General features: G+C 47.3%; 1 protein-coding gene across 1 annotated transcript; it reads left to right on the forward strand.

The window, feature by feature from the left end:
- Nucleotides 1-17203: 17203 nt before the first annotated feature.
- On the forward strand, nt 17204-24138 carry INSL5 (insulin like 5). Its single transcript, XM_085600144.1, has 2 exons — nt 17204-17496; nt 23628-24138. Exons 1-2 carry the CDS (start codon nt 17319-17321, stop codon nt 23864-23866), a joined length of 417 nt encoding a protein of 138 aa, XP_085456270.1. The 5' UTR covers nt 17204-17318; the 3' UTR covers nt 23867-24138.
- Nucleotides 24139-72089: the final 47951 nt, after the last annotated feature.

The raw sequence follows: 72089 nt of genomic DNA on the forward strand, positions 1-72089 counted from the left end.
CGAATGGCCATTCTTATTTGCGGTTCTCTGACACCTGGGTTCAGTTACTCTATACACAGCCATTGGCGCAGGTTGTAGTAAATGGCCATATATTGTCCGAGTTCCCGTTGGGTAGGGGGACGCGACAGGGCTGCCCTTTGTCGTCGCTCTTCTTTGCGCTAATATTGGAGCCTTTGGCCGCCTGGATACGTCAAGACCTGGTTATCAGAGGTTTAAAATGGGCCATGGGATGGGAGGACCGCATCTCGCTGTATGCGGACAACATACTATTATACCTGGCGTCCCCGGCGCGTTCGATCAATTGCCTGCTGGACATTTGCACATCATATGGACGGGTCTCCGGATATACCATAAACTGGACACAGTCACGTTGCTTCCACGGGGATGTGAAATACAGATAGCAGATAATGGCTTGAAATACCTAGGGATATACATTACACATGATAAAACACAATTCATTGCTGAAAACCTTACGCAGCCCCTGAAGCATTTTCGTCGAGACGTCAAGCACTGGCGTACACTACCACTGACACTTTTGGGGAGAGCAGCCCTCTTTAAAATGATGGCACTCCCCAGGTTCCTCTACGCACTGCAGAACACCCCGTTCCCAGTCACTCCGACATATTTTACAGCAATAAATGCGGAAGTGACCAGTCTGCTATGGGATGGGAAAACGCCACACATAGCAATACATAAACTGACACGAAGTTGGTATGACGGTGGCATCGCCCTCCCCAACATCAAAGTATACTATTGGGCCTCACAGCTCATGATCATAAATCAATGGCTCCATGTCCCCCAAGCTGACCCAGCATTCTGCATGGACAGACATCTCCTGGGAACAGCAGGAATTATGGATGCACTATACAATAAGAGCAGAGGACTGGACCACACAGGCCCAACGGGACATACTATTCAAATTTGATTTGAGGCACAACAAGCACTGGGATGGGAGGGAGTGATAACACAGGCCATGCCATTATGGGACACGAAAAGATTAAACACCCTGCGCAACACCAAAGGATTTCAACAGTGGGACCTGATAGGAATATCACGGGTGGGAGATCTGTGGAAGAAAGGAGAAATTATTACATTTGCCCAATTGCAGGTCACATATGGACTAGCAAAAACAGAAATGTTTCGCTATATACAAATCAGGCACGCACTCATGGCACTGATTCCACCGGGGACGCAGCTTGCAGAATATTCCCCGCTGGAAGATAGACTCCTCACAGATCATCTCAACAAGAAAGCCATCTCCCACACTTATCGGAAAATATTGAATAACCAGCCAGACCCTAGAGAAGCCCTTACAACCAAAATGGAATCAGAAGTAGGAGAGTTAGATGACACAGAATGGCAGGAAGCACTTGCGTCCCCTAAGGAGGTGGCAATATCGTCTAAACTTAAATTGTTGCAACTAAAAATCCTGCATCGCACTTACTACACACAGACACTTTTACACAAAATTAACTGGATGGACACACCGCTCTGCCTTCGACAGTGTGGCGCAGAGGGCACATTTCTCCATACCCTCTGGCTTTGTCCGGAGATTGCATGTTACTGGAGGGCGGTTATGCACACACTTTCACAGGTCACGGCGGTTACGCTTCTCCCAGAACCAAAAATATGTCTCCTTAATATATGGGAGCCTACAGATCTCAATCACACAGCACAAGACTGGGTGGCGCTAGGCATGATGCTGGCGAAGCGTAATATTGCACGACACTGGGGATCCCGACAAACTCCTACCCTTCATCAATGGTGTAAAGACATGGATAACGTAATGACAGTGGAGAAATCAGTTTATGTACACAGAGGATGCCCCAAAAAATGGACATGGGTATGGGGGGATGGAATACCTACCGTGGAAATATATGTGAACCCCCACTTGAGGATTCATTGTCAGAAAACAGTGAATAATTGGCCCAGAACAAAAAGAAGTGATGAGATATTATGTATTTAGACTGCCCACAAGCTGACGCCAGTGTTGAACACCCCACGATGTTAGAGTCCGCCAATAGCATACTGCATAATGTTGTAAACCATTATGTATGTATCATACAATTGAATCTCACTGTGATCAATGCTTATATTATTCAAAATGTCAATAAAAAATGTTTAAAAATAAAAAATAAATAATATTTTAAACTCAAAGAACCACTGAAATCCATCGATTATAGCTTACTGACCTAAATAGAACTTGCAACTCTACCAAGCACTGGTTATGACCTCATATATTCCATCACTCATGACATTACTCATGACATCTCAAATGACATAATTCATGAGAACACTGTGATGGATATCCTGGGTTTTAGTGAGGGGCGCTGTTGATTCCCCAGGCTTTGAAGATGCTGCGCTCGGCTACTACTTTCTGGGCGACAGTAGTCGTTCTCCACGTCGCCCTGGTGACCTCAGGCATCGAGGGGGCTGCAGGGTGGATGAACTGTATTGAGAGTAAATTAGTTGAGATTAAATCCTCAAGATTTGGGGTGTCCCATAATAGCCCAAGGATGTGCCCCCTGTTCAGAAGGTCATGGTTCCCTTTTGAGGTGTACTCAAGCTTGAGCAATATGGTGTTTGTGGCGTAGTGATGTGGCTCTGTGTTGGCTGAAGTAGCCCTCTATTGTGCTGCACGGTTGCGCGTTGGCAGTTGAGTTTGGTTTGCTCATTGAGTTGGAATTGCTCCAGCTCTCTTGGGTGTCCGTGTCTTATGTTCTCAGCCTTTGATTTGCTTGTGGTTGGTCCTGTTGATGGCTGCTTGGGAAAGTGCGAGTGGCCTGGTTAATACTGGGCTGCCAGCTGCGCCCCAACAATATTGGAGGCGGCTGTGTTTTGGGAGGTGTGTCCCGCTCGTTTGCTCAGCCGGCCTATGCTGACTGTCCGTTCGTGTATAGGCCCATTACTTGTAACGTCTGCTGCCTTGGGCCCCTAGTGACTTCTGGCACTGATCCTGTTTGGTACTCCTTCCTTGCTATGGCTGGGCAAGTCCAGGCTGGGGAGGTAGGTGTGTTAGGGGACCCAGTGGTGTGTTCTGGTCCTTGATCTGAGAAACGTCTGTTTCTGTGAGGAGAGGTCTTACGCGATGTCATGGCTCTGATGCCTGGGGCGATTCTGCGTCTGACATTTTGGAGAGGAGACGAGCCTCCTGGGCTGGTATGGTTATTAGATGATTGTGAATCCCTGTTTTGATTGCTTAAATCACGAGGAGTTTGGGCCCATTGTTGGCTGAAGATGGGGTAAAAGGCTGTTTGGTTTGGGAACGATTTCTGGTTTTGGCCTTTGCGTCTTTGCTGACATTGTTGCTTGGCGTTGGGCTTTGGATTGTGTGTTTAAGCTTGATCCGCCGCAGATGGTTCCTTAGGTGTTCCTATGGGCCCATTGCTGGTTGGGGTGCCTGTACCCTCCAGTTGTTTATTTTGGAGCAGTCCTAAGTTATTTGGGTTATCGTGCCTTCCCCGCTCTGGGCCTGATTCAGTGTTCTTGCCTATGGGGGAGCGTACATATGGAAGCTGTGGATACGTTCCTCAGGTCCTTGAGCACAGTGTTTAGCACTGAGGGGAGAGTGGATATTTTGTCCGCGATATGGCTGCAGCCACATGTTAATCGCACGTCAGATTGGGCTCTCTTTATTAACTAGTTGAGATCCCCCAATTTCTCATTGATGCCCGAAATGAACAGCGCCAGGGTGTTCAGTAGGGACAGCTGAATGCCCATCTTATCGGACTGGTATTGGAGTGCTTCCACAGACAGTTGCATGGTATTCAGGAGGGAGCCCCATGCTGTGCCAGGTTGTGCTTTGCTGCTTGCGTCCCCCTTGATCTCCTCCTTGGGGTCATTGCAGTGTTCAGCTGTGTTGTTCTAGGGCCTCTTGGCAGGGGGTGCCCCATTTTGGAGATCTAGCGGGTAGGAGGCAAACATGTCCTCCCATTCTTGTGTGTTCAGGTAAGAGAGGGCCACCCACCCCTCTTCTTGGTGTGTTGTGTAGCCTGGCTCACTTGAACCTGCAGGAAATGAATCAGAGCAGGTGGGCGGCTAGGCCACCATTGGAGTTGAGGCGTTGACACCGAGTCCAGGGTGGCATTGCTGTAATTTGGTGATGGAATTGAAGTAACTTTCAGTCGAGGTTATGGCTGATGATTCTGCAGCCTCCTCTCACTGTTTGAGGATCCTGTGAGGGATTTGTTGTAGAAAGTTGCTCCTTGTAGGCTCCCCCAGAGACCTCCTGCCTTTAATTTGGTTGCTAGGTGCACAGGCCCCTCATCTGGGGTCAAGGGTGAAGCTGATGCGAGTGCTGGGGACACTGAGGTTTGTGCCCCTTTTTGCTCTTGTGATACTTGGTATGCATCTGGTTTCGAGGTTCCTGATTGCCTGATTGGAGACGGATTTTGATCCATTATGATAGGTATGGTGTTTGTTGTCGAGAGCTGTTTGGCAAGGAGACGAGGATTGGTGGGTTGATCCATTATGAGCGACGTTGTAACAGTTGTTGTTGCAGTTGATTAGTTGTGAGAGAGTGGGCAGGTTGAATATCCTCCTCTTGTGGGCTGTGGAAGATGTAAGGACAGCTGTGACTGTAGAGGTTGTAGGGGGGACTGCAGGCCTGTGAGGGTGGCATTGTTTGAGAAAAGAGGTGAGCCTGCATCTTTTAGAAAGCAAAATTTCATGTGGATTTTCTGTTGAGCTAGATATGCTAGATGTTTCAGACTAGCCCCTTCACTGCTTGGTGTCGCAGTGTCCTTTGATTCTCAGTTGCGATCAATGGAGCATGGGTGCTGGTTTGTATGGTGGGAAATGGCTTTTGTTTCTTCCCCGCCGGCCTTCGGGGGATGGCCACTCTAGTCTCCCTGAACTCATTAGATATCTGTTGGCTGCGCTGAGCTCTATGCTCTGTGTGCACTGGTTAGTGCCCTGGTTAACTTCCTGGTGCCCTACGCTGATGCTAATGCCCCACTGCTTCCTTTTGCTTCTTGGGCCCAGAAAGTGAGTGCAAAGGGGAGGAGGTATACCTCTTGCACTCTGCAGTGATGGGTGACCTTCCCAGGTTTTCCAGTAATCTCAGTAGGGACTCAGCAGGGACTCAGCAGGACTCAGCAGGGAATCTGTAGGTTCCCTTGGATGAGTGGATTTGGGTGGTTAAATTACACTCCTGGATAGGTGCAGATCCGTAGCCTGAAGCATGTGGGTAGGAGGGGTCGATAGCTCTGCTTCACTTGCGCTTGCAGTAGTCCTGGCTGCTCGCGCCTTCCTTTTTCCTACCTTTTTCCTCATTAGGCATCCTCGCAACCCTGTTGCTACCTCCTCGTGTCCTGCAGTGTCAGGGTGCCGGTGTGATGAGGGTCTGTGGAAAAGTAGTTGTGGCTGGATGGGTTGGAGGGACTGTCCAGTCAAACTGCCCCTCACAATACCCTCCTCACAGGAGCCTTCCCTACCGAGGTGTTTGGGTGTCTGGGGGACTAGGCGACTGGTACATCTTCAGAGGTGGGGCCGGCTCCCTAGCCTGCCTCCCTTGCCGGCTTCCGCAGTTTCATGGGCCCCAGACCACTATTCTTTGGCTGGGGGCTGTGGGCATAAACAACAAGAGGTGTCCTTCGGCAGTGGTAGCTGAGGCTGGGGCAATGACAATGCTGAGTGGGGCTCACCGGTCATGCCGCAGGCTGCACCCGGTACTGTACGGACCGCCTGAGCAGCCACTGGAGGCTCACTCTCTGTGGCAGCTGACTACAGCTGCCACACTCGCACTGCTTCTGCCACTGTGCCACAAGTGCTGCTTCTGCTGGTCCAAGAGCAGCTGCCACCTCATCCGACCCAGGCTGCAGTAGAGTGGTAGGGAAGTGCCTGTACCCCCCATTCCTGGACCTCTCTGACTTCCCGGCCTCCCCCTCTGACCATCAACCTCCGGCCTCCGCTTGTCCCCCTCACTGTAGTCCGTGACCCACAAAGTCAGGGGGGGTGGGGTCGGGCAAGCTAGCAGGCGGTTAGTGGTTATAGCGGCACCTCGGTATCTCGGCGTTCCTTGGCGGTTTAGCTCCCGCCACACCACGCTCGGGAATGCGTGATATCAGGTGTTCCAAAACTCCAAACGCCCCTCACCAAAACCCAGGATATCCATTGCCGATGCTAGCCCCTAGCCCCTGTAGCAACCAACCCTCCTAGACGCACCAACTCTGTGCTCAGAGGGGACTTGAGGCAATCACCACAATGGAGGTCAACCTCAATGGAAAAACAACAAGTCAGCCGCTGGGCAGCACCAGCTCCCCGAAGTAGGTATCGAGCCCTTGGGATTATTACAAGAACTATACCTGCCCTCCCGGGCACCCAATGACAATACACAAAGAAGGAAGTAGGCACCAGGGCCAACAAAACCGTATTCTGCGTCGGCTCATGGAATTTCAATGGACTGGCAACCAACATTTTGGCTCTGGAATTCATGCAGTACCTCAAACTGTTTGACATAATTATGCTGCAGGAAACTTGCCTCGCAGACCCAATCCATTTGGAAGGTTTTATGTGCTTCGCAATGCCAGCCGTAAAGGGTGGGATACTTGGACATTCATCAGGAGGACTGGCAACTTATGCATCCACGACCTGTGCAACGTCAGCAGAGACAGTCGGCCCTGCCTCACCAGCCACTACAGCAGTAAAGATCACTCTCTGCCTTTTGGGAGCACAAGACGAGGCAGTGATAGTCAACACTTACATCCACCCAAAACTTAAAGCAAAAGACTTGTAACACCCAATCGGCTAATATATTAAGCTACATATGCTAGTCAGAAACATCAAACTTTATTCTCTCAGGGGACCGGAACCAGCACCTCCTAGTCACACTGAGGGGGAATGAAGTGCATATCCAATCCTTACTTTGGAACATACAGACTCAAAGCGGGACCTCCCACAGGAAGACGAACAGCAAAAACAGACGCCTCCTAGATGATCTAGAACATCTTAACTTCAGGGCACTAAATGGAAGATTCCCTGAAGACTCTCCACCAGTGGCCACCCACTATTCTCCCTCAACATGCTCAACACTAGATTACACTTTTGTCAGTCTCTCGTTGGTCCACTGCATACTCGGATTTTGATTGAGGAAAAAGGGGACAGTGACCACAGACCATAAGAAACTTCAACAACTACGCCTCCTTGCATCCACCCGGAGGTGGACCCAGGTTCTATTTACACAACGAACTACAAGAGAATCAAATTTGTGGCTGCAAACATAGAGTCCCTATCAGCAACAGCAATCGACCTTCTACATTTTCAAACAATAGCGCCAAAGTGCCATATAATCAACTTGGAATGCTTCACTGCTAAACTAGCAGAACTTCACACCTCGTCATCCAAAAGGTAACTCTGCTAGGACTCCAGGCTGGGAAGCAGGAGCACAAAAGCCCTAATGGATCAAATAAAGCACTTCAAAAGATCCATAAATAGCATCTCAACCCCTTTGCTGCTAGGTCACCCCCCATGTGCTAAGCCTTTTTTTGGCTATTTGGGGTAGTTTGTGCTTAGGCCCCTGTAACATTTGACAACATTAGGTATCCATGCCAAATTTGCGTCCTTTTCTTCCAACATCATGGGGATTTTAAATGTACCCAAGGTTTGTTGATTTCCCCGGAGGGGACCCAGAAATTAGCCAAAATACAGCAAAATTTTGTTGTTTTAAAAAAAAAAAAATTGGAAAAAAGGTTTACAGATGAAAGTGTTTGTTTTTTCCCTGCAAATGGTATCAACAAAGGGGTTGTGGTGCTGAAATCACCATCTTCCCAGCTTTCAGGGACAAGCAGACTTTTGTCAAAAAAACCCAAAATGTTTTACACAGTTTTGGCATTTTTCTGGGACACAGCCTATTTTTGCTATTTGTTGTGCTTTCAACCTCCTTCCAGTTAGTTGAGGAGACTTCACAATGACCTATGACAAAACAACCTGGTTTTCCAAGGGGGGGGGGGGGGTCACATGGGTTTTTTGGCCCCGGGCTCGGCAGTCAAATTTGAGGTTTGCAGGGGATTCTGAGTAGGAAAATGTTGGGGGATCCTCGCAAGCCATACCTCATTGGATTCCCCAGGGTGTCTAGTTTTAATAAATATGTGGGTTTGGTAGGTTTCCCTAGATGGCCGCAAGCCCGGGGTAAAAAAACACAGGTGCCCCGTTTCTGCTGCCCTCCCCCTTTGTGGGGGCTAGATGGGCTGCCCATGGGGGGAGCGCCAGCGCTTCTCCTATGGGCGGGTGCCATGACGGAGTGGTTCCATCATGAACACACGCCTACCATGGTCTCATGACAGAACCGCTCCCTCATGAGCAAAGAAAGGGTTAAGATCTCTGTGATACAATCTGGGGAATCCAACTCTCCGCATACTCCTGCAACAACACAAATCCTCGGTCCAAAACCTGAAGTCGGAAGCTAATAGAGACCTGAGCAAAGCTTCTCAATGATATAAACCACAACGACAGTGCTCGCTTCTGAAGAAGAGTTAACATGATAATATCCCCGCAGCTTGGGAGAATTTATTTTTATATCCAAGTGGAAACCTGGGCAACCTTTCTAAGCAAGCGCTTTAACCATCATACTGTGGGGAAACAGAGAATGCAGACAACCAAGGAGACACCAGGGGAATGCTTCACAGGAGATCCACAAAAGGGGGTGAACACAACAAAAATGTTGTATATAGCTGACGCACCTACATACGAGCCCAGTGCCTCAGGCACAAACTTAATGAAGCAACAGATCCCAAAAGGGAGAAGGGAAGGGGCCCCGAGCCCAAATGGCATACCACTGGCACTGTTCAAACAGAGGGTGGCTGAATGGGCAAGAGCACTCCATCCCTTATTCTCGGAAGTCAGACCACTTGTCAGGATTCCAGATTCATGGAAAGGCTCTAGGATTGCACCAATCCACAATAGCAGAGACAAGGCCTCACTGAGAAATTACCGCCTGGTGGCATTGATTGACAATGAGGCAAAATATTTTGCAGGCACCGTGCTAGCGGAACTTACAGCTTGGACAGATGAAAGCGCGATAATACCACTAAATTAGATGGGATTTTACAAAATGTCAGGCACAACAACAAACATCCTGCAAATTCTCTGCTCATAGATGCGGCAAATGCCTAGAACGTTCCATTACACCTGTGTTTTATTGATTTTGCGCTGCTTTCAACAATGTTGACAGGGCAAGGCTGTGGGGGAAGTTGGCTCGATGGGGCATTCCACAAGCTTTTTAAAATATGCTGATAGTTCTCCACACAGACACTTGGCTGCAGGTGAAATTGGGAGCAGGGACTCACCTCTCCAGATGAGTACTAACAACCGAAAGGCCTGAAGCAGGCCACTTTGTTCAATCTATTCACAGCAGATTAGTCACAAGAACTTAACACCTGCAATTTACATGCTCCTAGACTGGGAGGCAAAACACAATCTAGCCTCCTTTACGCTGACAATGTAGTCCTGCTTAACCACTCCCAGGTTGGCCTACAACATCTCCACAACATAATTCAGAACTATGCCACCGAGAACAACCTAAAAGTAAACTATAAGAAAACAATATCAATGACCATCAACAACAAGAGTAAACAACAGAGGCTCTGGCACTTAGGTGACACACAAATACAACTAGCAGCGGACTACAAGTATCTAGGCATCAGCATAAACAAAGAACGCTACTTCACTCGACAGAAAGAAGAAATAAGAAGGAAAGGGCTGGCATTAGCAATAGCATTAAAAAACCTCATATCAAAACTGACTGGGACCACTGGGAGCGAGACCTCTGACCTCTGGTCTGGGTCGACTCTCTCCCCAGCAGCTCTGCTGGGCCGTTGCCACTCTGCAGTCCTCTGACCTCCTCCTGGTGAGGTTTGCGCCTGCTGCCCGCTCTGCTGCACGATCCTGCCTGCCTAGATCCTGGCCGCCTCAGCCCACTCCACGTCCTGCCCCTCGCCTGCAGCCCTTAGCTGTCGCCTGTTCTTCAGCTTGATTTATTTGTTTTAACTTTATTTTACTTTTGCATTGTTCCTGCCGCTGCTGCCCCTGCGGCCCCTCCCCCCAGACAGCCCCCGATCCCGCCTCCCAGCCTCTCGTCCCTCCCCTATTTCATGGCAGCTGCGGCGGGGGAGCACGAGTAATACCTCTGACATCTGGTCTGGGTCGACTCTCTCCCGAGCAGCCCCGCTGTGCCGTCGCCGCTCCGCAGTCCCCCGACCTCCTCCTGGTGAGGTTTGCGCCTTCTGCTCGCTCCGCTGCCCGATCCTGCCTGCCTAGATCCTGCCTGCCTCAGCCAGCTCCACGTGATGCCCCTCGCCTGTAGCCCTTAGCCATCGCCTGTTCTCCAGCTTTATTTATTTATTTTAACTTTATTTTCCTTTTGTATTGTTCCCACCGCTGCTGCCCCTGCGGCCCCTCACCCCTGGACAGCCCCAGCCTATCGTTTCTACCCCTCCCCTATTTAATGGCGGCTGCTGCACGGGCGCACAGCTGGCCCGCCGAAGGCGCACCAAAGGCAAACCCATCTGTGCCTGTCCGGGACCCGACCGCAACCAGTGCCATGGACCCTGGATCTCCCACTATACACTGCTACGACCCAGTCACCCTCTTCACACTCAACCCCGGTAGAAACAACACCTGCCAGCAGCCCACGCCTAACTCGACCCATGGCCAGTTCTCCTGCCCCCCACTGCCGCCAGACCTTCACCACTGCCCCGGCTGCCCACACCCCCGACGCCCTAAGCTGCATCCTCCTCAACGTGCGATCCATGCACCGATACACTGTGGAAATCTGGAACCTCCTGGACTCGCGCTCATCCAACGTTGCATTCTTGACTAAACCCTGGACCAACGCCTCATAGGCCCCTGACATCGCCCTTGCCATCTCGGATGGGTACAAGATCCAGAGGAAGGACCGCCCCAACCACCCGGGAGGAGGCATCACCATCGTGCACAAAAGCTCCCTCCGCCTTACTACCTCCTGCGAAAACTTCCCCGCCGCTGAACACCTGCACTTCCAGGTCCAGACCAGCACTAACTTCACACTCCGTGGCACCCTCACCTACAGACCCCCCGGTCCCGAGCACCCTTCATGGACACCATCATCGACCTCAGCGCCCCCACGCCATCGCCCCCACAGACTACATACTCATCGGAGACCTGAACTTCCACCTTGACAACCTCAGCGACCCCAACTCCGCCGCCCTCCGGGACAACCTCGCCAACATTGGGCTGAAACAACTCATCACCACACCGACCCACAAGGCAGGACACACTCTCGACCCCATCTTCACTGGAGGCAGCAGCGTTCACTTCAGTCACACCACACAGCCCCCATGTACCGACAACCATTGCGTACACTTCATAGTCAACAAACCGAAGCCACCCGAACTGGCTCCGCGCCTCCCGCGTAGGTACTGGAGCACAGTCACCTAAAAACAACTCAACTCCACCCTCAACTGCAACACCCCCTCTGCTGCAACCAACGCTAACCTCGCAGCCATGGAATTCCACACTTGAATTGCCAACTGCGCAGACAAGCTTGCCCCGCTGTGTAAACCCAACAAACAACTCCCCAGAAAAGCCACCTGGTTCGCCAATGATCTCCAAGAAGCCAGACACACCTGCAGACGCCTGGAGATGAACTGTAGAAACAGTAAGACACCCGAAAACTACACCACCTACAAGGACGCCATGACGGAATACCAACAACGCATTTGAACCACCAAAAGGACCTTCATCCACTACAGAATCCTCGCTAACTCCGGCAACTCCAAGGAACTTTTCAGCATCATCCAGGAATTTACCAAGCCCCGCAACGAAGCTACAGACATCACCCGCTCCCAGGACCTCTGCGACAAACTCGGCTCCTACTTCCACCTGAAGATAAAGAACCTCTATGACAACTTCAACGACCACACACCCGACCCCGCAGTCAGCTCGCCTGGCGACAACACCAGCCAGACCACCATCTCCACCTGGACACCAATCACCACCGAGGAGACCGCCGCGACCTTGAAAGGCATCCACTCTGGGCCCCCACAGACCCCTGCTCACCCCACATATACCACAGAGCCACCACCACCATTGCACCCGTATTACAGCACGCCATGAACACCACTCTAAAGACCGGCTCCTTCCCTGACTACTAGAAACACGCAGAAGTCAGGCCCCTGCTCCAAAAGCCCTCAGCAGACCCGACGGACCTCAAGAACTACCGGCCCATCTCGCTCCTGCCCTTTGCAGCTGAAGTCGCCGAGAAGACCAACAAGGCAGAACTGTCAAGGTTCATCGAAGACAATGCCAGCCTCGACCCTTTCCAATCAGGATTCCAAAGCAACCAAAGCACCGAGACCGCCCTACTTGCCGCTACTGACGACATCCGCGCCCTCCTCCACCGAGACCACACTGCAGCCCCAATTCTACTTGACCTGTCAGCAGCCTTCGACACCGTCTCCCACCGCACATTCACAGACAGACTACACAACGCCGGAATACAAGGCACGCCCTCGACTGGATCAGATCGTTCCTTACCAGCAGAAGCCAGAGGATCAGACTGCCACCCTTCCTCTCCCAACCCACTGAAATCAACTGCGGAGTCCCACAGGGATCATCACTCAGCCCAACCCTCTTCAACGTCTACATGGCTCCCCTCGCCGCCATCATGCAATGGCACAGCCTCAGCATAGTCTCCTACGCCGACGACACCCAGCTCATCCTCTACCTCACCAAGGATCCCACCACCACCAGACTCAATTTCCAGGAAGGAATGCAGGACGTTGCTGCCTGGATGAACAACAGCTGCTTAAAACTCAACTCAGAGAAGACAGAAGTCTTCGTCCTTGGAACCACCCCTTCAGCGTGGAACAACACCTGGTGGCCCACCACCCTCGGCAGCCCCCTGACCCCCACAGACCACGCCAAGAACCGCGGCATCGTACTCAACTCCTCCCTCTCCATGAATCAACAGGTTAACGCCGTGACATCCAGCTGGTTCAATACCGTCCGCATCCTCCGTAAGACCTTCAAATGGATCCCCCCCGAGAAAAAGAAGACAGTCACCCATGCACTCATCACCATCAGGCTAGACTACGGAAACGCCCTCTACGCCGGCATCAACAAGTCCCTACTCCGCAAGCTCTAGACAATACAGAACACCGCCGCCAGCCTCGTCCTCGTGGTCCCTCGACATGAACACATCAGCCAACACCTACACTGGCTCCACTGTCTCCCCGTCGATAAAAGAGTCACCTTCAAGATACTCACCTATGCCTACAAATGCCTACAGAACACCAGACCCCAATACTTCAATGACAGATTCACCCTCCACGTGCCCAAACGCAACCTCCGATTCACCAACCTCCTCCTCGCCGAAACCCTGCGCATCTGCAGAGCCAGAGCAGGGGGAATATCCTTCTCCTACATCGCAGCCAAAACCTGGAACGAGCACCGTCATCAGATGTGCCTCCACCCTGAACATCTTCAGGAAGGCTCTGAAGACCTGGCTCTTCGACTGATACGGAACTGCTGACCCTCTTCCCTCTTCCCCCTCAGCGCCTTGAGACCCTCACGGGTGAGTAGTGCGATTATAATTCCCCTGATTGATTGATTTAAGCCCTCTTCTGAAGGTAGCCCAAGGCAAAATTCTTCAAACAATAACCTACGGCACTGAATCAATGCGTGGCAGAGACGCCAAATTATTGGACAGCATCTGAGTGAAGGCATACAGAATCATGTTCATCCTCCCAAATTCCACCTAACCAGCCGAGATAAGGCTGGAGTTCGGCCTATTAAAACAAACCTTGGCCAGGCACTGCACTTACATCATCCTCTGGTTTAAGATCAGGATCGCCACTCCAAATACTTTAAACCACCTACTATGGAAATAACTCCAGCAGAGAGACACTTCTCCCGCAAGAAGCTATCTTCAGGAATCCCAGGCAGCCACCGGGCTCTCCGATCTCTGGAACATACAGATTCACCACTCAACCTTCAAGAAACTGGAATGGAAATAATTAAAACAGCTCTCACCGGTAGAGGAAAAAGCCTCCTAATCAGCTAGAGCTCACGTTTGGATGACTTTAAACAATTACAAATCGCTTGCACCTCAAAAATACTTTAACCAGGGGTATCCCAAATCAATAAAAACAATATTCTTGAGGCACCGTCTGGTTCTACTCCTGTGTGCCCTGAACCTCCCACCCGGGCTGAGGGTGCCGACTCAATCTTCTTGCTGCTTGTGTGACAAAGGAACAGAAGATATTTTGCACCTACTTTGTACCGGCATGGAGCTGTTTAAGGAACTGATACAGCTGCTAAAGGCTCCCTTTAACCAGAGGGGAATTCACTCATGAAGGCAAGCAGTGCTGGCCTGCATTGATCCAGATGGCCCACAGCTGAACTGCAGACTTGTAAGATTTCTTATGCTAGTTGAACAGAAAATTCCACCAGCCTCCAATCGGAGAAGGTGCCCGGTCGCAAACTGAAGACACAGAAGGTCAGCTATTGCGGGGACATTGGAAACTGCACCTACTCAAGCACTGACCCACAGCACAATAGTAGCACACATATGTTTGTGAACTTAGCATCCATCACCTAACAAAGAAGAAGATGCCCCAACTGGTATTTTAAACATGTAAATTTCAAACTTATGCAGTCTTATGGTTTTTAATTTGCTTGTTTTTATTGCCCTGGTTTTTATTAATCATGCAACAAATTTACTTTACTTAATTTACTTACTGGACAGCTTGCACTTTAGTGGGTGGCAGCCCCAGACATCATACCCAGTCCTGATTGACCACACTTGGCTGAGCGAATCATGCTGGGAAGGAAACCTGAGATTTAGCAGTTTAAAAACACTTGAAGCACTTGTTGCATAGTGAGCACCTTATAATAGACTTTGAACTAGGCCCAATGCGAAGAGTCTGGCCCTTAACTGACAATGCTGCTCTTTTTACATCACATCTAGGCAACTCCAAAATGTTTTCTGAGGATGTATTTTTTAGCTGCTTCACGTCTGTAAGGTGCTACTATCAGTATGCATGCGTAATACTGTATGTTATGTGTGTATTTATGGTTTTATTGGTTGTTTTACTGTAATGCAATGGTTTTCAGTAACTATGCAAATAAAAATAAACTTGAAACCTGTGCAGGGTGGGGATACAAGTTCCTGTTGGATCAGTAAACTATGACTGGACAATTGCAGTGGTTTTTCGAAGTTTTGGGGGTTAAGTTTCATCATGAAGGGGGCAGCATTATAATAAAGAACGTGTGAGACTACAGGACAACGGGCATGCAATGGGACCACTCAGTGTTTTCTTGATCCTAATAGTGCATAGGCCAATCGAGTGCTAGATCTCCTCAAGGAAGTGCAGGGTTGAAGGTGTTTAAGTACAATGAAAGAATGGCTCAGGGTGGGGGGTATGTCACCAGGCAGAGTCACCAAGCAACTTATCTGTATTTCCAGATGTTGGTTTCTTCTGGTATCCGTCTTCTGGTCTCTGTTGAGGAGAAGAAAGGATTTTAGGTCTTGTAAACAAACTGAAGAATTTAAAAACAAGTCTCTACATTGCTACGCATGTAAAGTAATAGGCAATCAACAGTCGGTTAAATCTATGACAACGACACTGGATGCAAGTCATGGAGCTCATTATAAGAACACCAGCTTTCTCATAATTGTTCAATCAATTTATAGTAAGTTCTCTAATTTCTCTAAACTAAAGATGTCTCTAAAAACCAGTCCTCCAGAAAGGAACTTTTAACTGATTTCCATTCTCATAGAATCTGTTGCTAACCACAATTAAAAGCCTAACCACCGAAAATGCCCGTCCACACCTAGCTGACTATTTACTAAAATATAATGCACTAGAGCCCAGATTCAAGCAGCGCCACCCAGCAAGACACCTTGCTGCACTGCATGAAAGGGAGTGGGCAGTAATGCGCCATATTTAATATTATATAGTGCATACCTGTCCTCTCCTTGTGCTGCCGCACAATGTGCTGCCATGCTCCAATGCAGGCACCATTGCACTTCGTTGTAGGCAGGATTGATTTTATCCAGGAAGGGACGCCTTCCTGCACAAACATAATCCTATGAGGCTTTTTCCTCTTTCTACATCTGCTGCTGAATGCAGCAGACGTAGAAAGAGGGAAAAACAAGGAGAAATAAACATATTTCTCCTCGTTACGCCTCTCCTGGGATGGCATCGCATTTTGACATATTCACAGGTCTACCACTCATGCTAAATCTGGGAATGCTCCAGAATCCATGGGTGGATGCATGGGAGCACCCGTGCACCACCCATGGAATGCCTCCCTGGCGCAGAGTAACTCATGGCAGCGAATTGTGCTGAGTTGTGTTCCTCTAGGTTCACCAAGCACTGCCGAGCCACACAAGGTGGCCTTGCACTGTTTGGTAAATTTGACTTTTGGTGTTGCGTTACCTCGTGTGGCACAGGACAATGCAACACTATGATAAAGAGTTACCGATAGCTTGAAGTCAAGTAATCTGCTCCATTTGATTCAGCCCTTCACGCCAAAGAGTTGGCTTTACAACAACTTCAAAGCATACCACGAATGCGCACTAGGGGACTTATTTACAAGCCCCTTGCGCCGCCGGTGCGTCACTCCTAATATGGGAAAAGGTGAGATACCGGTGGTGCAAGGGGCTTGTAAATAAGCCGCTAGGTGTCAATAACCTAGGAAACAAACTCGACACCGCCTTTTTGACAGCTGCCCAGTTTACTGGTAGAGTGAACTCCACAATGTGTAAAAGATGTTAAGATTAGCAGCGCACTCAGAAAGGAATATGAGATGTCTCTTTATTTTCCCTCTTCATGCAGTCACATGTTGCGTCTGAGATAATGTTGTTTATTACATTTAACTGAACAGTGAGTGACAAGTTACAGACTCGTGGTCCTGAGTAATCTTTCTGAAATAAAATGACATGCATAAAAGAAGATGCGTATCTGCAAGACGGCACAACATAAAGCGGAAAGGAAAATGGCCACCGTCGAGTGTTTGCACTGTGCTCGTAATGCCATGTTCGCATCATTTGTGGGAGCATAATTCTCCTAAATAGTGTTCTAATGGGTGTTTTACTGGACTGATGTGCAGACGGAAATGCTAAACCGTGTAATTGGTTACCAGAAGTGCACAACGCACCGCCTACCACGCAAGAGGTAGGATCATCAGGACATCTGTCATCAGCCCATGGGCGGATGGGAAACTCAGTATAAAACGGGCGCAGCTCCTCACCAGGGTAGATCGTTATCTTGCTTGCGTCCTTCCGCACCGACTCAAGCTAATTTTGCAAACGACACGTTGCAACTTCCATACGCAAGATGAAGGCCTCACTTCTGTGTCTCTTTCTGGTCTCTCTGCTCGTAGCCAACTCTGAGGTGAAAGGCGAGGGCCCCTCGGTGAAGCTGTGCGGCAGAGAGTTCATCCGAGCAGTTATCTACACCTGTGGAGGGTCCCGGTGGAGACGGCATCTGGCTGGACCTCCGCACGGTCTTCCAGGTAGGACACTATTATTTTAATGCTTGGACTCGTGTTTGTTTTGGTTCTTTCAGCCCCGCGTTCCCCGAGAATGTCCCCATGGATGCCAATAGCGGCAATACTGAACTGTGTATAAACCCTTCATGAGAAATCAACATAAGAATGCTGTTGGTTGAAGGTTTGTCCAAGGGCCTGCAGTAAATAGAACTATGGGGAACATCCTCATTGGCTCATTGCTCTTTATTGAAACACAGAGATCAGAGAACTCTGACCTACCTGATCAATAAAGACATGTGGACAGAGTGGTTTGTTGATCAGAATAATAGCATGTCGGGGACATAATGTGGTGTTTTGGTGTTCATTTTGCCCAGGCTGTCTGTGAGACGCCTAGAATAAGTCTCTACTCAACACCTGGGTCTTTCTGATACTAGTGACTCTTTCTAACATTTACCACCTTGTATCCGCCCTTGTGGTTGATGGGCACCAGCAGTTTATTACATACTCCTGCTGCTTGACTGCTTGGATTCAATCTTTCCTCTCTCATCTATTCAACTAAAAGCAATCTGAAACTACAGGGTGGTGGTTTGCGGTGCTTTTCAATAAACCCAAATAAATACAAAAATAAATTACATTTATAAGTAATACTGGTACTTTGTTCAGTGACCCTTGACTCACTGACCAGGCAATTCTCCAGCGAGCCTACTGGTGGAACATCATATTTGATTCCATTTTTGCAGCCTTTGTTTTCATTGTTGAGATCATATTTATGTAATTTTAGATATTTGAATTAGCATGAAGTTATCTCCAAATAGCAACTGCTGCGCTAACATGAGGTGCTGTTTCCAGAACGGTACGGTGTGTGGTGTCGCTTGCAACCAGGTTGCTCAATGAAAACACAGCAGACTACACAGGTGTTTTTTTAGATATCCGCACTATATATGTTTATAATGTTATGTTATGCAGATTTGTACAGCGCTGTCGCCCCAGAGGGTATACTGGCGTTGAGCAGGCGTGAGTCTAGGTACACCTAGGGCCTAAAGGCACTACTCAAAAAACCAGGTCTTCAGCTGCTTGCAGAATTCAAGAAGTGAGGAGGACGCTCTTATGTATAGCTGCAGGTCATTCAACGCTTTAGGACCAATGTTGGAGAAGGCTTGACTGCCGGATCTGGTTTTCTATATGTGTGGGATTTACATTCACAATATGAAGTCTCAGGGCATCAAATGATGCGCTTAGAATTACATCACCACAGGTATCCAGGTTCCAGATTCAGAAGCTTTGTCACTAGAACAGGAATTAACTATCAAACTCTTGTTAGAGGCAATGCCACAGATGCTACTGCCACATATCACCTGTTAAGTTGTGCATGATTGATTTGCATCTGGTTAAAGTGTTCATAGTAGAATTGGAAGAGAATGATTTGTGGTTTACAGAGGAGACTTACACTGAGTTTAGCAACTGCAACTAAATGAATAGATGTGAAATGTCACACATTGGAAGTGTTGATAGGTTTACTCACAGGAAGTATCAAATGGGAGGCAGCTGGTGAACACCAAACAGTTGATGTTATGGGGGTTGTCATTCCTCAGGTCTTCAAAGAGTCAACATAAAGTGGAAAGTCACTAAGAAAATCCAGTGGGATTCTACTGTGAATAGAAAGAAAAAGCAACCTGCAGGAAATTAAGTTCACCTCATGATGTTCTATGTGAATCATTGCTGTGAAGCCACTTGATGTCCTCCGTATGATAGAGTGGATGCAATCAGTGGTGGCTGCTACAGAGGGGCATTTGGGGTGGAGACCTGTCAGCACACTCTGATGCTCTGTGTGTGGTTGTGCAAGGCAGAATAGAGGGATGGGAACCCTGACAAAGACTAGCAGGTTTGTTGGTGTGAAAATGGCTTGCCCTGAGCTTGGACAGGAGCTCAGTGAGCCAACAGCTCTCTAATTTCTTATTTCATTTAAAGAACGTACAAGGTTCAGCCAATGAGAGAAGGCATGAAGGTGGGCCGGACAATAAGTGTGCGTGGCGCCATTGCTGCCTGTCTCTAGCAGTCCTCTTGTCTTTGGTTGTACCGCCACATCTCCTGCTGCCTGTCTGTCCAGATGCTAGTACCCAGGACTCTCATGGGGCTAGGGGGCAGAGACTGGCAGGCTGCCACTGGACACCATTTTTACAGTACACGAACGTGGCTCAAGGGCATTAACATGCTTTTCATGAGAACCAGACTATCTTCTACATCTTTTAGGCACAGGGAGATTTAGTGACTTACCCAGAACCACAGGATGCGGAGCTGAGGCTGGGACTCAAACCTGGTTCCCCAGTTGAATAGTCAGCAGCTCGAGCTGTTTGTGAACATCTCTCCTATCTCTGTTCTTTCACTGCTCACATGGACATGTTACATTACATTATCTCCACTGAGACAAGTCTTAATGATGTTGTTGTATGAGACACACACTGTTTAGATCGCTGTAACCTAAGGCATATGTCTTATGTCTATACCAAGCAACATTACAGTAACTTGACTGGTAGTCCTGGTATCTGAGCCCATGAGATCTCTCACACCCAGGAGATTCATAGTCATAATATGCAACTGAGAATCTACTTGGAAAGGGCCAAATGTGAGAATGAAAGGACCCTCGTGAGTGCTGATAGAGATAGTACATATGCTTTGAAAAATCATGTGAACTGCTTCTTAAAACCTATAGCTCTTGAGTCTCAGAATGACACCCAAGTTAAAGGCAGAACCTATTCATTTAAGCATATGTGGTTGATAATATATACTTAAGAGTATTTTCCTTTCTGGTGAAAGGAGGTCCCTAATGTTACACCAGCATGAAGGAGTGTGCTGACCTCACTGCTGGCCTCCTCTCACTGGCCCCCTCTGTTGGACTCGGATGTAAAGAATGGCATTGCACCCCACATTAGAGGAGAGATACACGATTCAGCCCCAATAGAAAAGCAGTGGACAATGTGGATATGTATGTGCGTTAATTTACGAGCACAATGAAATATTGTGTAACGACACAGAAAGGTGTGAATCATAGGTCCCCCACCAACATGCTGTTTAGTGCAATAAAATGTAAGGCTTTTTTTCTGGAGTGTGTTCTGGCCTCCTAAAGTCGGCTGATTGGAGGAGGATGGGTGTGCATACTTGATTCAGTGTATTTTGCAACCCTATACTTTGCTGGTGAGCCATCAGGGCCGCCGGGCACCCTCCCCTGCCAGTCTGTACTGCTGCCTCTCTGTCCACCTGCAAACGGTGAATTACAAATCCTAGTCCCTCAAAACAGAAGGCCCCTGACACTTTGACAATATCAGGCTCTATTACTTTCTTTACAAATATTAGGCCATCAACTTCCAATCCCTGCGGCTCATACATAAATAGGTAGGTCGAACTATATGAATGCTTTTGTGTGATCTTCATGTGCAACAGAGAGTAAGGCCCATTTTCCCAATCCTAGGTGTGGATGTTTGATGTACTCAGTTCATGCATTGCGCAAGGTTTGACTCAGCGTCGTGTGACAATTCCATGTTTTTGTTAAACGTATTACTTTTTATTTAAAACACTTTTAACTTTCATGCACATGTAGGATATCAAAAGCCTGTACGCCTCCCTGTCCCACTTTCCGCATTACTTCTATCCGATCTATTTGGGTGCTCAATTGCTCATATAAGTGTGGGAAGTGCATTCCTTAACGGCTGCTAAAACCCAAAAGGTAACTACTTTGTGGGTTGGAACAAAATTTGCATTTCTAATTGCACTGCAGGGCCAGGCACACACCTATGCAGCCAAGTGAGTCTCGTGGTGCAAATCCACACCACAGCCTGAAGCTTCTATAGTACCACCCTTACTCTCAGCAACTCTCGTGAACATATTGAGAGTGGGGTGCCCGGAACCGATTTTCTCGGCCCTTATTCTCCATGCATCTCATGGCAGACCCAGGCAGAACGTGGATTTGGCTCAAAAGTAGGGAGTAAACTCCCTGCATGTAAAGGCTAACATTTTGTTGGGTGCTCTAAATAGGGACCCCCGCAAAGCAAACTGTAGTGCAGTCAGGGAATCCAAAGCGGCGCATAGGCCCAGATGTACAAAGCCATTTAGCATTTTTTAATGGGCCGAATTGCTATTTCAGCCCATTAAGAAATGCTAAATGGCCTTTTCAGATGTACAAAGGGTCAAAACTGGTCGTAATTTGAAGTTGATACACAATAGAAATCACAAATTGCGACTGAGATTTGGGAATTGCAAAAAGGGATTACCTATTTGCGATTGCTAAAGCACATGTACAAAGCATTTCCTAAATGCAAATTGAACATTTAGGAAATGCAATTGCTGAGTCGTTGGTAACCATGTACAAAACAAAAAATGCATTAAGAAATAATGTTTTTATTGTGACATGAAGCACACATATGCCCCTATGGCAAATGTTCCCTTACATGTGCACTAGGAAATTCGGATTGCCTTAGGGGGCCCTTAAACCCAGCAATACTCTTGGATTTGCATTTCTTAAATTGTAATTTCCTATTAGGAAATCGCAGTTTGGGAAATGCAAACCATTTCCTATATCGCCCACGGGCAGGTATGCAATGGCATTTCCTATTTGCGATTCCCTAATAGCGATTCCTAATCTGTGGGAATCACTATTAGGGAATCACAAATTTAGTACATATCCTTTTGCGTTTCTTAAACAGAGATTCCTAGGGAGTCACTATTTAGGAAATTTTAAACAGGAACCTTATTAGTACATCTGGCCCAAAATCTCTTCACAACACTTTGGGCCAGATGTACAAAGGCCTTTTGCATTTCTTGACGGGCCGAATCGCAATTACAACCCATTTGGAAATGTTAAACAGCCTTTTCCTATGTGCAAAGGCCTTCAGGGAATCACAAAATGCGATTTCTACCCAGTTGACATCGCATTTTGCGATTCCCTATATAGGAAATCATAAATAGGTATTTCCTATTTGCGACTTCTTAGCACATGTACAAAGCAGTTCCTAAATGCAAAATGAGCTTTTAGGAAATGCATTTACCTTCACCTCAAAGTGGATGTTAACCATGTGCAATTTAAAAAAGCACCCCAAGATGTTTTTAAAAGTGCAATAGTGCACACATGCCCCGGGGGCATAAATGTGCTCTAAATACACACTATAATTTTTGCGGTGCATTATGGGCAACCTTATGCCTATAGCCATCGTCAGTTTAGCATTTCCAAAATAGCAATTTCCTAAAAGGAAATCGCTATTTTGGAAATGTCAAACCGGTCCATGGAGTTAATGGCATGGGATTTCCTAATTACTGGTTTCCTCATAGCGATTTCTACTCTGTTCTAACATATCATTTTGCATTTCCTCAATTGCGTTTTCTATGAAGTCGCTATTTAGGGAATGCAAAATAGCATTTTCGTAGATCAGCTGATCCCGCTGAGCAGATGGGATCTCTAAATAGGGCAGACATTCCACAACTACAGAGGTGGATGACATGGCCTTTGCCCCCTCCTGAACCGGCGCACCGCCCACCAGGGTATAAATGGCCCCCTCCCCCTATTTATTTCCCCCCTAATAAAGATGCTGAGTTATATCATGTAAACAACTGCTCAAATGGGGCATGACTGGTGTACTTGGATATAGAGGGCTATTTTTCCCCATATGTACTGTGCGCCATGGTGCACATGATCTTCAAATGTGGTCAGGGGAGTTTTGGTCGAAACGGGTTTAGGTAAAGGAAGATGCATGCCTTTGTAAATGAGGGATAAACCCGCCACACCTCTGACACACCCCTCACGCAAATATTGCACTTCAACCGTCTACCTACAATTGCACAGCATAAGTTTCAATCTCGCACAACGAGATTTGCAAAAATTCCCTTTGTGAAATAGCAATGCACAAAATGTTTTTATTTTTTATTCAAGTGTGTATTTTGCACCCATGGGATGCACTAAACCTTTTAGGATTCTGACCTAATGACTGCAACGAAAGAGAATATTGAATAGAGGAATGTCACTTGTTTTCTGTTTCTGCCAACTAAAAGAATACTTTTAGGAAATGGAGAATGTTATGGGAAAATAATGGAGACAAGTGTAAAATCAAAATAGGGGTGGGAAAAGACAAATACATGTAATTACATGCCATTTATATATTTTCTTTCAGAAAGAAGCCCCTTCTACGTCTCAGCTGGAAACCAGGATTCAACAGAATCCCTTGAGATTGCCTTGCAGAGGGTGGAAATCCAGAGGGGGGAATCCAAGGACGCACAGCCTCAGTCTGTGGGTGAACTGTGGCAGAGCCAAGCGAACTCAGTCCACGAAAAGCGGGACCTCAACCAGCTGCTGACCACCGCCTGCTGCATAAGTGGCTGCAATAAAAAAGACTTAAGCTCACTCTGCTAGACAATGTCCAATCATTGGATGGGCCGCGCCTTCATTCAAGTGTCAGAGCATGCCTATCACAAAGTCTCACTTATTTAATAGCATCTCGGTCTGCCATGCCACATTAAAATTAGTTTCTACAAAATCCTTTAAAAATCTGAAGGTTTTATTGCAAAAAAACAAGTATATGTTTTAAATGTGGATTGTGCTTCTTGTGAAAACCTGTTCTTTATTTTTGTATGTCCTGATCTTTGTTTGAACAGGCTGTAAAAATAAACAATTTACCGTTTGAATATTTTCCTGTCTTTTATATCCATTTGCACAAGTGAGAAAAGCTTGACTCCCTAATCAGACAGGCTACCAAAAATACACGAGGAGAGGAGATGGAGGGAACGAGTGGAGAGGAGATGGGAGCAGGTGAGTGGAGGTACGGGGATGGGAGGGCAGAGATGTGCATTGCCCTACTCAGAAGATCAAAACATATTCAGCACACACTCCTGTGGGTCACAGTTTTGTTCTGTGTGGGCTCCTGGAAAGAGGGACCTAGTTGAGGGCAGTTGTCCCTAGCACTTGGTGTCCTCCCTATTGTGTGTAAGCCATCGAAAGGACTGGTCTTGGGCAGAGACCCTTTGCCTCAGGACTTTTTCTCTTCACCAGGGCCATTTATACAGTATATCCTTCAGCCTCACCCCAGTAAAAAAATATATATATTTAGAAAGCCTTATTAAACATAATAATGAAAACAAATTGTTACTAATAAACATGAGGATTAAAATACAATATATATATATGTATATATATACGATATTTAGATTGTAACATGGTAAATCAGTATGAATAGCTGTATCATGTGTCATAATGTCAGCACAAAATATAAGGAGGTCATGGTAACCTAATTCTTAAGAACAGAGCATTAAAAAATGTATAAGGGAAAGGAAATGACGGAGAGTGCGTGGTGGAGCAATATGGAAGAGCAATCAATCATTTATAAAGTGCGACTAATCAACCGTGAGGGTCTCAAGGCGCTGGGGTTGCTAGCTGCTAGGTGATGATCTCTTCATTCAAACAGCCAAGTCTTGAGCCCTTTCTTTAATTCCTGGAACGATGAGGTGGTCCTGAGGTGCAAGGGAAGGTTGTTCCAAGCTTTGGCTGCTATGTGAGAGAAAGAGCGTCCCCTGCTGTTGCTTCTGTGGATCCAGGGAGTGTCTGCGAGAAAGAGGGTGGTAGACCGTAAATGATGCATTTGTTGATGTATGGTGGCCCTTCGTTGTGCAGTATGGATGGGTCAACATCTCGAACTGGCACCTCTTCTGGATTAGGAGCCAGTGTAGTTTTTTGTGGTGCGGTGTGGTGTGTCCATCTGGGGAGGTCGAGGATGATTCTTGGCACTGAGTTTTGTATTGTCTGTTGTCTCTTCAGGAGGCGTTCTTGATTCTTACTTAAAGTGTGTTTCCGTAGTCCAACCTGCTGGTAACGAGGGCCTGCGTGACAGTCCTTCTGGTGTTGACTGGGAGCCACTTGAAGATTTTATGAAGTATGAGCAGGGTGTGAAATCGGGGGGGTGGTAGACCACTTTTACCTGTTTCTTCATGGCTAGCTTGCTTTTCTGGATGATGGTGATATTATGTGTGTGTTCTGTGGGTGTGGGGTGAGATCAGCCGGCCACCAGGCTTTATTTCATTGCGAGGTGTTGTTTTCAAAGATGAGGACTTCTGTCTTGTACGAGTTGAGTTGAGGCCGTTATCCTTCATTCAATCTGCGAATTTCATCATACATCTGTGGAAGTTGGTTCTGGTGGTTGATGGGTCTTCTGATAGCGAGAATAAGCTGTGTGTTGTTGGTGTAGGAGATGATGTTGAGTCCGTATGATCTGATCATGTTGGCCAGGGTGGTTATGTAGTTTATAAGAGAGTGGGGCTGAGGAACAATCCCTGGGATGATTATCTTGGGTTCCGAGGTGAAAAGCAGGAGATGGATTCTCTGGGCTCTTCTGCTGAGGTATGAGGTGACCGGTGTGAGGGTGTCTACCTGGAGTATGATGTTCTAGTGCGCATAAATACACAGAGGTATATATAAATACATCCAATTACTCATAAACACCTGTATAAAACATTATTTATCAAAATAAATAAAACCAACATATCATTACGGAAAAAGACTAACAATACTATAAAAAAATAAAACTGAAGGTGGCTTGAGAATTTCGATGTTTTGCATCCTATGTACATAATAGAGGTAAAAAACATAAGCTAAAGTGATGTTAAGAAGTACCATAACCTATCTTGCCAGGGAGTTATGAACCAAATCAGAAATTACATAGAATGCAGGAATACTAGATAACTGTTTGGAAATTTCTCCAGATAAAAGCTGGAAACAGTTAAAAATTGGTAATTACCACAAGAATTGAGAGCGATAGCTCAAATTACCACAGTCATTCTTCACTTAGAAGGACCTCCTCAGAGTCAAGTCATATTATCACTGCATTTCCGCGTCCCAAAATGACTGATTCCTAAACTATTGGTAATGTAAGGAACTGAAATAGAGCATTGATATTCACGCTCCTCTTGGAATGGGGTTGTCAGAGTCAAAAGCCTTTCATTATAATTAAAGAACATAATTAAATTAAGGTTTACTGTTCGCTTTGTTGAATCTTTGACCAAATACAATTCCAAGTTTGAATACACCAAGTAACAACCTAGCTATTCACCAGTGTTCCTCTTTTGACTCTCAATCATTATAAATTCAAGAAGTTTTATGGATTTCATCATAATTATCAACAATTATCAGAGTCATTTTTATCATTACCTAAAGTAACATCTGGAAGGTTAAGTGAATACTTAAGCAATAAAGATAAATTTAAGCTTCAGCCTTGAAATGGTACATTAAAATCTTCCTATAAGATAGCACAGGATCAAGTTAAATCATACTGCCTCTTTCACAGGATTTTTTGTCTCCATTTATTTAAAAATGTAACTCTGCATTTAAATTAACTTTTACATTTATGCCAATTATTTTTATCTAAGATTTTTTGCTTATCTTAAAAGAACTTAAGGCGCTTTTATAAAACTGTGCCAGTAAATACCAATTATCCTTAAAAATGGGTAACCAAAGAAACGTTGGGCTGCACAACATTTAAAGGTGGAGGATATCAAAGCTTTTTTTTACTACAGTTGACTACAGACAGATGGTTGAAAATTTCTGTTTCACTAATCAAAAATATACTTGCCTCAGACAAAAGGCAGTGATAATAATTAAAATCAGGAAATCTAACTTCACCTTTCCATCTGCCATGTTATAACCTGGCTAAAGAAATGAAATTCTAGTCTTTTCATTATCTCAAAGAAATGTACATAAACATTTCTATTTCTTTAAAAAGGGCTCTAAGTAAATGAATTTGAAACATAGGTAAGGGACATAAATTAATAGGTAACCACATGATCTTTATTGTGTATAGTCTACCCCACAAAGACAAACATAGTGGGGACCTTTTGTTAATTAAGCTATCATCTTTTTCATTAATGCTCTATGGGTTAAAGCTATCAGTATCTCTTATTGTTTTTGAAAGCCATAAAACAAGGCACATAAATGCTAAACCACAGTGAAGAATAGCACACCTCATCACCAACTGTTCATTGTAAAAAGAGCAACACAAAATATCCAGAATTACATTAAGTGAAGTACACAAACAGCCTATCTGCAAAAGTAAATTGAATACATAAAGTTAATCTTAAAAAAAATCAAAAAAATAGTTAAAATATTTAAACTGTATAAATAGACAAAGAGCACAGCAATATGAAGAAACTTTGTATTTTAATGTTTAATTAAACCTTAACTAGATGTTAAAGTATCCATTCATTCTCATCTGCAATTATAAACAAACTAGTTAAGTTCAAAGGGCTCTTTGTAAGTAGTAGTCTTAGCCTTATATGTACCCTTCAATAAACTAGGATGTACAAGACCATAGTGAGCGATCGTTAGTTTTAAAGATGATCCCAGTGTCAAAACCCCTTTCATCTGGTTTTAATGACCTTGGATACCTACTAAATGAAGAAAAGTTTAGAAGCAACAATGTGATTTATTTTTTGCTTTTTAGCAGCTGTAATCACTTTTATGAAGCAAGTTTATTCAAGATATGGATAATAATTCAAAAATCTTTTGAGTATTTACAAAATGAAAATATTTGTGGACACAAATGATGTTCTCTCTGGAGTGTTCACGGTATATTTAGACTAGACACTAAGGGGCACATGCATCAAGCGTTTTACCAGTTGCAAACGGGCTGATTTGCAGAATCGGCCCATTTGCGACCGGTAAAAAGCAATTTCCGATGCATCAAACCTAAATGCATTTGCAAAATAGATAATTGCGATTTTTGTGATCACCTATTTTGCGAATGCATTTAGGGAATCGCAATTTGCGATTCCCTAAATGCAATGCATGCAGCATTTTAAAAATGCGACTTTGCATTAAGGATTCGCAAAGTACCATCAACTTCAAGTTAATGGTAATTTGCAAATCCTTAGAAAAATGCACAAAATTGCATTTTTCAAAGTGCCATGTGGTGTATACACATGCCCTTAGGGCATGTGTGTGTGCCATATGTGCACACGTACCTTTTTTGGGGGTGTATCAGGTGGGTCTTAGACCCCCTAGCACCTTTGCAATTGCATTCGCAATTTGCGATTACCTATTTGGTAATCGCAAATTGTGAATGCATTCCCATTCATTCCTATGGGCCTCTAGGCCTATAGGAATGAATGGGAATGCATTCCCTAATAGCAAATCGCAGTTTGCGATTCGCTATTAGGGAATGTGTTGGAATCACTATTTATTCTGCGATTCCTACATGCATAAGGAATTGCGACTCCTAAATAGCGATTCCTTAAAAATCGTTATTAAGGAATCGCAATTCCTTATCTTGATGCATGTGCCCTTAGAATATTTTTTCAGATATCCTTCTGGGTTTACAACTTCAACAACAACAATAAGTTTATTTCATCTAATTAAAAACATATATTTACACATCACAAAACAATAGATTAAAAAGATTCACAGAAATATAAACCAATAACCTTTTTCAGGGGAGCAGTATCACCCCGTATTCTCTTGTTTCACATTGTATCCCATATTATCTTGCATTACCTGTTCCCTAAAACCAGATATAGTGCAAATGTGACAAAAAAGTGTAACAGTAGCATAAAAGAGAAACAAAGAAAAGGTAAACTCAATCCTGGACAGCAGTATAGCCCCATATTCTCTTGTTCCACATTGTTACATATCTTTTTACACTGTCTCTTTCATAAAACGAAATATAAAGTGCAGGTGTGACAGGATAACATTTGCTAAAAATTGAAAAAGAAATCAAGCTAAAAAACACACACCTGCAATTAGCATTTTGTCTGACAATGGACTGTCCACTTTTTCCAGTTAGTGTAAAATTCTTCATAAAGTGCAAAAGATGATATTAAGCAACGTCAGATCAGAACATTTTCTCCTCATATTCCCTTGGCCCTTATTGTTCCACATTATGTCCTGTAATGCCACTTCCATTATGCCTAGTATAAGGGGCAGGAGTTGATGTGCAAAAACACTATCAAATGCAACAGACATTAAAAACATTGAACAGTGTTAGTCTGAAGCTATTGCTCATGCTTCCTTCAACCTGCAGCATCTAAACGTTTGTCTGACAGCAGCCTGTCTGCTTTTGTAATACACTTTGTGAAAGCCGCAATCACTCAAGGGCATTCAATCCTTTAGACAAAAGAATATGGCTTGACAGCTAATGCCGTTCTGATTAAAAAGGTTACACAGCAAAACCTTATGTTCAGTCAAAAGCTTGGGTTAAATTGATACGATGTGAGTCAAACTTTCCGAATGTAGATGACAAAGCCTGCATTTAGAACACAGAGGTTTCCTTGATAATTTTAGAAGGCAATTGGTAGTTTGACACAGGCCAAAACGCACATGAAGCAACTTGCTTGTAAAAAAGAATTTCATTAGAGCAGTTGAGTATGATTGCGGGCGGGGTTGTTTATTAGAGTCGGTGACTGTCCACACGTGACTTCTTTTACTGCTGAGTCTGGATACCAACTGCATTGCTTTCTGGTTAATCAATTGTTTTTTGATTGTTTCAGTGGTTCCTTATGTCCAAATCGTTGGTCTTCCGTCTTACAGTGGCTACTTACACAGTGGCGGCTGGTGACATTTAAAACTGGTGAAGCGTAAAACAATTGTCGTACTTCACTGTGGCGAGCGAGCGTAGTGAGCGAGCCTAAACCACCTACAGGGGGGTTTACCCCCTGAGAACATTTTGAAAAAAGAGCAGGCAAATGGTGCATTTTCAAGCAAATTTGAGAGTGTGACACTATCCCGGACACTATCCCAGAAGTGCTGCGCGTTTTCAGCCTCTGGCCTTTCAATATATGTAACAGCCCAGTTACTGCACATCAGCTGCAGCCTGGTTTCAGCCAGTGACCCTAAACATGCAGGCCTGTACCCAGAAATCATCCCCACATGTGTCTGGAGCCAGTACACCCCCACCTCCTCTTTCCCTACATACATCCAGTGAGTTACTCCCTTGGCTTGTCTGCACCCACTGACCTTTCAAACATGCCCGCAGCACGTATTTCACCACATGCATGTCTGGAGCCAATGAACCTTACTCGGGATATTTGTAGCCGATCACACTGGCCTGTCAACCACCAGTCACTGCCCCCACAATTCTGCAACCATTGACAGAACAAACGACAGATGTGGTTGTGTCTTACACAGCATACCAGAGCTCCACACCACCTTCCAACAAAACTCACGCGTGAAAGCGCAGCCAGAGCCATCATCTTAACCACAAAAGTGCAAAACGGCGCACAGGCCCACCACTTCAGCAAATACCAGGGCGCATGAGCCGAATGCATCAGAAAGAGCTAAGACAAGTGTCCTACAACGACCATTAATTCATTCATTCACTGTACGGTGCTCGCACAGATAGCGTAAGACAATTGTTGGAAGTACGGTTGTTCTCTTTGCTTAACTGAACTCATGCATGAACAATGTTAAGCACACCCTATTGGAGCAACTGAATCCGTATGATATTAAACACTGTAAAACTGTACTCCAACAATCGGGGGTCATGCGCAGGGGGTAAAAATAAAGTAGCACGTCACCTTGTTTCTGTTGTTTTCTTTTAACAAGTCACGCTGAAAACTACGCGCTGTGTAAAGAGTAGGCGGGGTTCTCGAGCCCCTGCACCGCTGCTGCCGCACCTCCTTTTTTACAGCTTAGGGGGGTCACTCCTAGCCAACGCACCTCAATTTTCAGAAAACTGGAGTGGCTTCCTGCAGGCAGACCTAGTTGTTTAACAGCGAGGGCTTTGCATGACGGGATTTTTAAACTGCTACTCATGGAGATAAAAGCAAGACTACAAGTCCTTGAGCGGAAACTAAATATTGGCTAAAGCACAAAGTACTGACTAAAGTTCTGCGCTTTGCCCTTGCTGCACCAATACCATGTGGCTCAATATACCTGTGCGAATCACTTGTACGCATACTCAGTGGATGAGAGTTGTGTGTTTCTCTGTCAAACACGTGTGCAATACAGTTATGGAGATGACTGCTGTTCTGCAATCCCCATGCCAGTCTCGACAACCCACCGCCTATAGACAAAGGACTGGTATCTCTACGTTATTCGTTTGCACACATTAGCCCAAGCAGGTTTCAAAACCCTCAAGGCCCAGAGCAGAGGTAAAATGGTACCAGTGAAAAAGAAAGAAAGGGGTACCTAGCAGGTGAGTTCAAGACACTGGACCGAGCTATCCTAACCTAGAACTTTGAGACTACATTAATTAAAGCTTACAGACTTTTAACAGGTACAAATCTGATTGCCCCAAATTCACCCGCATCACACATTCACTACGACAAAGTTAAGTTTGCTTACACTGCCGGTAACATGTGCTGGGTCGCACAAATAATCAGGGATAAATGCGGAATTCCAATCGCATAGGTTCCCCTGACAGAAAGATTTAAAAGTCGCAGCTCACAATATTGCGGGGGGGGGGGGTGCTGGGGAAGTTTAAAATTTAAATATAATAAAAGCTCACATCGTGGGCAGTGACTCGTTGATCCATCTCAGAAAATCATTTTTACACTACAGACCCATCTCAGCAACTCATTTTTGCACTACAGACCATTTTAGTCTGATATGTAAAATGTCCTTATTGATTTCTTTCGTAAGAGACTTCAAAGCTTTTATCTCTGCCCTGAGAGCATGCATGGTTCTGTCAGATGTGGGTTTAATAGCTGTTGATGGATCCTTTTTAGGGATTAGTGAAATTGTTATCAAGCTGTTAGATTGAAACAAATGTTTAGTTACACTATAAACCTGAATGTTTTTAGGACAAGTGTGAATGGCACTGCCAAGTTTTTGTTAAAAAGAGTAATTAACTTATTCTTGTGTGTCCTCTGTTAATATGATAGTTAAAAAGAACTCTTTGTCAAGGATTTCTCTCACTTAAACTATTCTGCCCATGAAAAAATGGCTTTAGCACAGCAATTTCAAAAAATTGCATTGGAAAAATTAAATGCAACATATTAAAATGACCAGAACAAACTATGTATCTTATTGTTTTGTATATACTTTTATAGGGCATTCCACAAAGTGAATTGCATCTCGGTGCCTTCCAAGCACCAAAGGCAGTTAAAAAAAAGACCAAAGAAATATGACACTAAGCTGTCTTGAATTTTAAAATCCATAGATTGGAGAACTCTTCCTAACTCTCAAGAGACTGAAGTTTTACACTGGGTGTCAATCCATTCTATTTTGTGGACCTGTTACAGAGAAGTGCCACTCACATTTAAAATGCAGACTACTGTTTGGTACTTTTAGCTGTCTGAGGATCTAAAAAATCTGACAGGACAGAATTTGATGATGTTTTTCAGAAGGTAAGCCAGGGTCTACTTGAATGAATTGCTCAGTTCATTAAAATTAGTATGATATGACAGTATAGATAACAAATCTCTAATATCATAATAACACATTTGTAACACAATTAAAAAAAAAGCCATCCATTAATACTCTATGGGCCATATTCTCAAGGAGCCATCGCCGAGTTAACGTCACTTTATCGTAGCCAAAGTCGCGATAAATTTACCACCCCATTCACAAGCTGGTGCAAACAGCCTATATCACCAGTTAACCAGCGATAGCAGCCACAAAAAACCTCGCCAGATATGACCCCGGCAACTATTGCTAATGAGATGCAGAGTAGGCGTACCCGTGCAAAAATCCGTGACAACACCACTCCACAACATTCTCAACGGCCAGCCAGATCGGCGATAAGTGCACAAAACATGAAATAAGGCGCGTTAGCAGCAGGAAATTAACACCTGCTCTGACCTGGTGCAAAGTCGGCCGGCAGCCGGCACCACAAAACGGACCACAGCCCACAGCCACACCTGAAGAACAACAAATGCGATGGAGCTACTCATCATGCAGCTCGGAGCCCCAACAGGCCCACAACACCCCCCGCCACCACCCCCAGGCCAGCCACCACACCGGCCCCCCCGCAACTCCTCCCGGACCACCACAGAGGCAGCGCAGACACAGACCGCGGACCTTCCAAAAATGCACCAGCCTCACAGACATGACACCAGAGTATGTCATTGCCCACTACAGGCTCAAAAGGACAACCATCCTACGCATCCTGAACATCATTGCTCACAGGCTGACGGTACCACCACAGCGGATAACCAACATCCCACCTCAGACAAAGCTGCTGGCTGTGCTGCACCTGTTGGCCTCTGGGACCTTCCAACCAACAACCGCCAGAGCCGGAGGGGTTTCACAGCCAGCCCTATCAAAGTTCCTCAAACCTGTTCTGGATGCCATCCTCAGCTTGGTACCCCAGTACCTATACTTCCCCCCACACTGTGCAGGAACACCTGGAGACCAAGCAAGGATTGTATGCCATAGCTGCATTCCCACATGTGTTGGGCGCAATTGACTGCACACATGTCCTACTTATGCCCCATGCCGACACTGCACACAACTACCGCAACAGAAAGCACACACATTCCATCAATGTGCAGGCAATAGTGGACGACCGGGGACTCTTCACCAATGTCGTTGCCAACTACCCAGGCAGTGTGCATGATTCCTACATCTTCCGACAGTCTATCATCAACCGGCGCTTCCAGGATGGCACCTACGGAAATGCCCTGCCTGTTGGTAAGTACCAAATGAACACACCACACACCTCAACTCCACAATCGTGCAACACACAACTCTGGCAATGCACATGTTACAAACTCACATGCAACATGCCAAACAACATGCCCACCTACCAGACACAAGAGCACAACTTACTGTGGTAACCTGGGCTAGCCATGTACATGAACCATCAATGGCATGGCACCTCAGCCACACAATAGCAGATTGTGGGGAGAGGTGGGAACAAGGCATGTGCGAAGGAGGCACGTGATCCATTAAAAAGCATGTACACAATGCCAAGTGTGGTATGGATGTGCTGGCCAGACTGCAGTATGCAGACCACACACATATCCATGTCGACACACACCGCTGGTGTATGGAATGTAGTGGACAGTGGACACAAGCATGCCACCCCAGCCAGTGGGGAAGATCCCAGAAATGTAGCTTGTTACGTCCCCCCTGTAAGCATGAGCCGAGTTGGCTGGCCCAGCGTACGACAGTACTGCGTAGGGGTGTGGCTCCTATACACATGGATCTGGGTGTGGTTCAGTGTGGGCCTTGACAAGGATGTGGCTGATGCGTGTGTCTCTGATGTAGTGTCTGCGCCACCCATCACGCATTCGACAATGTTGCTATGTGGCATGTCCCCGGTGTGTGTGGTCGGCCAGAGGGGTGCATGGGGGAGGGCATGCCCGCTCGGGGTCAGGGATCACACATACCAACTGCTGTGTGTGTCGCTATTAGCGCAGCATGAGCCAAAGATGCACCCTCACCGGCATGTCGAGTTCAGCCAGGCAGGTACTCTACATCTGTGTCAGCACTGTCCTTGCAATGGGCCTACACACATGTGGCAGGCCACATACTGCACAGCATCATGACTGTGTCGTACTCTGGCCTGTAGACATGCGCAGACAGGCATGTCAATGGGGTGCCATAGGGGTGAATGTGATGTAATCTCGCGGCGCCCACTAGTAAATGTGCTTGGTGGGGGAGGTTCAGCAGTGAGGCTACATAGTACACAGTGATGCAGCTCTTTCGCAACACGCAGTACATGTCATACAGGATTGACTAAGTCACACATATCACACAGCAATGAACCAGTGAGCCTACCAACACATCAAGCAGTATGTAGTCGTAACTCTTGTCTCTCTTTACTGTCACAGGTGACCAACGATATGCACTCTGTGCTTGGATGATGACACCACTCCGAGGCCCAAACACACAGGCCCAGAGGCAGTACAATTTGGCCCACAAACTCACCAGGGGCATCGTGGAACGCACATTTGGCGTGTTGAAGTCACGTTTCAGGTGCCTGGACGTCACGTGTGGTAAGCTCCTGTACAGCCCAGAGCTCGTGTGCAAGATGATCGTTGCATGTTGTATGTTGCACAACATATGTGTACACAGCAAAGCCCCATGGATACGAGTGCCAGATGCACTGGACGATGATGATGAAGATGAGGCAGGTGGACCACACCCACTTCAGCTGCAGCAGGAATAGCCCGTAGGGACTACATCATTGACAGTTTCTTCTCTGGTTGACGTCACATTGTGTGGGTCCTTCGCAGTAATGGCAGAGTACGTTGACTACCACAGGCACTGCATGTGCCAATAAAAGCATTCCGATAAACATTCCCTGTGTGCATGTCACTCATCTGTACAGGCACTTCACTGAGACAAGTGTGGGTGCGACATGTTGTGCTGTCAATTGAGGGATTTGTTGATGGATGGTGGATGTGTCACCTCTGTGCAGTGGGGCAGTTAATGGTGTCATGTATTCTAACTGCCAGTTCTGTGTGTCACAGTTGTTAGGGTATCCCACTCTTCGGAGTTTCACATGTGTCCCATGTCATTCCATTTTGGCTGTCATTTGTGGCCTACAGGTGACAACAGGGATCTGTTTGTGCTCTGATATGTGCCGCCATGATGCAGGGATGCACCATGTGACTCAAGGCACACGACATAAGCAGCATGTGCATAAGGGGGAGTCACGGACCCTGCATTGGTCCGTGCTTTCATTCTTGTCTGGTCATGTACATGGCACGTCGGTGTGCAGGGGGTGTTGTCTGTCCCTCTGCAATGTGAGGGGGGATGCGGTTTCACAGTGTGCCCCATGTTTGCTTCCGGGTTGGCGTAGGTTACATACTGAATGCATGTCAATGTGCATGGTGGCTGTGTATGGGGAGATTCCTATCTGATTTGGACAACGGTCATTTGTTCTGCATCACAGCTGTGGGGTTGAGCTCGCAGGTTGTCATCTCACGGTTTGTTTACTCTGCTTTTCTATTGCAGACTCGTGGGATTTGCAGGCAGGTTGCTGGTTTTCGGTGCTTTTTGTACCGCTATTGGCCTCATCGCAGGATTTATTGCGTTCGCATTTTGCATTTTTGCCGCGTGACGTTGATTTTAACGCAGTCAGTTGACGCGTTTTCTGGTGACTATCGCATGGTACTGCCGTGTTGTGAATACCTGGTTAACAAGCCGTAAATTTCCGCAATGGACTGCGATATTGAGGGTTGCGTTAAGTAACCTTTGTGATGGTTATCACACATTCTTGAGAATATGCCCCTAAGTCTACAGTGGTAAAATGGTGCCTATGGGATTACTGGTTGATACCTTTGTATGAATAGGACTCTTTACAACAAATGCACTTTTCACACATTTCATTACAACACAGACGTTACAACGTTAGGAATAAAAGAGTATTATTTACTATTCCTACTCCAGTTTGTGCAACAGCAGGGAAGGTGTTCGATTGTAAATCCAACACCAGCGCGCCCCCTCCAGCAAGTTGTTAAAATGACTTGCGATGTAATGGAACATGTAGTAACAACGCTGTTGTTGTAACAACAGCATTGTAAAGGAGCCATGTTGTGCCAAAACGCTGGTTTCCCCTTTGTATGTCAGGCACACAATTAAAAAACAAAGTTTATTTCTGATCCAGCAGCCAATACAGTGATCTATTTCCTCCAGACATGCTACCACTATTTGAGATTTTCAGAACCAGGTATTCTGTACACATAAATGGCGGCCAGTTTTCTAGTGAGTGAACACCTCACAAAATATCAGAGTAGATATAGGGGATGGTTTGAATTGTTGGAAACAAAAAGTACTAGATTTGACAATAGAGCCAATGAGAGCATTCAGATTAATTTCAGAATCCAAATGATGTCATGGTGTTTTCCTGCTTAACAAACGATGTGGGAATGGCAACAATGTCCTGGAAGTGTTACCATGATATTTTTTGCAATGAAAGCACATTTCTGTGGCTGCTAGAAGGCTATCAAAATTGAAGAGGATAAATGATAGCTATAAATAACAGCATCAGAAGTCACAGTGACATAATACTATAGACATATCTTGTTATAACAGGTGAAGTGACAGACATACGTTAAAAAAGGTGAGCAGTCTAAATATCGACTTTTTAATATCGAGGGACCTAAATATCGAGTAAAAAATATCTAATGTAAAAAATATCGAAATAGATAATATCGATGTAAAAAATATTGTTTTTTTTTAAATTACATGTCGATGTAAGTGATATCGTTAGTAAGAATATCGACATGTAAAAATATCGTTATTGTATGTTTAGTTAATATTTTTAAGTTGTTTGTATAAATTGTTGAAATGAATCTAATATGAAAAATATTTATATTGTTTTAGGGGCGGGATGTTGGGTTATAGGGGATAAGGGTGGGGAGTGTTTTAAAAATATTTATTAATTTTGTAATATTTTTTAAAATTTAATTAGAAATGTTGAAATAAATTTTGCATTTTATGTTTAATTTTAGGAGCGGGATGTTGGGTTATAGGGGATAAGGGTGGGGAGTGTTTTTAAAATGTTTAAGTTTTTTGTAATATTTTGTAAAATTTAATTAGAAAATTTGAATTAAATTTTGAAATTTATATTTAATTTTAGGAGCGGGATGTTGGGTTACAGGGGATAAGGGTGGGAAGTGTTTTAAAAATGTTTATTTATTTTGGAATATTTTATAAAATTTATTTAGAATTTTTAAATGTAATTTAGAATTTTATATTTAATTTTAGGAGCGGGATGTTGGGTTACAGGGGATAAGGGTGGGAAGTGTTTTAAAATTTTGTTTTTCATTTGGAATATTTAATACAATTTATTTAGAAATTTGGAATTAAAATTTGTTTTTTATATTTTATCTTAGGAGTGGGATGTTGGGTTATAGGGGATGAGGGTGGGGAGGGTTTTAAAAATGTTTATTAATTTAGGAATAATTTTTAAAATTTATTTAGAAATTTAGAATTAAATTTAGAATTTTATATTTAATTTTAGGAGCGGGATGTTGGGTTATGGGGATAAGGGTGGGGAGTGTTTTAATTTTTTTATAAATTTGGAATATTTTATAAAATTTATTTAGAAATTTTGATTTAGATTTTTAATTTTATATTTAATTTTAGGAGTGGGATGTTGGGTTATAGGGGATATGGGTGGGGAGTGTTTTAAAAAAGGTTTATTAAATTGGAATGTTTTATAAAATTTATTTAGAAATTTAGAAATTAATTTTGAATATTATATTTAAATTTAGGAGTTGTATGTTGGGTTATAAGGGATAAGGATGAGGAGTGTTTTAAACATGTCTATTTAATTTGGAATATTTTATAAAATTAAGTTAGAAATAAGACTGAAATTTTGAATGTAATATTTATATTTAGGAGTGGGATGTTCGGTTATAGTGGATAAGGGTGGGGTGTGTTTCAACATTTTTCTTTTGTTGTAATATTTAATAAAATTTATTTACAAATATTTAAAATAATTTTGAATTGTATATTTAATTTTATGAGGTGGATGTTGGGTTATAGGGGATAAGGGTGGGGAGTGTTTTAAAAAAGTATTTTAAATTTGTAATATTGAGTAATTTTTTATTTATAAAAATATATTCAATTTTTTTTTTTTTTTATAAATTTCGGATTGGGGAGTTGTATTTGTAGAGGATAAGGGTGGGTATTGTTTTATGAAAAATTTGGAATAATGATTTTAAAAAACCCATTTTTTTAATATATTTATATTTATATCTTTATATTGCACCTACCCTAATTAAATACATATTGGAGTGGGAATAGTAAATTAATTAAGATCAGTGTACATGATCTAGTCTAATTAAATATATTTAGGAGTGGGAATAGTAAATTAATTAAGTTCAGTGTCCAGCACCTACCCTAATTAAATATAGATTGGAGTGAGAATAGTAAATTAATTAAGTTCAGTGTCCTGCACTTATCTTAATTACATATAGACTGGAGTGGGAATAGTAAATTATTAAATTTAGTGTCCAGCACCTACAGCTATTAAATATAGAATGGAGTGAGAATAGTATTTTATTTAAGTTCAGTGGACACCACCTACCCTAATTAAATATAGATTGGAGTGAGAATAGTATATTAGTTAAGTTTAGTGTCCAGCACCTACTCTAATTAAATATAGATTGGAGTGAGAATAGTAAATTAATTAAGTTCAGTGTCTAGCACTTATGTAAATTAAATATAGACTGGAGTGGGAATAGTAAATTAATTAAGTTCAGTGTCCAGCACCTACCCTAATTAAATATATTTTGGAGTGGGAATAGTAAATTAATTAAGTTCAGTGTCCAGCTCCTACCCTAATTAAATATAGATTGGAGTTAGAATAGTAAATTAATTAAGTTCAGTGTCCAGCACTTATCTTAATTAAATATAGATTGGAGTGGGAATAGTAAATTAATTAAGTTCAGTGTCCAGCACTTATCTTAATTAAATATAGAGTGGAGTGGGAATAGTAAATTAATTAAGTTCTGTGTCCAGCACCTACCCTAATTAAATATATTTTGGAGTGGGAATAGTAAATTAATTAAGTTCAGGGTCCAGCACCTACCCTAATTAGATATAGATTGGAGTGAGAATAGTACATTAATTAAGTTCAGTGTTTAGCACTTATGTTAATTAAATATAGACTGGAGTGGGAATAGTAAATAATTAAGTTCAGTGTCCAGCATCTACCCTAATTAAATATATTTTGGAGTGGGAATAGTAAATTAATTAAGTTCAGTGTCCAGCAGCTACCCTAATTCAATATAGATTGGTGTGAGAATAGTAAATTAATTAAGTTCAGTGTCCAGCACTTATCCTAATTAAATATAGACTGGAGTGGGAATAGTAAATTAATTAAGTTCAGTGTCCAGCACCTACCCTAATTAAATATAGATTGGAGTGACAATAGTAAATTAATTAAGTTCAGTGTCCAGCACTTATCTAAATTTAATAAAGACTGGAGTGGGAATAGTAAATTAATTAAGTTCAGTGTCCAGCACTTATCTTAATTAAATATAGACTGCATTGGGAATAGTAAATTAATTAAGTTCAGTGCCCAGCACCTACCCTAATTAAATATATTTTGGAGTGGGAATAGTAAATTAATTAAGTTCAGTGTCCAGCACCTACCCTAATTAAATATAGATTGGAGTGAGAATAGTAAATTAATTAAGTTCAGTGTCCTGCACTTATCTTAATTACATATAGACTGGAGTGGGAATAGAAATTATTAAGTTTAGTGTCCAGCACCTCCAGCTATTAAATATAGAATGGAGTGAGAATAGTATTTTATTTAAGTTCAGTGGACACCACCTACCCTAATTAAATATAGATTGGAGTGAGAATAGTATATTAGTTAAGTTTAGTGTCCAGCACCTACTCTAATTAAATATAGATTGGAGTGAGAATAGTAAATTAATTAAGTTCAGTGTCTAGCACTTATGTAAATTAAATATAGACTGGAGTGGGAATAGTAAATTAATTAAGTTCAGTGTCCAGCACCTACCCTAATTAAATATATTTTGGAGTGGGAATAATAAATTAATTAAGTTCAGTGTCCAGCTCCTACCCTAATTAAATATAGATTGGAGTGGGAATAGTAAATTAATTAAGTTCAGTGTCCAGCACTTATCTTAATTAAATATAGATTGGAGTGGGAATAGTAAATTAATTAAGTTCAGTGTCCAGCACTTATTTTAATTAAATATAGATTGGAGTGAGAATAGTAAATTAATTAAGTTCAGTGTCTAGCACTTTTGTTAATTTAATATAGACTGGAGTGGGAATAGTAAATTAATTAAGTTCAGTGTCCAGCACCTACCCTAATTAAATATATTTTGGAGTGGGAATAGTAAATTAATTAAGTTCAGTGTCCAGCAGCTACCCTAAATCAATATAGATTGGAGTTAGAATAGTAAATTAATTAAGTTCAGTGTCCAGCACTTATCTTAATTAAATATAGACTGGAGTGGGAATAGTAAATTAATTAAGTTCAGTGTCCAGCACCTACCCTAATTAAATATAGATTGGAGTGAGAATAGTACATTAATTAAGTTCAGTGTCCAGCACTTATCTAAATTTAATATAGACTGGAGTGGGAATAGTAAATTAATTAAGTTCAGTGTCTAGCACTTATGTAAATTAAATATAGACTGGAGTGGGAATAGTAAATTAATTAAGTTCAGTGTCCAGCACCTACCCTAATTAAATATATTTTGGAGTGGGAATAGTAAATTAATTAAGTTCAGTGTCCAGCTCCTAACCTAATTAAATATAGATTGGAGTGGGAATAGTACATTAATTAAGTTCAGTGTCCAGCACTTATCTTAATTAAATATAGATTGGAGTGGGAATAGTAAATTAATTAAGTTCAGTGTCCAGCACTTATCTTAATTAAATATAGAGTAGAGTGGGAATAGTAAATTAATTAAGTTCAGGGTCCAGCACCTACCCTAATTAGATATAGATTGGAGTGAGAATAGTACATTAATTAAGTTCAGTGTTTAGCACTTATGTTAATTAAATATAGACTGGAGTGGGAATAGTAAATTATTTAAGTTCAGTGTCCAGCATCTACCCTAATTAAATATATTTTGGAGTGGGAATAGTAAATTAATTAAGTTCAGTGTCCAGCAGCTACCCTAATTCAATATAGATTGGAGTGAGAATAGTACATTAATTAAGTTCAGTGTCCAGCACTTATCTTAATTAAATATAGACTGGAGTGGGAATAGTAAATAAATTAAGTTCAGTGTCCAGCACCTACCCTAATTAAATATAGATTGGAGTGACAATGGTAAATTAATTAAGTTCAGTGTCCAGCACTTATCTAAATTTAATAAAGACTGGAGTGGGAATAGTAAATTAATTAAGTTCAGTGTCCAGCACTTATCTTAATTAAATATAGACTGCATTGGGAATAGTAAATTAATTAAGTTCAGTGTCCAGCACCTACTCTAATTAAATATAGACTGGAGTGGGAATAGTAAATTAATTAAGTTCAGTGTCCAGCACCTACCCTAATTAAATATATTTTGGAGTGGGAATAGTAAATTAATTAAGTTCAGTGTCCAGCTCCTACCCTAATTAAATATATATTGGAGTGGGAATAGTAAATTAATTAAGTTCAGTGTCCAGCACTTATCCTAATTAAATATAGATTGGAGTGGGAATAGTAAATTAATTAAGTTCAGTGTCCAGCACTTATTTTAATTAAATATAGATTGGAGTGAGAATAGTCAATTAATTAAGTTCAGTGTCTAGCACTTATGTTAATTTAATATAGACTGGAGTGGGAATAGTAAATTAATTAAGTTCAGTGTCCAGCACCTACCCTAATTAAATATATTTTGGAGTGGGAATAGTAAATTAATTAAGTTCAGTGTCCAGCAGCTACCCTAAATCAATATAGATTGGAGTTAGAATAGTAAATTAATTAAGTTCAGTGTCCAGCACTTATCTTAATTAAATATAGACTGGAGTGGGAATAGTAAATTAATTAAGTTCAGTGTCCAGCACCTACCCTAATTAAATATAGATTGGAGTGAGAATAGTAAATTAATTAAGTTCAGTGTCCAGCACTTATCTAAATTTAATATAGACTGGAGTGGGAATAGCAAATTAATTAAGTTCAGTGTCCAGCACTTATCTTCATTAAATATAAACTGCATTGGGAATAGTAAATTAATTAAGTTCAGTGTCCAGCACCTACCCTAATTAAATATATTTTAAAGTGGGAATAGTAAATTAATTAAGTTCAGTGTACGGCACCTACCATAATTAAATATAGATTGGAGTGAGAATAGTCAATTAATTAAGTTCAGTGTCTAGCAGTTTTCCTAATTAAATATAGACTGGAGTGAGAATAGTAAATTAATTAAGTTAAGTGTCCAGCACTTATGTTAATTTAATATAGACTGGAGTGGGAATAGTAAATTAATTAAGTTCAGTGTCCAGCACCTACCCTAATTAAATATATTTTGGAGTCCGAATAGTAAATTAATTAACTTCAGTGTCCAGCAGTTTTCCTAATTAAATATAGACTGGAGTGAGAATAGTAAATTAATTAAGTTAAGTCTGTAGTGGGAGTAGTAAATTAATTAAGTTTGTTAAACACCAGTTATTATCATTAAATATAGAGTTGAATAGGAACAGTTACATTACTTTGTTTTAATTTACAATAATTCTGTAGATTTTAGTTTTTGTTGGATAAAACATAGAAGTCACATCAGAATGCAAATTGAAATTTTTGGTATTAAATAGTGCAAAGGAAAATATGATTTTTTTATAGTTGTTGGAAGGTATATTGATTACAGAGAAAATATTGTTTATTATGAGGCATATTTTAACAGTTAAATCATTGAAATAAATATGTAATAAAATAATTAGTATTTAACATTTGTATTATTGTAAGAAATATATTATAATGGATATCTAGTTTTGTAATGTATATTTTGGTCATTAATATATTAACAGAAAAAATTAATAATTTTTTTTTTCTTCTGATTTTTACAGATGTTTAACATTTTTTAATTTATATTGTATACTGTAAATATTTGTACACTTTATTTGAAATTATAAGAAATTGTATGTTTTGAAATATATGATTAATACATTTTAATTATTAATATTAATATTAATATTAGATAATTAATATTGATAATTGTTACATGTTATAACAGTTGTTCTTTTTATTTTTAGTTCTGGTATGTTCTAGATACAATATATACCCCTATGGCACCCCATTGGGGGTCTGCACCGTACCCAGGCCCTCAGAGCGTTGGTACGGGTCGTACCACGCGTACCCCCACATCACCCCAACAATGCTGGTACGGCCCGTACCCAGGCCATTCGAACGTGGGTACGGGCCGTACCGCCATTGTCGGGGTGACGTAGTGGTGGGCGTGGTACGGCCCGTACCCACGCTCTTAAGGCCTGGGGACGGTACGTACCCAGGCCTGCAAACCGCGGGTACAGGAATGTACGGAGCGTACCCCCACCCGTGTATGAATGGAGATTACCCCCACCCCACCAGTGTATGTACGGACCGTACCCCCACCCCACCAGTGTATGTACGGAGCGTACCCCCACCCGTGTATGAATGGAGCGTACCCCCACCCCACCAGTGTATGTACGGAGCGTACCCACACCTGTGTATGAATGGAGCGTACCCCCACCCGTGTATGAATGGAGCGTACCCCCACCCCACCAGTGTATGTACGGAGCGTACCCACACCCGTGTATGAATGGAGCGTACCCCCACCCGTGTATGCATGCAGCGTACCAACTCCCCACCCGTGTATGCACGGAGCGTACCCACACCCGTGTATGAATGGAGCGTACCCCCACCCCACCAGTGTATGTACTGACCTTACCCCCACCCGTGTATGCATGCAGCGTACCAACTCCCCACCCGTGTATGTACGGAGCGTACCCACACCCGTGTATGAATGGAGCGTACCCCCACCCCACCAGTGTATGTACGGAGCGTACCCACACCCGTGTATGAATGGAGCATACCCACACCCGTGTATGAATGGAGCTTACCCCCACCCCACCAGTGTATGTATGGAGCGTACCCACACCCGTGTATGAATGGAGCGTACCCACACCCGTGTATGTCCCGACCGTACATGCCAAGACATAGGAGGGGTGTGTGCAGAGTCCTCCCAGCAGTGCCCAGACACAGGAGGAGTGTGTGCAGAGTCCTCCCAGCAGTGCCCAGACACAGGAGGGGTGTGTGCCTATCACTCCCAGCAGTGCCCAGACATAGGAGGGGTGGGTGCAGAGTCCTCCCAGCAGTGCCCAGACATAGGAGGGGTGTGTGCAGAGTCCTCCCAGCAGTGCCCAGACACAGGAGGGGTGTGTGCCTATCACTCCCAACAGTGCCCAGACATAGGAGGGGTGGGTGCAGAGTCCTCCTAGCAGTGCCCAGACACAGGAGGGGTGTGTGTAGAGTCCTCCCAGCAGTGCCCAGACGCAGGAGGGGTGGGTGCAGAGTCCTCCCAGCAGTGCCCAGACACAGGAGGGGTGTGTGCAGAGTCCTCCCAGTAGTGCCCAGACGCAGGAGAGGTGGGTGCAGAGTCCTCCCAGCAGTGCCCAGACACAGGAGGGGTGTGTGCAGAGTCCTCCCAGCAGTGCCCAGACACAGGAGGGTCGGGTGCCTATCACTCCCAGCAGTGCCCAGACACAGGAGGGGTGTGTGCCTATCACTCCCAGCAGTGCCCAGACACAGGAGGGGTGTGTGCCTATCACTCCCAGCAGTGCCCAGACATAGGAGGGGTGGGTGCAGAGTCCTCCCAGCAGTGCCCAGACATAGGAGGGGTGTGTGCAGAGTCCTCCCAGCAGTGCCCAGACACAGGAGGGGTGTGTGCCTATCACTCCCAGCAGTGCCCAGACATAGGAGGGGTGGGTGCAGAGTCCTCCCAGCAGTGCCCAGACGCAGGAGGGTTGTGTGCAGAGTCCTCCCAGCAGTGCCCAGACACAGGAGGGGCGGGTGCCTATCACTCCCAGCAGTGCCCAGACATAGGAGGGGTGTGTGCAGAGTCCTCCCAGCAGTGCCCAGACACAGGAGGGGTGTGTGCCTATCACTCCCAGCAGTGCCCAGACACAGGAGGGGTGTGTGCAGAGTCCTCCCAGCAGTGCCCAGACACAGGAGGGGTGTGTGCCTATCACTCCCAGCAGTGCCCAGACATTGGAGGGGTGGGTGCAGAGTCCTCCCAGCAGTGCCCAGACATAGGAGGGGTGTGTGCAGAGTCCTCCCAGCAGTGCCCAGACACAGGAGGGGTGTGTGCAGAGTCCTCCCAGCAGTGCCCAGACGCAGGAGGGGTGGGTGCAGAGTCCTCCCAGCAGTGCCCAGACACAGGAGGGGTGTGTGCAGAGTCCTCCCAGCAGTGCCCAGACACAGGAGGGGCGGGTGCCTATCACTCCCAGCAGTGCCCAGACACAGGAGGGGTGTGTGCCTATCACTCCCAGCAGTGCCCAGACACAGGAGGGGTGTGTGCAGAGTCCTCCCAGCAGTGCCCAGTCACAGGAGGGGTGTGTGCAGAGTCCTCCCAGCAGTGCCCAGATGCAGGAGGGGTGGGTGCAGAGTCCTCCCAGCAGTGCCCAGACACAGGAGGGGTGTGTGCCTATCACTCCCAGCAGTGCCCAGACACAGGAGGGGTGTGTGCAGAGTCCCCCCAGCTGTGCCCATGGAAAGAAAGGGGTTGAGTACACACAGATACAATGGCCACAATTGTCAGTCAGGTGCCCAAAGACCCAGCAGAACACGAAACACATGTGTGCAAGGCTGGGAGTACACACATGCAAAGTGCAGAAAAGGGAACATGTACACATGAAGTCCTGTCAATATACTCCACTCACAAGTACAGTGACCCCCAAGGATGACACAAATGATGCAGGTGTAGACCTTGGCCAGCATGCATGGCCAAAGTTGAAGGTGTCCATCACACACCCAGCAAATGTAGACACAGCACTGCACAAATGTCTGCACAACACCCTGCAGGGAAGCTGTCAGGGTCCACAGAGGAAGGTACACACCTTGGGACAATGTCACCATGCAGCAACAGCTTACATGAGCAAAGTTTGATAGCAAATACCGTGTGATGGCACACAGATAACAGGGTCCACCCCACGAACACCACACTACAACATATCCCAGACACCTAACACATTATCGCCACCCCAAATCATGGAGCAGCACCACCAACAGCAATGCCAGAGAAGCAGTAGTGTGCCAAGGAAAATAATATAGCTTTATTCAGCAATGTCCCAAAATGATTTGTACGAAGAGTTCAAAATGCACAAGGCACATAGGGCAGTCCATTGTTCCAATCCAGGTGGGGGACACATTGGGATGCGTGTCCCCTAGCTTGCCTGCACAGTTCAGACTACCTTGTCATCCACAGGGGGGGGCATCATGTAGGGGGGAAGGACCAGGCACCGCAGGGACAGGAGGGGCAAGGGTAGGTGGTGTGGGTGCAGGGACAGACGACTCCAACACAGGGGGTGGGGCAGCGCCAAAGGTGGATTCGAGCACGGCGCTGCACACTACTGCCAGGTCGCCTAGCATCTCCCCTGCACCCGAAGGAACCACAGGCCCCAAGGAGGGGGGGGCGCAGGGATGGCTCGCAGCGCTACCGGGGGAGGTTGTGGACAGGGGTGCTCAACTCCCCTGCCGGTGTCCTGCCTCCACCGCTTGGGGGGTGGTGCCACACTGGGGCTGATGGACACACTGGGCAGGACTGACCCTGTGTCCGACACTTGGCCAGGAGAGCTGAGGGGTGTGGATTTGGAGGGTGGTGGTCGTGAGGAATGTGGACTCCCACTCCGGCTGCGTGTCTTCCGTTTCCCCCCAACCCAGTGGGTGTGCCTACTTCACCCTGTGTGTGCGTGCCAGGAGGTGTGCGCTTTGCCTTCCCTGGTGGTGTGGTGCCTGTGTCTGGTGGTGTGCGTGCATGGCTACGTCTGGGTGTGCTTTGGACAGGCATGGGAGTGGGAAGTGTGGATGCTGCAGGGGTAGGGGGGACGTAGCGCTGCAGGAGACCCAATGCTGCAGTCAGTGTCGAGTCTATGGACCGCAGAAAGTTGCGTTGGTCAGACTGCGCAGCTGAAATGCCCTCCATGTATGCCTCCATCTGGTTGAGCACTTGGCTGTGGCCATGGAGGACATTAAGCATCGCAGTCTGACCAACCTGCAACTGCCGCAGGATGTCCACAGACTCGGCATTGGTGGCAGCAGTGGAGTCAGGGGCAGGGGGTGCGGTGCCTGGCAAGAAGGAGACACGTGGTGACCGAGTACGGCGGGAAGGGACACGAGCAAGTGGGAGGCCGGTGATCGGAATGGAGGGGGCGGGTAGTGATGGAGTGCTGGTGTCAGCTGTGGGAGCAGCCTCCGCCCCCTCGGAGTGCTCAGCCTCGGACCAGTCTGCGTCATAGTCGGTGGTGGTTTGACTGGACAGGTCCTCAGCTGCACTCCCGTCGGCCTCCGTGCCACTCGATGTGCCAGACAACTCTGCACTGCTGGCACTGGTGCTCGCTCCCTTCTCACGGTCCATGCCAGTGTCTCCCTCGTAGTCCCCCGACGATGCTGTGGGCAAGATGAAGAGACAGGAGAAATCAGACACCTGTATACATATGTCACATGAGTCAACTCTACATAGGTAACAGTGCATAGCCTGAAAAGCTACAAGAGTAACATCTACAATACATGGTACCTATGTAGTCCATGCAACACACAGTTTGTTGACCCCCCATGCCACTGTTAAAATATGGAGAGCATGACACAATAGCAAATAACTTGATTTCAAATTGTACAGAGGAGCCAGGCTCTGGGGACAATCGAGCACAGCATCAGCGACACACAGCGTAGCCAAGAAAGGGATGAGCAGGAACCATGTCTAGCAACTCTTGGGACATGCTGCAAAGGTAATACTGAAAAACATGGCCAACATGACTGGGGCACTGCACCTTGAGTGTTTGGCCACACAAACATCACACACTGGCCAGACCGAGCAAGGAGACTTCAGGTTTGGACATGTAGGCCTTGGCCGCACCAACACCCCCCCTACCTGAGACAATGTGATTGAGACAGAGGAAGTACTTACACCTCTTAGTCTGGGATGAAAACACATGGCCTGCAATTAATCCTGATCGCACACAAACTACCCCTGGTGCGCCTGTACACATATATCACTGACAAACAACCATCATCAGATAGTTGTACCAAGACACACAGGCACTGGCCCCTGTGAGTATGCACCAGCTAATTTAGGTCACCCTGTACAGTGGACACATGTAGCACAGTATACGTGAATACAAATGAGGCCATGGTACTATGCCACAGGGCCCAAACCATGCTGAAGACACAGAGAATGTCCACATTGTCTGATGACACACATGATACCTAGGAAAAGGTGCCCCAGGGGACTGTAGTGGCCACACTACTCCATGGCCCTGGATGGATATGACTGGAACACAAGCCACCATCCCTGCACTATGCACATCTCACGCTCAAGCACATCATGTCAGAGGGCACAACATTCGACATGCAGGCAGTAAGGCAGTACACATGAAACACACACTCCCATGTCGGGACTCAGCATCAGTGCCAACTAACATGGACCCCACAATGACAGAACTGGCCATGGCACAGGCAACGTGCAAAAACCTGTTACACACCACCCCCACACCTGATGCTGCAAGCATTGGACACTTGGAGTAACTGCCAGCCTAGATGACCTTGTGCAAGAGTGACTACACATAGACCAGGGAACACATGGCAAGGAGGGGAAGGGAGGAAGAACAGCACCGCTTTACTTTGGGGAACAGGATATGCACTGCACATTTAAACCCTGGCAGTGTATCCATGCAACTGCGCACTTCCAAAAGCTGGTGACACACAACAAACACACATGTACCTACCCCCTTCCTGCTGCTGCTTCTCCAGTAAGCGCCTGTCTAAGTCGGGGAAGACCACCGCCAGCACACACTTCTGGATGTGGGTCAGACGCCGGCACCCACGGTTTTTCTGGCTCACAGGTAAGTCCCCCAGCAGGACCCGTGCGATCCTCCGCGTCCAGCACTGGATGTCCTGCCAGCATTTCCTCACCTGGGCTAGGCGCCGCTTCCGACCATCCGTCCTCCTCACGGCACTGACGGCTTGCTTCCAGATCTCCCCCTTGGCACAGACGCCTACCTGTGAGGATGCAAAAGTGACAATACATCAATCCACCTTATCAATGGTACAGAGACACACATATTACAAATTATGCATGTTTGAACTGGCCATAGTATGCAGCCAACTCATTGCACCTTTGTCATAGTGACATCATCCTCCTGGGAATGGGCAAATGCAGTAGGTGCCATTGAAAGTACACAGGTGGCATGAGGGGTGCAACACAATCAATGATGCAGGCTCACACTGTGCATCCCAAGCTACAACAGGAATCTAAACAGTACCCCTAAGCAGTCACATGCCCCAGCCCACTTACGCTACCTCAGCAGAGTACACAGACACACACAGGCACAGAACAATCACCTGGCATAGGCAACTGCCGCTACAAACCTCACTCTGCACATGTGCCACTAGACTGGGGGTGTCACAGATGTGGGGCTGTCTCAGCACTGTAGACATCCAGCACAGCTCCCTGCTCACATCAGATGGCCAGGGTGTATCCATCCCACATGCAGCTGGGGTGCAACACTCCACATATGCACACACCCACATGACAGGGGACTCACACACACACCAATGTCCAGGGGACGACCACATCATTTGCACACTCTCACCACAGGTACACTGAACAGACACACATCAGTGGGTCCTGGCTCATATTACCCTGGGGGGAGCACAGACTCACATCAGGACTGTAGAAACAACATTTCCAGGAGGATTAGGCAGTCCGAAAGCGGCATGCACCATGCAGTGATCGTCACAGTAAGCACCATGCTAGTGCGTTGTGCACACAGGAACTACAGCATGCTCTGCATGGGAGACATGAGCCCTCCCCTCCCTGGGACCCACTATGAAGAACCCTGCATGTCTGTCACACCTGGACACAATGCCAGAAGTCACAGTCACTAAAAGGGGCACAGTTTAAGCTAGTGGAGTCTGCACTCACCTGCTCCCCTGGTCGACCATACAGCATGGTGTACTGTGGGAGGATCACATCCACCAACGCCATATTCTCCTCCATGGTGAATGGCTGGGCCCTCTCCACAGACCTGGACACGGTGCCAGAGGAATCACAAGCAGCAGCAGTGGTGTGTAATGCAAGGATGTGCAGGCAAGTGCTCTCTCAAGGGACCTGGCTGCCTTATATCTTCCTTGCTGGTCTGTTTCATTTACAGGAGTACAGAGTGATTGGCTCAGTCACATTTGCATCCTACGTGTCGTCCAATCATTTTAAAACTACCCCAGTGACAGGCTTTGCATGGTCTTAAAATTGAGCATGATGTAATGTCAACAACCACATTGCAACAAAGTAAATTGTCTTCAACCGACTTCTGCTGGGCACATGATGCAAAATTCAAACCTGAAACTCGGTCTCCATGACAACCAGCATGCATTTAGGCCCCTAGACTTGTCCCTCATGTGTCCCCTATGGCAATCCTATGTCACAACACAGGTACGGTGCGTCCCACAGCCCTAGGGCACCCCAAATGCATTGCAACGGACCGTACACGCGTGTGTACGGTCCCTATCACTATGGGGGTGCTCGCATACGTGTACGCCTTAGTAGTCTGGACCGTACACACGCATGTGTACGGTCCGTATCACTATGGCGTACGCATACGCCAGCACCACCATAGTGATATTGACCCCACACACGCCCTCGGAGCGTATGTATGGTGGGATTCACACCTGACAGTGGTGACAGGCGGCACACAGGAATGAATTGAGCTGTCATACATGGCCAAAGCTGGACATCAAGGCATCGTCTGTGCAGTACTACATGTGTCGGGCACAGGTGGGTCAGGCTGTGATGTGGCACCATACTCCTGAGGTGTGAAGCTAATTACAGTATGATGGGCTGTGTACACATGTCACGTGTGATGGTGCCCTATGTGCCACACATCCCCTTCACTCCTTTGACATGTGTGCATGTAGTACTGACTTGGTGGGCCATGCGTCACTGGCATGGCACAGTCACCGACACCCGCAAATGTCCCCTGATGCCAGGTACACGGAATGTTACCCCTGACAAGTGAATGCCCGCGTTGCACGCTGTAGCTATGTCATGTGTGTGTCATGTGTTCCCATAGGTTTGCTGTAGGTGTTTGGTCAAATGCATCAGCAGTTGCTGCAACCAACATGTGTCTGTGTGTAGATGGGCATAGCACACTGTTACGCACACCAGCACACATGTGTAATCCGACGTAAGGTGTGTGCGTATGCATCGACACGGAGTTTCAAAACAAGGACATATCTGCATACTCTCAATGTATGTGTGATCAGTCTTGACATGTAATCCTTAATGGCAAGGTGTGTGGTCTGTCCTTTTTCTATTACATGTGACCTGTGCCTCTAGTGTTCCGCAACCTGTCTGTACAATAAACATCCTTCCTCTGCACATATTTGGATGTCTGTAACTCCTGTAATGTGTCTGCCTGCTCACTTACACTGGCCCACAGCTAATTTCATGGCATGGCATAATGAGGTTGAGAATCAACGTTTGGAGCTGGCTCTTGGTAGGAGTGTCACATGGCTGGCAAACGTGTCCAGGGCATATTGCACAGACCTGACTCTGTATGTAGCATATGTGTATTGCCTGTTGAGCATGTGCTCTGTACATTGACATTGGTGGTGTACTGTACTCACTCTTCGTTGTCCCTTCTAATTCACTGCAGGGCTCCGCCTCTCCCTCGAGCAATTCTGGACTTGGCTGACATGCGGGAAAATGACTGTATACGCCTCTTCCCCCAACGTTTGATTGTGGACTTGACGACACGGCTGGCAGCACACCTCCAACTGCTACACAGGTATCCTGGTGCACTGACACCCAAGATGAAGGTGATGGCAGCCCTACATTTCTTGGCCACGGGTACCTTTCAACATACCATTGCCCATGTGGGTGGGATGTCCCAAACCATGTTGAGCCGTGTTCTGCATGATTTTTTAGAGGCCATGTTGGAGCACCTTGATGAGTTCATTAAATTCCCAACTCCTGAGCAGTTGACAGCTGTCAAGCGTGAGTTCTATGCCCTGGGAGGGATGCCCCATGTCATTGGGTCCATAGATGGAACACATGTGGCTTTGGTACCACCACAGGCATAGGAGGTAGCCTTCCGTAACCGCAAGCATTACCACTCCATTAATGCCCTTGCGGTGTGTCTTGCCAACATGGTGATTTCACATGTCTGTGCTCGTTTCCCAGGATCAGCACACGATGCGTACATCATGAGGCGTAGCAGGGTGCCTGAAATGATGCTGCAGCTACGCAACGAACGGGCATGTATTGTTGGTGGGTATACTCTGGCAGTCCTGTATTTAACGTCATCTTCCTGTCTTACTGCTTCTCCTGACCCACTGTTGTCCATGATGTTTCCATGTAGGGGACGCTGGCTATCCCAACATGCCATGGCTGATCACGCCTCTCCGCAACCCCAGCACGGCTGCTGATCACCGCTACAACAACGCCCATGGACGGACCAGGCGAGTGATAGAGAGGACGTTTGGCCTCCTGAAGAGCCGATTCCGTTGCCTCCACAAGACCGGTGGCGCACTCCCATATGCACCGGTGAAGGTCTGCAAGATATTCCTCGTGTGCTGCATGCTGCACAACATGGCAGTGGAGAAAGCTGTGCCACTCATCCTGGATCCAGATGACCAGGACCATCCACCCGTGGAGGATGAAGGGCTTGGGCACGAGGCAAGTGATGTGGAGGAGGAGGAGGCGGTAGAGGACATGCGGAGTCGGCTCATACGCGACTTCTTTGCTTAGTGGTGAGTTCCAGTGTCTGAGTGTGCACGCATTTGCCTGTGTGTTGCATGTGTTGCAATGTGTGTGTCCATCTGCATGTCTTCCAAGTGAGTCAGAGGTGTTTGGATGTGTCACTCGAGTGATGGTGCAATAGAATAATGTTGTTCCAGAGTCATCATTGTCACCTCGCATGTTGACAACCTAATACGTGTCGAGTACATGCACATGCATGCGGATGTGCTTCTTTTGGCTGACTTCTGGTGTGTCTCCCATCCACAGGTGCTTGCGCATGCTGTCTGCTGGTGGCATTGTTGTGCTCCTGCTATTCCTCATGAACACAGCAACATGTGCTGAATCAGCGTGACATGCACGGACATGTTTGAAAATCTCCTTCGGGTAAGGGAAGCAGCACGGCTTTTTGGGAGTGGTATTTGTTTTGAATGTGTGTGCACTGCTCCTGTTCATGTTTGGATACTTCACATACATGTAGATTCACCATGGGGCACATGACCTGGAGCAGAATTCACCTGAATTGATGGTCAGACTTGGTGACAGTCATCTGTAATGGGATTGTGATGGAGCCATCAATGTGTGTAACACTGGCCTCGGAAACATACGGGTTGCACCGGGTTGACATGGTGTGTGAATTCCCCATTAGGGGCTCAATGGTGTATAGCAGGCTCTCCGTGAGCAGCAGGGGGTGTTTAGCTGTAATCCGTCACTTGTGTGCCAGTGCCATGGATTTCCAGCATCTGTGGTGGTAAGGGGGGTGCCAGTGTTGGTCCCACGTGTTCATCCACATGACCTGTGTATGTGTTGACAGAGTTGCATTAGCATTCCGACACACATGGTTAATAAAGGTTTCCCTCTGCCTCCAAGGTGCCTCATCTCTGTCAATGGTGGTCTGTTGCCACTGTGCATGCGGCATGTCTGGCATTGTTCTCAGAGATGGTGCATATGAGTCTATGTGTAGAGTAGCAAGATGCAAGCTGTTTGTCAGGGATTAGATTCTGTATTGTGCATGATGTCCATGGCTGTATAGGTTTTGTGGTATGTCAGTCTCCACGACGGCCACTGTGCCGCATGTGAATCCATTGTGTGTGTGTGTGCCATGTTGAACCAGACATTCCTTCCTTGACATACACCTTTTGCATGGTTCCTTCCTGAGATCCTTGTCTTTGTGTGCTACTTGTGGCATTGTTTCCTTGACATGGTGCATGCTGCTGCAGGCCCTGCTGCAAGGGCACCCAGTGTCCACGCAAACGAGCTGGTGTTCCATCCACCTCAAGGCAAGAGGGAGACCATCCCCCAGGTCAACTATGACATCCGTGTCTACTCCTACCCTGCACTCTACGGACATGTGCGTTAGAAATCCCATGATACTTGTCCACATCCAGGGTGCATCTGCACAGCTCTGCTACTACATCCGGCGACCAGGCCACATCAACGTCCAACAGAGATGGGGGGAGTGGATCACCGCCAGCTGCAGGATGACCTTCTCAATCCACGCACACACTCAGGATGCAGCCCACAACCACAACACAACCTTGTGGCACTGTGATCCAACACCCAATTGTGCCATCTCCATGCATCCAACCTTGGCTGGCCCACCATTCTCCACATCCACCTGACTCAAGCATGCAGGACATGGTTCTGCCACGTGTCTACACATACCTGGGACTCCCACCCCAGGACACTCCACATGATCCCTGACCTCTGCGCATAACTGTTGCTCTTCTAAATAGGTCTGTAGGCACAGTTGTGCGGGCACCCCCTCAGCTGGTTGGGCCCATCACGGGTGAGTATGGTGCTCCATGTCTGTCTTGGATGATACGTTGTGACCCATGTGTGTCCTGTGCCAGACTCAGACCCCAGGGTATGGATGTGTTAGACGGACCGGGAGGGTCGGCCGAGGACAAGGGGAGAGGTCTCCGAGGAGAGCCGTCTCCAGCGGTCGTACAGATAAATAACTTCCCCCCCACAGACAGATACCACACAAGGAGATGAGTTAGCGTTCTTTATAAGCACTTCTTACGGTACGATAGAAAGGTACAAGGAGGTCTGGACTCAGGGGTCCCCTCGATTCAAGTCTCTCAAAGTGGGAAAAGGGGGTAGCGGGATAGTCCGGTTACCAGTCTGGTAGTTGAGGTGGTATGGTGGGTAGCTCACAATCCTCGAGCTTGGTGGTCTAGCTGGTAAGGGCCGCGGCAGCGCCAGCAGGTCCCAGTGAAGATGGTCGATACACGGTCCGCGGCAGCGCCAGCAGGTCCCAGTGAAGATGGTTGATGTACGGTCCGCGGCAGCGCCAGCAGGTCCCGGTGAAGATGGTCGTTACAACGGGCCGCGGCAGCGCCAGCAGGTCCCGACGAGGAAGGATGTTGCAGAAGGCCGCGGCAGCGCCAGCAGGCAGGACGATAGTTCACAAGATAGGACTACGGCAGCGCCAGTAGTCCGTCAAGGCTGAGTTCTCTCGGTGTCTCTCGACTCCAGGATACAACTGCCTTCCTGCTCCGGAGCTGCTCCAGTTATAGGGCAGGTGCCCTTTGATGTCCGGACCCTCGCACTTGGAGGTCGGAGGGTCCGGGATGAAGGTGTCCAGACACCCAGCGGGGGGGTGGAGCCGGTGCCTGGGGGAGCTGGAGGCGATCGTCACCTGGCGGGGGAGAGTCCTTGGCGCTTCGTTCTCCCATTGACCTGCCAAGTGGTCCGCTCACCTCCTGGGTGGATGGTGGTGCCGGGATGTCGGGACCGGCCAGGCCCAGGGTTAGGGTCGGGGGGAGGCCACGCGGCCTCGTGGCGCAGGGCCCAAGATGGCGGCTTGACCCGGCCGAGGGAGCCGGTGGTGGCTTGGCCCGTGATACATGGAGGTCCGAGGGCAGGAGTCCCGCCGGGAGACGGGGTGCGGGTGATTCTCGGGGGTCACGCCTGGTGGGCCGGGGCTTGGGCCCTGTCAGGCGGGGAGGGAGCAAGCCCTTCGTGTGGCCTGTCCAACATGCGTCCCCCCCAGCTGAAGGCGGGGAGAGTCACCCATCTTCTTGGGGACTCTCCTCGTCGAGGCGGAAGAAGCGTGACAGGCCATCTGCGTTGGCGTGGTCTTGGCCCGGCCGGTGCTCCACGGTGAAGTCCATTCCCTGCAGGGAGATGGACCAGCGCAATAGTTTTGGGTTTTCCCCCCGCATCTGCATCAGCCACTGCAGGGGTCTATGGTCGGTTTGTACCCGGAAGTGGGTACCGAAGAGATAGGGCCGGAGCTTTTTGAGGGCCCACACCACTGCGAAGGCCTCCCTCTCGATTGTGCTCCAGCGCTGTTCTCGGGCCAGGAGACGTCGGCTGATGAAGGCCACCGGCTGGTCATGACCCTCGGGGTTCACTTGGGAAAGAACCGCTCCGATGCCGTGGTCGGAGGCGTCTGTCTGTACTACGAATTCCCGACCGTAATCGGGGGCCTGGAGCACAGGGGCGGTGCACAGGGCGGCCTTCAGCTTTTCGAAGGCCGCTTGACAATCGGGGGTCCAGTTAATCCGCTTCGGTTGGTTCTTGGACGTGAGACCCGTGAGGGGCCCCACAATGCTGCCGTAGTCCCTCACGAACCGCCGGTAGTAGCCGGTGAGCCCCAAGAAGGCTCGGACTTCGGTCTGGGTGACGGGGGGCTGCCAGGACTGGATGGCAGCAATCTTAAGTTGCAGTGGGGCCACCAGCCCGCTCCCCACCTGGTGCCCCAGGTAGGTCACGGACCCTTGACCAATTTGGCATTTGCCGGCCTTAATCGTGAGGCCGGCCCGCTGGAGGGCCTGTAGGACCTCCTGGAGGTGGAGGAGGTGGTCGGACCAGTGGCGGCTGTATACAGCGATATCGTCCAGGTAGGCAGCGCTGAACTCTTCGAGCCCCGCCAAGACCTGGTTCACAAGACGTTGAAATGTAGCGGGGGCGTTCTTCATGCCGAAGGGCATGACCTTGAATTGGTAGTGGCCATCGGGGGTAGAGAAGGCGGATCGTTCTTGAGCCCGGGGTGTGAGACCGATCTGCCAGTAGCCCGCTGTTAGGTCGAAGATACTGAGGTAGCAGGCGGCCCCCAGCCGGTCGATCAATTCATCCGCTCTGGGGATAGGATGAGCGTCGGTGCGGGTGACAGCGTTCAAGCCCCGGTAGTCGACGCAGAATCTCAGTTCAGGTGTGGTGCTGGGGGCAGCGGCTTTGGGGACCAATACAACCGGGCTGGCCCAGGGACTGTCCGAGGGCTCGATGACCCCGATCGTGAGCATTTTGGCCACTTCCTCTTGTATGCAGGCCCGTACCCGATCTGGTACGCGGTAGGCCCGGTGTCGGATAGTGGGACTGTCCCCGGTGTCCACGTCGTGCAAGCACCAAGGGGTGACCCCGGGAGTGAGGGAGAACAGTGAAGCGAACCGCAGCAGGAGGTCCCGGCAGCCCTGGCGTTGCTCTGGGGTGAGGGCATCGGAGAGCCGGACCCCGTCCACGGAACCGTCGTTCTCCTGAGTCTTCAGGAGATCCGGGAGGGGTTCGGAGTCCTCCTCTGCTCCACTGTCTGTAGCCATCAGGAGGCTGAGTTCTGAGCGCACAAAGTGTGGTTTGAGTCTGTTGGTGTGGAGGACCCGAAGGGGGTTCCGGGGGGTCCCCATGTCGATGAGGTAAGTGACGGGGCTTTTGCGCTCGACCACCTTGAAGGGCCCCGTCCACTTATCTTGCAAGGCACATGGTTCGGTGGGGGACATCACCCACACTTGTTGACCAGGTTCGAACTCGATGGAGGAGGCATTGTGGTCATACCATCTCTTCATGTCTTCCTGGCTGGCCTCGAGGTTCGCCTTGGCCATTTCCCTGAAGCGCCGGGTCTGATTACGCAGGGCCAGGAGGTACTTGAAGACGTCTGGAGGGGTCTTTGGGGGGGCCATCTCCCAACCTTCTTTGACTAGGCTGAGGGGCCCTCGCACAGGGTGCCCGTACAGGAGTTCGAAAGGGCTAAAACCGAGGGACTTCTGGGGAACTTCTCGGTAGGCGAAGAGGAGGCACGGGAGTAGTACATCCCACTGGCGATGGAGGGGCTCTTCCAATCCCCCAATCATCCCCTTGAGAGTGCGGTTGAATCGCTCCACTAGTCCGTTCCCTTGGGGGTGATAGGGGGTCGTGAAGCGGTAGGTGACCCCGCACTGTCGCCAGAGGGACTTCATGTATTTGGAGATGAAGTTCGTGCCTCGGTCGCTGACGACTTCTCGGGGGAAGCCCACCCGGGAGAAGATCCCCATTAGGGCCCGGCCAACCACCGGAGCTGTTACAGTTCGTAGCGGCACCGCCTCGGGGTAGCGGGTGGCGTGATCCACCAGTACCAGGATGAACCTATGTCCTTGTGCCGTGCAGGGGTCCAGGGGCCCCACAATGTCTATTCCTACCCTCTCGAACGGGGTGGTGACCACTGGGAAGGGTTGTAGAGGGGCCTTCAGCTTACGGCCACTCTTCCCGCTGGCCTGGCACGTGGGGCAGGACCGGCAGTGGTTCAGGACGTCGTTCCGCATCTTCGGCCAGAAAAAGTGGGTCACTAGGCGACTGTAAGTTTTGTCTTGGCCCAGGTGTCCAGCCAGGGGGACATCGTGGGCCAGGTTGAGCAGGAAGTCTCTGAAGCGGAGAGGTACCACCAGTACTCGACCGGCCCCTAGCTCTGCGATTCTCTGTTCGCTGTATAGCAGGTCGTTCTCCCAGTAGACCCAGTGAGTTCCGGTGGAGTCCCCTGCGCTCTGGGCGCTGGCTTGTTGGCGGAGTCCCTCGAGGGAGGGGCAGGTCTTTTGCTCCTGGCGGAACTGTTCTTGGGTGGGCCCCCCTTCTTGACGCCACTGAGCCAGGCCGGGGACGTCCTGGGGTTGCGCGTCCCCTTCGGTCGTTGGTTCCGGGGGGTTGGCCTCGTCGTGGTCTTCTACTGGGGCGACCGGGGGCGGAGGTGCTGGCCATTCCGGTTCTTCTGGTCGGGGAACGGCACGGATGGCCATGGACCGGGTGGTTACGCAGGCCCAGTCCGGGAGACCCAGCATCCCCAGGTGCTCTCTTCTCTCGACGGTGGCCCACGGGGAACTCTCAAGGTCATTCCCCAGGAGGCAGTCCACGGGGGCATCATCCCGGACCGTCACTTTCAACAGGCCGGAGACCCCTCCCCATTCGAAGGGGACGCAGGCCATTTGACACAGACTTTCGGAATTGTCGGCTGAGCGGACGGGGCAGAGAATGTTCGGCAGGATCTGCTCGGGTTTCACCAGGTGACAGCGGACGGCCGTCACACTGGCGCCTGTGTGACGTAAGGCCTCGGCCCGATGCCCATTAATGGTCACCCACTGACCGTATTTCCTGGTGTTGGCGGGTAGGGGAGCCCGCGGGACTATGTCCTTTCCCCCTAGGCACGCTAGAACCATGGCGGCCGGTTCCCACTCTTGCTGGGCCGGCTCATACTCTTCCTGTTCCTCTGATAGTCGTTCTTCCCCCAGGGCGGCGGCCGCGACCTGGCGGGGCTTGGGCGCTTGGTTCTGCGGGCAGCTCGGGTCATTGGCGTAATGGCCGACTCGCTGGCATCGATGGCACGTGACATTGGCTCGGAACCCTGGACGCATCGGGGGGTTTCCCCGGCCGGCCGGGGGCGGGGTGCTGGCCACGGGGGTTGCCGGGAGGGGGTCTCTCCCTCGCCCCTGGCCTCCTCCTCCTCCCCGAGGACGGTGCTGGCCTTGGTTGCTTCGGTTCTGCTCGTGTGGTCCTCTCCGGCCCACTCGGGTGCTCTCCCATCGGTCAGCTTCAGCGGCGAGCTGCCGGGGGTCAGTCAATTTACTGTCGAGGAGGTGCTGCCTGAGCTCGATGAAGCAGTTGTTCGACAGGTGTTCCCATACCATAAGGTTAAAGAGTTGTTCGTAGGTCGTTACATGGCTCCCCTTGATCCAACCCTCGAAGGCTCGGCTGAAATAGTTTACGTACTCCACCCAAGTTGTACCCGGGATCCGGGTGCAGTCTCTGAACCTCTGGCGGTACATCTCGGGGGTGAGGCCGTAGCGGGTGAGGAGGGCAGCCTTCATGTGGTCGTAGGATGACATTTGGTGATCTGGGAGCTGCAACAGGGCATCGCGACCTTCGTTGACGAACCTCCCCCATAGTCCAGCTCCCCAATCACTCCGGTCGATCCGGTGGGAGGTCATGGCGATCTCGTAGGCTTTGAACCACTGCTGTATGTCGTCTTCTCGGACATACTCTCGGACAACATCCTTGAGGATGTGGACTTTTTTCTCGGTTGCCCCTGGGGTGTGCGGTCGCTCAGGCACCCCCGGTTCTTTATTCTGTTTCCGAAGTTCTATTTCCGCCAGTTTGCGCTCGTGTTCGAGTGTTATTCTTTTTTCCTCAAGCTCTCTCTGTCTCTGTTTTTCTTCTCGTTCCTCTCGGAGCCGCAGATGCTCTAGATTTAGTTTCTGCTCGGCTAACTTTAGTTCACCGTCCATCTTGAGTCGTGCCATTTCCAACTCGTGTAATCTGTTCCTTTCTCTTTCCTGGATCTCCTCCTGCGAGAGGCCCGTTCCCCGCTCCTCTGGAGCCGTGGCGTTCCCCTCTGGTGCGACACTGTTTTGGTCGGAGGATCCGGTGATCCCAGTTTCTGCCCATGACTCAAGGGCGCGCTTCAAATCATCTTTGGTACTCAGGCCGGTGGTAGCAATGCCTAGTTCCATGCAGAATTGTTTAAGTTCGCGGTGGCTATATTCTTCCAACTTATCCATTTGGAACTTTTCAGTGGAACCGCTATCTTTGGCTGACATCGTGGTTTTGTCGTGGGGTGAGCTACTCTCTGTACGATTACGCGTTGATTCGGATCGCGCCGCTGGCCACCAATGTTAGACGGACCGGGAGGGTCGGCCGAGGACAAGGGGAGAGGTCTCCGAGGAGAGCCGTCTCCAGCGGTCGTACAGATAAATAACTTCCCCCCCACAGACAGATACCACACAAGGAGATGAGTTAGCGTTCTTTATAAGCACTTCTTACGGTACGATAGAAAGGTACAAGGAGGTCTGGACTCAGGGGTCCCCTCGATTCAAGTCTCTCAAAGTGGGAAAAGGGGGTAGCGGGATAGTCCGGTTACCAGTCTGGTAGTTGAGGTGGTATGGTGGGTAGCTCACAATCCTCGAGCTTGGTGGTCTAGCTGGTACGGGCTGCGGCAGCGCCAGCAGGTCCCAGTGAAGATGGTCGATACACGGTCCGCGGCAGCGCCAGCAGGTCCCAGTGAAGATGGTTGATGTACGGTCCGCGGCAGCGCCAGCAGGTCCCGGTGAAGATGGTCGTTACAACGGGCCGCGGCAGCGCCAGCAGGTCCCGACGAGGAAGGATGTTGCAGAAGGCCGCGGCAGCGCCAGCAGGCAGGACGATAGTTCACAAGATAGGACTACGGCAGCTTCTCTCGGTGTCTCTCGACTCCAGGATACAACTGCCTTCCTGCTCCGGAGCTGCTCCAGTTATAGGGCAGGTGCCCTTTGATGTCCGGACCCTCGCACTTGGAGGTCGGAGGGTCCGGGATGAAGGTGTCCAGACACCCAGCGGGGGGGTGGAGCCGGTGCCTGGGGGAGCTGGAGGCGATCGTCACCTGGCGGGGGAGAGTCCTTGGCGCTTCGTTCTCCCATTGACCTGCCAAGTGGTCCGCTCACCTCCTGGGTGGATGGTGGTGCCGGGATGTCGGGACCGGCCAGGCCCAGGGTTAGGGTCGGGGGGAGGCCACGCGGCCTCGTGGCGCAGGGCCCAAGATGGCGGCTTGACCCGGCCGAGGGAGCCGGTGGTGGCTTGGCCCGTGATACATGGAGGTCCGAGGGCAGGAGTTCCGCCGGGAGACGGGGTGCGGGTGATTCTCGGGGGTCACGCCTGGTGGGCCGGGGCTTGGGCCCTGTCAGGCGGGGAGGGAGCAAGCCCTTCGTGTGGCCTGTCCAACAGGATGTTTGGAGTTAATTCAGTAATCAGGCATGGTTTGACTTTACAACACAGACATGTAGTGGAATAATGCAAAATGACGGCATCATCTTGTGATTGTGATGAATTTTATTAGTGCTGGGGTACGTGTTTCGGGGGGTGACAAGAGGTGCTTGGTGGGAGTGTAGAATCCAAAGTTCACAGGGGGAGTTGGTGTCCTTGCCATTGACAGTCATCAGAGTCTGTGCCACAGTCTTTGTCAACATTGGTCAGACAGTGACCAGCAAGGCCATGTGGCAGAGAATGTCCTTTGCTGCTGTGCTGCTGTTGGGCCAGAGGGCCAGGTGCCAGGCCAGGTGACCTGGGAGATGGTGATGTTCCGCTGACTCTCACGGTCTTCCTGCGGGGACCCTCAGACGCCTGCCTTGATGATGCAAGGGACGCTCCATCAGATGTATCCTCCTCCTCCTCCCTCCCTGTGTCTGGTGCTGTTCTACGCCTGGTGGCACAGGGAGGGTCTGCCAGGCTTTGGGCGATCTGATGGAGGGATTGGCTCACGTCCCTGTGCACCGCCAAGAGCTCTGCAAGTCTTGCCTCCATCTTGACATGATGCTCAACCTGCAGGGCCTTCATCTCATTGAGGGTCCCCACTACCTGGGCGATGCCTCTGGAGTCACGCCGGTATGCGTCCAGGATGGTTCTGACGTGTGCCATAGCCGGGTCCTGAGCTGGCTGGTCAGGTTCGCGCCTCCGCCGTCCTCCACTCCCACCACCCCTGCCCACTTGCGCCTGGCCTGCCGTTGTGGGCACATTGGGTCTCCGGGACCCCTGAGGGATGGCATTTGCGGTGTCGCCTGCCTCCTCCTGGGTGCCCGGAGAACCTTGTCCCTCCTGGACAGACTGGCTGTGTTGTTGTGTGCGGGCAGGGCTCCTGGGTGTCTCCTGGAATGTGGCAGGAGTGGGGGTGGTGGTTGGCACAGTTGTACCTGACGCAGGTGCTGCAGGTGGTTGGACACCAGAGGGGCCAGGTTGGTCTGGGTCATCAACGGAGTGGTGAGAGTCGTCGCTGCCGGTGGTGTCCTCTTCATGCAGAGCCTGGTCCTGTGAGCCTTCTCCCCCAGTGTTGGGGGGAGATCGATGACGTTGACCTGTGTGTGAGAGAGACAGTGTTAATTGTGTTACATGCGACATCCATGTCTCATTCATTTTTGATTTGGCACAGTTCCTCTGGGTGGTTGGATTTGGCTAGCATTCCTCACACAGTGCACTTGTGCATGGGTATGTCCCTTGGCCACAGCTTTCGACACTTTACCTATGTGTGACACAATCTTAGTTGATGCATCTTTTGGGAACGCAGTCAGCAGTGTAGTGAACGGGCGTAGCAAGCCATGCAGAGCCGCCTTACGTGTTGCACTGTACGTGGCCAAATGGTGTTTATTCCATGCTATTTGAGAATGCAGGTAGGTAACTTAACAATTTGTGACAGGGTTCTGACGAACACAGTGGGTAGGTATACTGGGTGTAAGGTTCTGTTTGTGCCTGCAGCACGGATGTACTCGTGCACAGATTGACACATGGCCTAGTGTTTTTCAAAGGTTGAAGGGGGGGTTAAGGCACTGCCAAACCTTGTCTACATGCACACAGTCCACCTGCTGACGAGCGGACATGGCCACACCACCCAAGGGTGATTTGGTATCCCTCTGTCTCCCTTTCTCCCTCCCTCTGTCAGCCTTCTCCCACTGTCCGTCTCCCTCTATCTCCCTTTCTCCCTCCCTCTATCAGCCTCCTCCCTCTGTCCGTCTCCCTTTCTCCCTCCCTCTGTCAGCCTCCTCCCTCTGCCCGTCTCCCTTTCTCCCTCTCTCTGTCAGCCTCCTCCCACTGTCCGTCTCCCTTTCTCCCTCCCTCTGTCAGCCTCCTCCCTCTGTCTGTCTCCCTTTTTCCCTCCCTCTATCAGCCTCCTCCCTCTGTCCGTCTCCCTTTCTCCCTCCCTCTATCAGCCTCCTCCCTCTGTCCGTCTCCCTCTGTCTCCCCTTCTCCCTCCCTCTGTGAGCCTCCCCCTCCCTCTGTCTGTCTCCCTGTGTCCACCTCTGTCTCTGTCCCTCTCTCTGCCCCTCTCCCTCCCTCTGTGTGTCACCCTCTGTCACCTCAGCCCAGCTTCCTGGGCACACACAGTTTGCATGTCTTGCAAAGGCCATTGGCTTGTTCATGTGGGTTTGTTTCTTCTCTGCCGGCACCCATTGGGCTTAGTGTCTGAGTCTGCGCTGCTGCTGTGGCGGTGTGTGCTGACACTCTTTCAGTGTGCTGCGTCTTCATTGGCTGCTGTTATGTGCAAATTGTGCCTTCATACCCATGTCGTCCTGCAACGCGGCCACCATTAGCAGGCAAAACAGTACTGTGTGGGGACACACTGTTGGCATGGCTGTGCCCTAAGCCATATGGGCTGAGGGCATTATTGTGTGCTTCAGAGTTGCTCTATGTTAGTTTTGAGGCCCACCCTCCCGGCATCAGGGACATCCTGTCTTGTGTTGGTGTTTTGTGTGGCCTGTGACTTGGCATGGCCTTGCTTGGGGCATGGGGCATAGAGGTGCTAGAGGCATGTGTGTGTTTTTGGAGTGTGGTTGTGTCCGGTGCTGGCTTTGGGGGGGTTGCGTGCATGATTGGTATTTGGGTTGTATATGGCGATCCCCCCATGTGAGGTGAGTTGTTTGTGTACTGACCAGGCTCTCGGACTCCTTCTAGTCCGTCTACTCCCAACGGCGGCAGCGTGGCCATCACCTTCTCCTCCCAGGGATGGTAGTGTACCAGTCTGCGGGCCGGCCCTCCTCCAGTGATGTTGGCCTGGTTGTGCTCGTCCGTCATTTTGTGGCGGACCGTCCTCCGCAGATCGTACCACCTGGCTTGGCACTCATGCCTGGTCCTTCTGGTGGCCCCAACAGCATTCACGCAATCGACTATCCTCTCCCACATGGCAGTTTTTTCTGATATGCTGGTCCGTCTGACCAATGTTCCAAAGAACTGTGGCTCGACTCTGATGATTTCGTCGACAAGGGACTCCAGCTCGTCCTTTGTGAACTTTGGATTCTTGTTGGTGGGCATGGTGTGGGGTGTGGGTGTGGATGGTTGTGGGGGTGGGGGTGTGGATGGGTGTGGGTGTGGATGGTTGTGGGTGTGCAGGTGTGTGTGTGTGAATGTGATGAGGGTGTGTTTGTGATGGTGGTTGTGTGAAGGAGTGCAAGTGTAAGGTGTATTGATGGTTGAAGTATGGTGCAGTGCGTTGTCTCTGGGGTCTGGCAGCAGTGGATCTGTTGCAAAGGATCATGGTTTGTGTGTGTTGGGCCTTTTTATTGGTCCATTTGTGGGTGTGGCTGTGTTTGAACTTTGGGTGGGTGTGTTATAAGGAGTGGTAGTGGTTTGGGCCTCCGTTTCTCTGTTTGTCAGTTGCAGGTCAGTGTATAGGATGTATTTGGCCTTGTTGGATATGTTTTGTGGTGTTGTGTGCCTCGGATTGACTGTCCTTGTGTTTTTTTGGTTAGTCCTGGTTCAGTAGGAGTGTTTTTAGCCTCTGTACGGTGCGTACATGGGCCATGTTGTTGTACAGTGCTGTCCTTTGCTATGGCTTAGTACGACTCGTACATGCCCGATGTTGTGTGAGGGTGCTGGTGTGTGGGCCTGGGGTAGGGTGCGTACGAACACGGGCAGGGTGTTGGTCCGCACCGTCCATCGGTGGTGGTGTTTCGCACCGTACATACAAGGGGGGCTGGGTGTAGGGTCCATACATACACGGGTGGGGAGTTGGTACGCTGCATGCATACACTGGTAGGGGGTATGGTCCGTACATACACTGGTGGGGTGGGGGTACGGTCCGTACATACACGGCTGGGGTGGGGGTACGGTCCGTACATACACTGGTGGGGTGGGGGTACGGTCCATACATACATGGGTGGGGGTACAGTCCGTACATACACTGGTGGGGTGGGGGTACGGTCCGTACATACACAGCTGGGGTGGGGGTATGGTCCGTACATACACTGGTGGGGTGGGGGTACGGTCTGTACATACATGGGTGGGGAGTTGGTACGCTGCAAGCATACACGGGTGGGGGTACGGTCCGTACATACACTGGTGGGGTGGGGGTGCGGTCCGTACATACACTGGTGGGGTGGGGGTATGCTCCATTCATACACGGGTGGGGGTACGCTCCATTCATACACTGGTGGGGTGTGGGTACGCTCAGTACATACACTGGTGGGGTGGGGGTACGGTCCGTACATACACGGCTGGGGTGGGGGTACGGTCCGTACATACACTGGTGGGGTGGGGGTACGGTCTGTACATACATGGGTGGGGAGTTGGTACGCTGCATGCATACACGGGTGGGGGTACGGTCCGTACATACACTGGTGGGGTGGGGGTGCGGTCCGTACATACACTGGTGGGGTGGGGGTATGCTCCATTCATACACGGGTGGGGGTACGCTCCATTCATACACTGGTGGGGTGTGGGTACGCTCAGTACATACACTGGTGGGGTGGGGGTACGGTCTGTACATACACGGGTGGGGAGTTGGTACGCTGCATGCATACACGGGTGGGGGTACGGTCCGTACATACACTGGTGGGGGTACGGTCCGTACATACACTGGTGGGGTGGGGGTACGGTCCGTACATACACTGGTGGGGTGGGGGTACGCTCCATTCATACACGGGTGGGGGTACGCTCCATTCATACACTGGTGGGGTGTGGGTACGCTTCGTACATACACTGGTGGGGTGGGGTTACGGTCCGCACATACACTGGTGGGTTGGGGGTACGCTCCATTCATACACGGGTGGGGGTACGCTCCATTCATACACTGGTGGGGTGTGGGTACGCTCCGTACATACACTGGTGGGGTGGAGGTACGGTCCGTACATACACGGGTGGGGAGTTGGTACGCTGCATGCATACACGGGTGGGGGTACGGTCCGTACATACACTGGTGGGGGTACGGTCCGTACATACACTGGTGGGGTGGGGGTACGGTCCGTACATACATAGCTGGGGTGGGGGTACGGTCCGTACATACACTCGTGGGGTGGGGGTACGGTCCGTACATACACGGGTGGGGGTACGGTCCGTACATACACTGGTGGGGTGGGGGTACGGTCCATACATACACGGGTGGGGTGTGGGTACGGTCCGTACATACACGGGTGGGGAGTTGGTACGCTCCATGCATACATGGGTGGGGGTACGCTCCATGCATACACTGGTGGGGGTTCGGCGCGTACATCCGCGGCCGGGGGGCGTTTAGCGCGTACATGCGGGGTCTGTGGTGGGGTGTTCGGCGCGTATGCGGGCACGTGTCTCCATGGTTGCTATGGGAGTTCGGTCCGTACGGTGTTTTTTCCATACAGTTGTGAAATCGAAAGGCCGGGAGTGATCGTACTTGCGCGGTCGGACTTCATTTTTCCGAATCGTACGGTTAATCGTCCGGGGATGTGTCGGACACAATTTCCGACCCGAGGACGTGTGGGGAAGTTTTCCGGATGTGATTCGTATGGAGTTTTTCCCATGCGAATCGTAGTTGCCAGTTTGTACGCTTCTTGTACGATTCGGACGGAAAAAAGTCCAGATTCAATTCGGACGGGGGAAATTTTTCCAGGATCCGAATCGGCACCTAGGTGAAGATTTTTGTAAATGTCTCCATAGACATTGGTTTAGATGGAAGTAACATCCTTGGATAGATGTATGGGGGCACAGTTTTAGAATGGAATTTATCATGGCTTGCTCAAAGTCTATGATAATTCTTTGAGGGGAAAAATCGTTTGATTCTTGTTTTATTTTTCCTAGCATTTCATTATATGTTGTGTTTTGTTTGTTAGGTAATAGTGCATAGATTAAAGGTATGCAAGTGTTGTGATATTGACCGTGTATTGTGTAAAGCTGGTAGAATGGTTTTGGGCATATTGTAAAGGTGCCATCCATCATCCATGTTTGGCATTGTTGGAGTCTAGTTATATTGTTTGCAGTAGCAAACATTATGATTCTTTTTTCTGTACTTTTGTTATCAAAAAAAAATAAAAGGTTCATTATTGTGGGTGATAGTTAATTCTGGTGGAATGATGATATCTTGAAAAGTTTTAGGTGATGGTATTGTTATTGTGGTTGATTTTTTGGTCCTAGCAATTGTTCTTTTTATAGAAGCAATTGATGGTAATTGGCCTCTTGCTTCTTTGGGAACTCTAGGTAATAGTTCTTTTAGGATAACACTTGTAGCAGTTTGTGAACCAGTGCTTAATTCTTTTATATTTTCAAGGGTTGATCTGACTTCTATTTCAGAGATATTGGGTGGATGATTATGCTCTCTAGTATATAGTACAGTTGTTTCTCTTGTTGTTGCTCGTAGATAGCATTTGTTTGAATAATATTTTGAACACTTCCAGTTCACTTTTTGTTCAGTCTGCTTTTCTTGGGTGTATGTGTAACCCATGTAACACAATAGGAATTTTCCTTTCTGCGATGATATAATTTGGGCTTCTTCTGTCATTGTGATGTGTTAGAAATCTGGAAAAAATGTATATGAAAATATATGCAATAGTACTTTATATATTTAATTGAAAATAGCAAAAAAGCATTTTTTTTATATTTACTTACCAAGTGTTTTTTGTTGTATTTGAATGAAGATGTTCTTTGTAGACAAAATGCTGTTTAGTTGATGTAGTCTCTGAAAGTTAAAGAAAATATATTGTTTTGGTTGTTTTATTTTTTTAAGTGGGGTGGTATTGCTGTTTGGTATAGACTATAGGTGTTAATTTATACAGGTTATTAAAAACTTAAAAAAGAGAACATGGATTTGTTTTTGCGTTTAGGATGTTTTGGGGTTTGAGTAGGATTTAATTAATATTTTAGAAAGTATTTTGATAGTATACTTACTTTTTTGTGAGTCTTTTCTGGCAATGTTCAATCTTTTCTTTAGCTGTTTAGAGTAATATCTGTAGGTAGTGGAAACATAAAGAGATGGAATATATAAGTTAGTTAGTTTTTTGAGTAAAGAGAAATTAGTGTTTTAGTTTAATTTGGCGGTTTAGTTAGAAAAGGTAATTTACTTACATTTTTAGAAGTGTAGTAGGATTTAGGTTTCTTCTGTTTAGCAGAGTTTCTTCTTCTTTCAATGCATTGGTTTAAGGCACAGTAGAAGACTTGTTTTAATTGGTTTATATAGTGGATTTTAAATTGTTTCTTGAAGGTGATTGGTTGCTTTCTGTATGTGGCCTTTCTATTGGACGTTTTGAATTTTTTTTTATTTAATTGGTTTCCTTTTATGGAAAATGCTAAGTAAGAGTATATTTTGTTTTAAAGGAGGAGAGTTTTAAATAATTATATAGAAAATGATTGTTTATAATGTGTATTCATTTTTTAGAATGTGTTCGAAATGCCTATTTGATAATTATTTCTGTGTTTTTTTATTATGTTGTTAAATATTTATATTGTTATATATTTTATGTTTATGTTTAAGTTGAATATAATTGGAAAATGTATGTTTTAGGAAAATATTGTATTTATGTTGTTTAAAGTATTGGTTTTATTTGTATTAGAATTGTCGATATATGTAAAAAAACGATATTATTGATGTCTATATTTTGGTTATCGATATCTCTTACATGTGTTATATTTATTTATTTATGTCGATATTTAGTATTGCAATATTGATGTGTGCGAGTTTTGTGTGATCGATATAGTTGTATTACGATATTGTAGTGTCGATATTAGTGTAGTTTTTTAATTAAGTATACAATCTCGATAATTTTGATGTCGATATTTTTGTTGCGAAATTTTTGGAGTTCGAGAATGTGTCTTTCGATAATATGTCAGAGATCCGTTAAAAAAGAGACAAGAGCCTTAGTCCAAACAATATCAAAATATTACTCCTAAAATATAAAAAATGTAGAGTAAAATTATTACAGGTATGCATATGAAAGCAGCAAGGGTCATATGTGCAGATTTTAAGGACACCGATTTCCTAATTGCAATTCTCAGTAAATCGCAATTAAGAAATCAGTATTTCTAATGTATATGTCGTAGCAGTTCCTAGTGCCATGAAAATCAACCTCCCTCATGAATATTAATGAGGTAGGTCGCAGTTTGCAACCCATTGGGAATAGCAGGCAGCACTACCTGCTAATAAAAAATATTTGTTTCAACATTCACAAAGGGCAAGGGATCCCCTGGGGACTCTTTCCCATTTGCGAATGGTTACCACCACCCTTTAGGTGTCGGTAAAAAAATGAATGTTTTGCGACAGTAATTTAGTCGCAAAAAATTCATACATACCACTGCAATTCGGTATTTGGAAGGGATACCACAAACGCACCCCTTCCAAATACCGAATAGCTAAACACATATTGAGATTCAGTAACGTTATGGAATTGCAATTGTGTTATTTACATACCAAAAAGCATTTTTGTGTTCAGAAATGGCCTGATTCTGCAAATCGGGCCATTTCCAAACACAAAAATTATTCTGTACATATGGTCCCAAATATTTATTGTCAAGTATCTTGTCACAGGTAATAGTGCAACAATATTGTTTTAATATATGTGTGTGTGTGTGTGCTTGCAATGTTATTTGCTTATGAAGATTTCTCTGGAAGAATAAATTAAAAATGTCTACATAAGCACAAGTTTTGGAACAGTAGTGCTTATATTCTGCTTTAAGATAGATGAACGATCTTAACCTAGTATACCACCTATGAGTACAATTTCAAAGTTATATGTGATTAAATGTGATTAACACTTCAATACCCAAAATTAGAGCACAGAACTAAGGAAAACATTTTGCTACCTTCATATTCAGCAGTAACTAATTTTTCCACAAATTCACTTCCCACTGAACTGACGTTTGCATTGCGAAAACTATGGTTGCCGATAAAACTCCGGACTGCCTTTAATACCACCTGGCTCTACTCTACCGATTGCACTGAGATGTTTACCTTCCACATTGGCTTCTATTGTGATAGTTATTTCTATATTTTCCTATAAGCATGCTTTATTGTACGTGTGCCTATGACCTTGATTTGAAAAATTGTAGATATAAATTGAATACACCTGGCTCTGTGACCTTTATGATAGGCACTTAGAGTTGCCTGATTTATGCGATTATGTGATTCTTGTGGAATCAAATATGTGAAGGGTTCTAAAATAGACCAAAAACTCACCTAAACCTAATAACTTCAACTTGCCAAATAGATACAATTAGAAAGCATAGGATGCGTGTGGAGGGAGTACCGGCCCATATGCTGCCAATAAAGTAAGGATATGGACCAAATAATCAAAAAGGTATTAAGATAAACCAAAAAAATCTGATCTGCCAACCACATATTGAATATAAATGTCTGA

The sequence above is a fragment of the Triturus cristatus genome, chromosome 4_2, assembly GCF_964204655.1.
Source record: "Triturus cristatus chromosome 4_2, aTriCri1.1, whole genome shotgun sequence".
Classification (NCBI taxonomy): Eukaryota; Metazoa; Chordata; class Amphibia; order Caudata; family Salamandridae; genus Triturus; species Triturus cristatus.

Bases quoted from the DNA above. Each gene is read 5' to 3' on its own strand.
- INSL5 (XM_085600144.1), top strand. From the start codon at position 17,319: ATGAAGGCCTCACTTCTGTGTCTCTTTCTGGTCTCTCTGCTCGTAGCC. The intron at 17,497-23,627 runs GTAGGACACTAT...ATTTTCTTTCAG, and splicing joins ACCTCCGCACGGTCTTCCAG to AAAGAAGCCCCTTCTACGTC.